The 54,672-nt window shown below is 43.8% G+C and overlaps 7 protein-coding genes across 8 annotated transcripts; 4 read left to right on the top strand and 3 right to left on the bottom strand.

Moving 5' to 3' along the window:
• Positions 1-6,770: 6,770 nt before the first annotated feature.
• Positions 6,771-8,962, bottom strand: LOC133924736 (5-amino-6-(5-phospho-D-ribitylamino)uracil phosphatase, chloroplastic-like). 2 transcript variants are annotated; one of them, XM_062370403.1, is made up of 3 exons: positions 8,852-8,962; positions 7,206-8,172; positions 6,771-7,076 (listed from the first exon to the last, which is right to left on the bottom strand). In XM_062370403.1, exons 2-3 carry the CDS (start codon positions 8,057-8,059, stop codon positions 7,031-7,033), a joined length of 900 nt encoding a protein of 299 aa, XP_062226387.1. In that variant the 5' UTR covers positions 8,060-8,172; positions 8,852-8,962; the 3' UTR covers positions 6,771-7,030. The 2 variants fall into 2 exon arrangements, with proteins under 2 accessions (XP_062226387.1, XP_062226386.1); XM_062370402.1 differs by having other exon boundaries at positions 6,771-8,172.
• A 2,254-nt stretch (positions 8,963-11,216) lies between these two features.
• LOC133924735 (uncharacterized) lies at positions 11,217-13,932 on the top strand. The gene is made up of 3 exons (XM_062370401.1): positions 11,217-11,548; positions 12,129-12,183; positions 12,918-13,932. Exons 1-3 carry the CDS (start codon positions 11,330-11,332, stop codon positions 13,352-13,354), a joined length of 711 nt encoding a protein of 236 aa, XP_062226385.1. The 5' UTR covers positions 11,217-11,329; the 3' UTR covers positions 13,355-13,932.
• Positions 13,933-14,615: 683 nt separating this feature from the next.
• LOC133924733 (uncharacterized) lies at positions 14,616-19,380 on the top strand. The gene is made up of 10 exons (XM_062370400.1): positions 14,616-14,904; positions 15,232-15,304; positions 15,829-16,076; positions 16,526-16,640; positions 16,713-16,787; positions 16,890-17,016; positions 17,103-17,863; positions 18,019-18,146; positions 18,350-18,439; positions 18,786-19,380. The coding sequence occupies exons 2-10, from the start codon at positions 15,278-15,280 to the stop codon at positions 18,889-18,891; spliced, it is 1,677 nt and encodes a 558-aa protein (XP_062226384.1). The 5' UTR covers positions 14,616-14,904; positions 15,232-15,277; the 3' UTR covers positions 18,892-19,380.
• A 432-nt stretch (positions 19,381-19,812) lies between these two features.
• LOC133923617 (uncharacterized) lies at positions 19,813-22,413 on the top strand. Its single transcript, XM_062368899.1, has 2 exons — positions 19,813-19,973; positions 21,166-22,413. The coding sequence occupies exon 2, from the start codon at positions 21,433-21,435 to the stop codon at positions 21,895-21,897; it is 465 nt and encodes a 154-aa protein (XP_062224883.1). The 5' UTR covers positions 19,813-19,973; positions 21,166-21,432; the 3' UTR covers positions 21,898-22,413.
• Positions 22,414-25,829: 3,416 nt separating this feature from the next.
• Positions 25,830-27,577, top strand: LOC133924732 (putative cis-zeatin O-glucosyltransferase). Its single transcript, XM_062370399.1, has one exon. The coding sequence runs from the start codon at positions 25,879-25,881 to the stop codon at positions 27,259-27,261; it is 1,383 nt and encodes a 460-aa protein (XP_062226383.1). The 5' UTR covers positions 25,830-25,878; the 3' UTR covers positions 27,262-27,577.
• A 9,039-nt stretch (positions 27,578-36,616) lies between these two features.
• LOC133924731 (probable phospholipid hydroperoxide glutathione peroxidase) lies at positions 36,617-39,258 on the bottom strand. The gene is made up of 6 exons (XM_062370398.1): positions 38,970-39,258; positions 38,530-38,606; positions 38,148-38,209; positions 37,856-37,974; positions 37,470-37,637; positions 36,617-36,816 (listed from the first exon to the last, which is right to left on the bottom strand). Exons 1-6 carry the CDS (start codon positions 39,015-39,017, stop codon positions 36,784-36,786), a joined length of 507 nt encoding a protein of 168 aa, XP_062226382.1. The 5' UTR covers positions 39,018-39,258; the 3' UTR covers positions 36,617-36,783.
• A 4,369-nt stretch (positions 39,259-43,627) lies between these two features.
• On the bottom strand, positions 43,628-53,849 carry LOC133924730 (copper-transporting ATPase HMA5-like). The gene is made up of 6 exons (XM_062370397.1): positions 53,289-53,849; positions 46,161-47,555; positions 45,824-46,078; positions 45,609-45,731; positions 44,399-44,875; positions 43,628-44,306 (listed from the first exon to the last, which is right to left on the bottom strand). Exons 1-6 carry the CDS (start codon positions 53,655-53,657, stop codon positions 43,917-43,919), a joined length of 3,009 nt encoding a protein of 1,002 aa, XP_062226381.1. The 5' UTR covers positions 53,658-53,849; the 3' UTR covers positions 43,628-43,916.
• Positions 53,850-54,672: the final 823 nt, after the last annotated feature.

The raw sequence follows: 54,672 nt of genomic DNA, 5'->3' as shown, positions 1-54,672 counted from the left end.
TCCGTAACTTTATCGCTACAGTACCTGTGCTACAGTGTCCGCTAACTTTAGTGCTGCAGCATCCGTAACTTTAGCCCTTCACGAGACATTGATTGAGAATGGATTGTCGACTTTATTGCTACAGTGATGCAACAATACCTGTGCTACAGTGAATTGTTTGCAATTATTTGCATGCATTACCCGCTACAGTGATTCGCTGCAAATTAATGTATGATCACACATATTTTACTGTTCAAAATAATGTAGCGCCGTGAAGCGGTACAGGAAGAGGATCTCAATCCATTGGAGAGACATACTTTTGCTCTCAGTAGGGATGTCACTCCTAGGCATCGATAGACACGCTGAGAGTGCAGACACTTTAACAGATAATTAATTGATCTCATTCCCTTGATTAATTATTTTCCCCATTTGCCCCACGTAGCTAGGGTTGCTTAACTCATAGGCTAAGAGTGTGTTCGGCATTTTCGTTGGCATTTCAAAACATTTATTTTTATTCGCTAGATTTGGATGCAGCAGTTATTTAGACCCCTTACACAGTTTTGAATTCTCTAGAAATGTTTCAGTTTCGATTTCTCTCTAAAAATGTTTTATGCTAAATTAGAATCGATTTATGCAATTTTCTGGTTAGTTCAGAAATTTCATATTCCTAAAAGATTGTATGTAAGAGGGGAGGTGATTGAGAGAAACACCATTTTGAATGATTCTCTAGCAACTGGTAAAAAAAATAGAAATATTTCTATTGGTTTCTTGTAGGATTCAGAAACTAAATTACCCGTTTGGTATAGATTCTCCTGTTTATGACCACAAATGGGACTTTTTCGTGCTGCCAAACGCATCCTTAAAGAATCTTTTTTAACTAGTAACAATTTTTTACTAGAATTAATAAATATTTCCGTAATTGACCCCAAGTAGCACAAATATCAACGAGTCACGTTAATTTCACTATTGAAAACTGAAATATCCTAACAGCCAGACATTTCCTTGGCGGTTTTGATGAAACACCTAGGAAAATAGTAATTTCCTTGTTGGTTACAATAGAACTCCTAGAAATGGTTAGATGAACAAAGCAGGCACTGAATTACCTTTTGTACAAATGTGTTGGCAGCAGCTAGTATTTGCGTAGCAATTTGTGATTTTTACTTTTCTTTTTGACCTATTGTTTTCACGAGCTCGGCGCCGTTGACGCCGAGGGAACCCGCCGAGGTGTTGCGCACGACGGCCTTAGCGAGCATGGTCTTGCTGTGCCGGGCGGACCGCACAGGAGCACGCCGAGGCCCACGAATAGATCTGGGTCCATCAGAGGAAGTTCGACGGTCTCGTGGACCTCCTCCTGCGCCTGGAACCTGGCGATGTCATCGTACGTGACGATCGGCCTCGCGGTGTCCGCGACGAGGGAAGACGCGGCGTCCGAGCCGGCGTCCACGGGCGGTACTTTTTCGAAGATCGCGCGCGGCTATGGGTGGAGCAGCACGTTCGCCTAGGGCTTGAGGAGCCCGCGGTAGACGGTGCTTAGTACAGAGTACTGGCACGCAGTACCTGGGCGAGCTCCTGGTGGAGGTCTCGATGATGGCGTTGTCTCGTCGACGACCTCGTACACGTTATCCGCCCGCCCGTCGAACACATCCACCAGCTCGCGCTGCGCGCACGGTCTTAGCGACCATGGTCGATCTTGCCGGGGCCGTGGAGGTGTGCGCGACTGCAGTCATGCACATCATCTCGATCGGGGGACGTACGCCCGGGGCCCTGCTTTGTCTTCCCGTAGTCGATGCTTCTTGGCGTCCGCGACGAGGGACACAGCCGAGCCGGCGTCCTTGGGCAGCACGCCGACGAGCTTGCGCGAGCGCCTATGCAGCAGCAAGTTCGCCGAGGGCTTGGCGATCTAGCGGTGGAGGTCAAGGAGGTGCGGTTGTTGTCGACGATGTTAGCAAGGTGGGCGGTGGCGAGGGGCAGCCCGACCCAGCGGTGGTCGGTGATTCAAATGCCGTCCGAGGTGGACATAAACGGAATACCGACCACCCTGGGGTTCTCTCCTAGCCGTTGGATAAGATATCTGCAGCCTAAGATTGTCATCAGTGGCGGAGCTTGTCCTAAATTCAGGGCATCCATGAAGCTAAATGAGCTCCAATTGAATTACAGGAGGACTGAATCAATAAAATATGAGAGATTAGACTTAAAATACACTACAAATATATAAAATTTACTAAACCAAGAAAAAAATACATTACAAAATACATAAATTTGTTGGCCACAACTATCCTCCACCCTTGATTGTTATGGATAACTGCAAAAGGAGACCCTAAACTTCTTCCTGTCATGCTCGACCGCTTGCCGCTTCCCTCGACGATACGGTGAGCTCCGGCGAGCCGCAGGAATCTCCGGTGAAAAGCAGATAGCTTTATAGGAAGCAGACCTCTAACTTAGATGCAAAATATGTACATTGATTTTCTTCAAACAAATTGGAAGCTCGATCTTGAATTTTCAGATTTTTGGCAATAAGTACAATAAATTTTGCCAAATTACCATAAATTTGCAAGAACTTGAGAGAAGAATAAGAGGAGCATACAAGAGAGCTAGCAAGATTTCTTGTGTGGAATTGGTGAATTTTGCCAATTTATATGCGAAGTTTGGTGATTATTTTAAATCGTATTTTGTATAGTTCACAGCTATAGTTTCAAAATAAACATGCAATAAAACGATACTAACCGATTTTCTGCTTGTAATTCGATTTTCAACTTCCAAAAAATGTACTAATCAAATAAAACAAAATGATATATACATAGTAGAAAATACGCCTTCAGCCCAACGCAATAGCTATACTCTAATCCTTTCCACATTGAAACTACTCCTCTCCCCTACCTCTCACCCATGCGGTCCCTGTTCTCCAAACAATAAATAGGTTAATTAGGTATTTGTTTTTCATGTTTCTTAGAGTAAATCAGTTCCAGGTTTAAAAATCAATCTTTTTATAAATCAAAAAGATGGAACCGAAACACCCGTATTGATCAAATGCCCCTCAATACCACAGGGTGAAAGCATGGTGTGCAGACTCCAGAGGACTGCATATAGCTTTTTGAAGAGCTTCCCTGATGATCCCAGGCGCAAAGGGGGTAGAACTGACAAGGTGCAAAAACTCAAAAGCATCGGTAAATGGCGACCTACCCGACCCTTCCGTTCTATCCCGGGGGTTTGCAGAATCACAATTTGACGTGATTGCCCACCGCCGTCGGCCGGAGACGGTCTTTGCCTCATCATCAGGCGTTCCTCCGTAAGAAGCAACGGAAGCTCCCGTCGCTCCCCACCCTACCCGGCGAACGCACCGTCTCGCGCATCCACAGCCCTACCGTGCGCACCCGTCCGAAACACGGGGTTGGCGCGTGCCCCGCGCGCGCCTCGCTGCATGGCAATTTACAACGTGGCACTACGCCCGACCGGCCGCCGAAACCGTCCGCCGCCTGTGCATACGGCCATATACACCTGCGGATTACTGCCGCCTTGCATTGCACCCGCGCGTAGCGCTGCCGGTCCGGTGCACTGCGGCCTTACGCCTGTAGCGCCGGATTACGCGCGCGCCCGGCCGGCTCCGCCCTCTTGCACCGTGCCAAGTGAATAATCAAAGAGACAAAAAAAATGCGTGATCTCCCGTCTCGCTGCTCGTTTCTGGCGAGATGTTCAGCCGGACGGCCATGCAAGTGTAAGTGAATAAGGTATTAAGGTACCATTTCTACTTGGCATCATATCGTGTTGACGTGTGGTCTGGGAAGTCTCGGCGCAGTACCAATACCAAGAGGGTTATCCGTCGTGCTTCCGTTCGTATGGCATTGTTGGCTGACTGCAACATAGGACGTACCTGTCTGTGTCTGGTTGTCTGCTACTATGATGTGGCCCACTGGCTCTCCTTCAGTCTCGGCCTTACTTTCTCAGGAAAACTGACCAAGGACTGGAGGCATCGTATAGACAACTTTCATCGGGCCACATGTTTAGCGTGGGTAAACCAATGCTTGAGGACTGGTACATGTATACGATGTGCATATATACATCCTATATGGTACTGCTCCTACGGCGCTGGAAGTTGTCATCAATCTTTTCCCAGATGTATAGCGCAAATGCGTTTATGCTGCACTCAGAACAACAAAAAATCATGCAATAATAAGAGACTACGATTCAGAACTGTGAATACACGCACATTGGTCCATCAGCTCTGGAAGACCATTCTGGCTTTGATCATTATATAGACGAAACACCTTTATAAGTCCAAACGTTTTACATTTAACTGTTGTGAGAATGGTAATTCCGTGGCAAGAATAATGGCAGCATCGTAGGCTTATTTTTTATCTCTTATTTGTTGCTTTCTTCATTAATTGTTTTAGCAGACACAGAAGAACAAGAATCTCTTGCACAGGAACTATTATATTCTCTTGCGATGTTGAGGAAAACCTATTGATTAAATTCAGATGTCTTAGTTTGAATAGATGTACTTTACAAAATATTAAGAACTAAAGAAAGTACGAGCTGAGAAAACAATATTTGTTTCGGGGAAAGGGTTGTCAAGAAAGTACGAATGATTCTCATGTGATGAGTCAGAAAACAAAACAACCAATTGGTTTTCAAATTGTGTAAACGCAAATCACTACTCGCATTTTGAGACGAATCGAAGGCCCAAATTTAGCATTCCCTTAGTAACATCATTGACTTCGTTACTTGGAGATCTCCTCGACTTCCCCCCTTCGTGACTGAACAATGACCACATGTACCCTGCACAAATTTAAATAGTAGGATGGCTCCATTACCTAATGACATACCAAACTGTACATAAGTTGCAGATAGTATTACATACTTGATCTCACCAGCTAGATGATCTTCAAAGAAGCTAACTTTCCAGAATTCAATATTATCTTTTCCTATTTGCTACATTCAGATGACAAGAAGAATACACCCTTTTAATTCCACCAAATTTCCTTAAGTTTTGCTGTACCTAAACACCAATGGTATTCAAGTATCCGCAGCATTTTCAAATAAAAAATAAAGATCTTGTGATAATAGTGCTAAACTCTTGGTCCAAGTACATGAATATGAAAAAAGTATCAACTATTAGACAGGATAGTCCTTCCACCTTCCAATGATGAAACAGGATCTAATACAGCAAACCTTGTAAAAATTCATCAACATATGTTTCTTTTTCTAAGCATGTACAACCACAAGACATCGCACAAAATGTTCTGACCTGACTGCCAGCACATTGGACCCAAAATATCAACAAACTTTACCTTATACATAAATTGAGTAAAGCGCACTATTCAGTACAAAAATATTCTCTCTGCAGCTTACAGCACTTTGTATGCGTAGAAGTAATCCTTCCCAGGCTCCCATCATAAATCGAGTAACAGAAATACAAATGAAACTTTACAATAAGAGAGTTTTTACAGTGTTTGCAAGGTACCAAGAGGTACCTCCTCTAAAGACGCGTGGACCGTTGTTCGTTGGTCAACAAAGGGAAATCTACGTAATAGAAAAATTGTAAACGATGTCAACTTAGTAATTTTGTATGTAATAAATCATCTTTCCCTAATATGGTTTGCCCTGGAATACCCTCACGAGCCGCTGCCGATCTCTCTCCCCCGTCCTTTTCTCCACGATTTAGGGTTGTTGGTAAGGCCGCCTTGCTGCAATCGGTGCTGCTCTGTACACCATTCTTGATTCATGTTTACATGTAATGGCCTAAGTTACGTGATCATGTTTTCATTTTTTGATTGGGGTTCTATCTTCCGACTCGATCTCCTGCGCAGCCTTTCCTTGCGACACAGGCGTCAAGTGAGTCTACGAATCCGCCAGCTATATCGCAGCCGCGGAGATGAGGGTAGGGAAGGAGGCGTGATGAACTCATGCTGCTCGGCGCTGTGGTATTGAGTTCTTCAAAAGCGATCGTGTTCCTCAGAAGACAAACCTCACACTAAAGAACAATAGAAGAACATGTAAATCTCAACATAACGCGTAAAAAAAGAGAGGCAAGAATGGCGTACAACACTAATCCGATCTGCTTTTTTAGATGAAGGAATAGACTCTTCTCCTTCATCCGGTTAAGTTAGCAAACAAAATTACTTTCTCACCTTCCACCCCATCTAAAAGTTAGTAACTAGCCCGCTACTTAAGTACTCTATCCGGTTAAAAATACTTGACATTTTGGTATGACACGGTATCCAATACGTAACTTTGACCATTATCTTCTAGTAAAATATATTTATAAAATCTAATAAATTTACGAGATTATGAATGTATTCTTCAAGACAAATATACACATATGATTTTCATATTCTAAACTAAATATTAGTTATGATGGTCAAAGTTTTAAAAGTTTAACCGAATCTTGTCCAAAACATAAAATATTTGTGAGTAGAGGGAGTACCTTTTAGTTGGTATATTTGATTATTGACCATCAGATTTTAATCAATGAATGTCTCACATGATCTGCAAGTAAAATCTCTCTTACAATAATATACAAAATTCATAATCATACAGTCATCCAAACAAGGGTGGCGAGGGAAGAAGTTGAGGAATACCTTAAGTAGGTTTGCTCATGAGGATTGATTGCCTCAACGCATATTGATGTAATGTCTGTGTAACCCTGCAAAGAATAGTTTCATAGAGAATCCTTCCCGACAATGGAATTATGTAATGAAGAGTGTGTTTACTCTTCTCCTTCAGGCCTTCGGCACTGACCAAAAATACTTTCAAAGTTCTAGTATTCATCTCTGTGAAAGCTGACGAATAAAATAGAAATGAAAAGGGAATACATATATACTGCACAGGCAAAAGATTACAGGGTAGGAGTTTCTTCACTTCCATCTTCTAATGGTTAAGCTAAAGGAGTTCCAGTGATGCATCACGAGAAAACCAAGCAGGTAATGCAAGCTCAGGACTACCCTTAGTCCTGATTTTGCACTGCTTGGTCTGTTTACAAAATGTAATGCGTTACTTGGGTTATTTCATTGTTATAAGTACAACAATATATCGGTACGTCATGTTTGCAGAAGCATCATTCCTCGATCACAATCTCCATATCCATATCAGATTCTCTGCCCCTGCGACCAATAACCTCACCATTAGCAAGTTTCTGCAAGTCAACAATAGAGAGCTGATCAAGCCATCTCACAACATGGTTTGCTGCTTGGAGCTCATAGGCAGGGTGTCGGCTCGCAACCGCTATGCACCTCATTCCAGCAGTATGTGCAGATTCCGTTGTCAAGTTTGAGTTACCAAACACAACACAAACATCTGGCTCAAGACCAAGTTGCTCTGCTGCGACCTCAAACATCTCACCATCAGGTTTACCATGGCAGAAATCCTCTAATGCAATTATGGCATCAAAATAGCCTTGCAGACCAACACTTTTGATCCCTTCTTCAAGGCTCATCCGTGAGCGAGGAGCGGCAATTGCTATTGGAATGTCAAAATCCACAAGGGTGTTCAAGAAATCAAGAACACCTGGTCGCAGCTTGTAGTATCCGCCTCGGAGTGTTTGATATATTACCTCCTTGCGCGCTGCCAACCTTTGAATTTCTTCTGGATCTTCTGACCAACATAAGACTTCTGATATAGCCTGATCAGTTCTCATTCCCTCAATTTCCTTCAGCACTGCATCCGGAGGGAAAGATTTTGCCTCTTCAAGTGATAGAACATACCAAACCCGGGGCTCCAAGTCTGTATCATCATCTTCCACAACAACTCCTTCCCACTCCAAGATCACACCAAGCTGGTTACCAGTCACCATTTCTTCCTTCTGTTTTTTCTTCTTTGAGGCCGGTCTTTTAGTAATTTCTGGTTGCATCAGCCAGCTAAGGTTTTCAGGAAGCCTATAAACCAATTTGTAAAGATCATGGGCCTGGGGGTTCCTCCTGATGTCTGTGGCATGTGGCTTCAAACGTGCCCTCTTCATACTCATAGCTTTACCCAAGGACTTTGTAACTGAATGCATGCTCAGTGCAAAATGTGGGTTGTTTGGCAAGCATTTTCTGTAAAATTTGTGAGCGTGGGAGCTTCCAAACAAGCTGATAGAAGAGATCATTTCTCCCCAAATCCTATCTGACACTTGTACTGAAATTTCAAACTCTTCGTGGAAAAGCCAGTTCAGTTCATGTGTGACTAATCAATGAGAACCAGAGATAACCCAAATTTCACCTGCGTTAAGAACCAAGAAAAGGTATAAAAACATGGACAACTGAATATAGGAACAAAAGAGTCAGCACAGCATCAATATCAAGTGATAAATTCATCAACGTTATCAACTCAATTTGAGAGAGTTTACTTCAGTAAGGAACTAAATAAATCTGTAAAAGAGGCAAGATTTTCTTTTTCCATTTTTTAGTTAACCAGTGGTATAAGCATTTGATTTGTTTATTTAGTTCTCCCACTTGCAGTATATTTGAAAAAAAGGAAGAAAACATATGCAGAGCACCACTTCTTGCAAGCATTTCCACAGATCGACCAACATATAACGATGCCTTTACTATAGAGATCTCTTCGGCATTTTAGGCAAACTTGCAAAAGGTATCAGGATAAAAGGTTCACTTTAGCATAAAAGGAGGCACGAATTGAAATATATCTGCTCGGCCTAAGCATGTAGAAACTTCTTGAAATGATAAATTCTAGGTTCTCCTAGATATCTGACTTGACATCACGCGATGATTCAGTGTAATAAACAGCTCCATCCAAGCAATCTTGCAGCACAGCCCTTTCGAAGTACTTTTCAAGAACAGCACAGAGCAAAACAACAAAAGAAAAAATGCTTCATCTGAGCCCAAACAAAAGCTCCTTTACATGAACGGTGAATCCAGTAAAAGAGGAGGACTCTACTGACCTGAATAGACTAGGAGCGAGCAGCTGAGGTGAGAGAGCATCGACAGGAGCGGACTGGGGTGTGGACTGTGGAGGCGCCAGCCACCGTGCTCTTGACCTCTTGTCCCCTGCGCTTCCCTTGGACTACTTGGATGGTGGCGATGAGCCCCGTCCGGATAGACAAGGGACACGGGCGGCCGCCTCCCATTGGTCTCTGCCGTGGCCGATTCGCGACGATGTCAGGTGGGACCGGAAGAGTTGGGGGGCCACTTCCTAGAGAGAGGAGGGCGTGCTGGAAGAGGATGGTGATGCATGGAGCGGTTCCCTATGGGCCGCGGCGTTGTCTGTTCACTTTTCTTGGGCAGCCCACCAGCCCATGTAAAGTTGTGTCAAACCTCTCCCAGTTAATGACCTGACTCTTTTTTTAAAGAAAAGTCACGACCGAGCAACGTCAACGCAACGCGTTTAGCAATTCAGTCGCCACCCTTTTTCTTAATTTAGCAAGGTGGTTGGCTACTCCATACATACTGACTTAAGTAGAAAATTAACAAGTACTCCCTCCAACCGATAATACTTGTCGTTTGGGGATTCTTCAGATAGTCCAAAAGAGCTTGACGCTTTAGAGGTTTGAAACTAATCTTGTCAGTAATGTCCCTTCATTAAGTATTGCATGCATGCACTTTTACTCCAGGCAGCATTAAGAGTAGCGTGGTAGCATTATGTGGCGAAGTATAAAAGTAACAGAAGTTCTACTTTAGTATGAATGTTCTTGTTTAAAATAATAAGTATTGCTGACCGGACGGAGTATGTAAGTTTTTCAAATAAAACCTTGAAAAAGCATTGTGGGTATCAATTAATTGAATTAAAATCAATGTTACCCATGTGTTAAAAATTGTTGTGAAAATAATTTATGGTCTAGGAAAGTTCAAAAGCATTAACCTAAGTTTAGAAGAAAAAAAATCACCGAGATAGCACAACAACCACACATCCACCGCCCACACAAGTTATTCAAGAATACTTGAAAAGCGTTGCAACTGTTTAAAACGGGAGTGCAAATGTCCTTAAACTGTTGCATCACATGATTAAATTGAATATATAAATTCACGTCCAATAGATATGTTGGGTGATTTGATTTGTGCTACTCCAATTAGTCGAATTAAAATCTATGTTTGCTATGTGACTGAACTAAGGTAAAGAGTCGGCAGCCCTGCCCATGGGTCAATTTTTGCTGTGAAAACAAATAAAGGTTTGGAAAGATTCAAAGAGCATTAATCTAGGCCTAGAAAAAATCTACGGACATAGCACAACAACTACGAATTGGTTCTACACACATAGCACAACAATCACGAATTAGCTCTCTAGCATGTTGATCTTCACGACTTAGCTAATTCAAGATTCCATAAAAACATGCTACTAGCCGTGCCCTTCAGCTCAGGCTCTATGTCTAGTTCTTAGGCATGTACTACAATGGTGCTGTTTCAGCCATCCTGTAGCATAGCTAAAATCAGCAAAATTCTGTCTCAGTGAAGAAGAGGTAGGTTGTCATATCTTATAGTACGTTTGGTTGGAGGGAATTGACAGAAAGGAATGAGAGTTTGGATGCGACAGTTTTAAAATCTATTGGTTGGTTAGTGGGCATGGGAATTTCAATGGGACAAGTAATAGAATTTTGGAGGTCCATCCATCATGTAGCATAGCAAAAATTAGCAAAAAATCGTCAAAGGGAAAACAGGTAGGTTGTCTCTTTAGAATCATATCTTATGGTGCGTTTAGTTGGAGGGAATTGATAAAACAGGAATGGAAGTTTGGATATGACAGTTTTAAAATCTATTGGTTGTAGTGGGTATGGGAATTTCAATGGGACACGTATTAGAATTCTAGAGGTCAACAACTCCCACCATTTTAAACAAGGGATAAGAATTCCTTCTTAAACTCTTTCTTAATTCTTATCACAAGATAAACAATGGATTAAGACTAAAAGTCCAACTCGCACCTCTAATTCTCATGCCTACTCCCATGTTGGTCAAACACACTATTAGATATTCATGAGGTTTGAAAGATTATAAGATAACTAAAGATCTTTACGAGGTTGTGAGGCTGCATAAAAACACGTAATATAATTATTAAGTTATGTCTACATTTAATATTTAGGGCATATTTGTTTTAGTTTTAATTGTGAGAATCTAGTCCGTTTCGTAGAATCCGTGGAAGCTTCTTCCCAATAAATTGTGAGGTTTCACAGTATAACTTGGTTCGTAGATTTTAAGAATCATCTTTTATATTATAACTGTTTATTTTTACTTTTGCTTTTTAGCCTAAAATCTATAATTAAAATAAAAAACAATCAGAGCCTTAAAGACCTATTCTACATCTTTTGGTTGTAAGTGAAGTATTTCCGCTCTCATGGTGGCTAGAATGTTCTAGTCCACTAAGCAAAGCCAGATCCCCACTGTTTTCCTCCTCAAACCAGCAACCATCCATTTCCCTCCACGCAGCCGCGATGGCCGCTCCGGCCGGCACCCCCACCCCTCCGCCTGTGCCATCGGAGTCGACGACCGCCGCCGACCCGAAGCTGCCGCCGCCGCTGCCTCCTCCTCCTTTGGGCGCTGAGTCCGACGCGCCGCCAAAGAAGCGGAAGCTGGAGGAGGTGGGGTTTCACCACTCGCCGTACCACACGATCAGAGCAACCGTCGCCAACCTCCGCCGCCGCTTCCTTCAGGTGCCCACTCAAAACCCTAAAAATTTTCGAGTGCCATTCAGCGATAGCAGCAGCAGCTAGCTAGCTACCACGATCATATCCTAATGCAACATGTAGGATTTTTTTCCTTGCGATGTTTCAGGGTAGAGCACTGGAGGTAGTATTGTGTTCGTGAATGGAATTGCGGAAGTTTTCATCGACGCTTGAATAGAAATGTTTGTGCTGAGGTTCATAGTTCATACGGGTCCTTAGGCGGGTGCTGTTTCTAGTTGAAATTTTCCGGTCTGTTGAGGATGCTTAGGCGGGTGCTGTTTCTGGTTGAAATTTTCTTGTCTGATGATGACAAGTGCATACTAAAACTAAAAGGAAATTAGAGTTCAAGGATGGAGGTGGTCTTAAATGATCAGGTTAACCCACCATCTTTGTGTGTATTTCATTGTCGATTTGTGGTATTGTGCTATATTTTTTTAAGAAATATATTAGTAGAAATTTTGCCAATCTGAATATCTGATATCTCTGGTGTATTGTTTGCTTGACATATCATTTATTCTGGTTAAAACAGTAATCAGTTCTAAAACGGTTCACCTTTGTTGTCATGAAGGTTTGCCAAGCAACTGATTCCCAAAAGAAAGATGCTGTTCTTGAGATCTTGAAAGGTAAGTGGTTGGCCGATCATGTTAGACAATTATGTGGAATTTCCCAGTTTATTACAGTTATCATGCTCTGCACTAGAGATAGTTTTATAGCAGAGGATTTTGAATTTAACCAAATTTCTAGCCTATCATCATTTATAGAAAGCCATATTGCTCTCTGTGGGTTGTGACATAAGTAAGACAGCCTCAGGTGCTGTGACATTTTTTGGTTCTTTGCAAATGTGAGTGCATAACCCTCAGTGCTGTTAACATATCTGTGATTATCAGTATGTTACAGTTCTTGATTTCTATCTATCATGTAAATTCACTGTCACATTTGATAGACTTCCACCTGATAAAACCCGACCCACCTCTCTGACATACTTTATTGTGTTCAGCACTTGGTATGCACTTATATAGAGTATTCTTTGATTACATGCTCTACTCAGAAGCAGCTGTCATTTGACACAAGTTGGTATGTATTGTAATCTGAATGCAAAAACATGAATAAAACTCTGAACTAAATTATTGTTTATCTCCAAATACAGTAATAACCAGCTTCCTTTCAAAATGCATCTGAAAAGGCCAGCAATGTTGTCCATAGTCTTGTGTGGTTTGGTGTAGAAATACTTCTTGAGCATGTGGGCCTTATATTTTTACACATATGGCTACTTGCTCATGCGTATCATGCATGCAATAAAATTCTTGAGATAATTAAATCTAACTTGTCTGCCCTCTACTCATCTTATGTCTTTCAGAGATAAAAGACGTCATGGAATTATCCAAGAAAACTCGGCTTGATCTGTCCTCTGTTGCTGAGCCTGTGAAACCATTAGTCAAACCTATAGCTAGAGCCCCCAAGGATAAGCCTGCTGGGACAATCCCATCTGCAGAGAAGAGTCAAGTTCCTCCGATAAGCCTGGCTAGCAGCTTTGTGCACAATATCAGTGGGGATGTACCATTCGAGCCTGATAACTCAGACACTGCAGCACAAAGGTTAACAGTGGAGACCAAAAAGGAGGCCAGGCCAAGTGAGATAATAGATTTTACAAAGGATCCGGGCAAGCTCCTGCAAGGGTCTTATGTTATCGGTGGATCTCCCATTGGCTGGAATTTTCTTATGTGGCCTGGAAGTAAATCAGTCTACTACGGCTTGACCAAAGCAGAGTGGTTGGCTCGTCAATCTGCAAAATGAAATTCCATACTCCTATCCCAGCAATCTAAGCACTACTTCCATCTTGGATGTTCAGAGGATAACGTAGTATTTGCTAGTAGCTGCTGTGATATAATTGAATAGTACATGACACTCCTAGCAATATGACTTCTTGAGTCTTGACACCAGAACACAGTTATTGAGGTATATCAGTATCAATAGTCTTTTGGAATGCTTTTCGTTTCACTACAGGGCAATCAGCAACAGATATCCAAAGATTTCTTTGGTATTTTAAACTGAAGAACCGAAGTGATCTTGTTGTAACGTTCAGTTCAGACTTCAGAAATGGGTACAAAGAGGAAGAAGCACTCTAAGTACATGGTAGCGCATTAGAGCTGATGTATGTTCTTGGTAGGGCCTGTTTCGTATAGCTTCTAGAGCAGTTCTCTGAGTAGAATCAAGGGAGCTATGTAAAATAGTAATTTTCAGTTTTTAGTTCTCAGGATGGAATCTGTGAAAGTGATTATCTGAAATGAATTAGATGCTGAGAGTTGAAAAAAGTAGCTTTTTTATTTACTTCTCGCACATAATTACTTAATCTATACAATTATCTTAGAGAACTACTTTTAATTACAAAATTATTTTACTTAGAGAATCACTCTCTAGAGAATTTGGATCAGATAAGTGGCTTTATCAAACAAGCCCTTAACAGCTTCCAAAGTCTCTGGCTTCCTGTGCTACGCATGCTCCCCTCATTTTTGTATCTAGTCAACCTTGCTTAACCTGTGGACCGTCCAGAGTGACTGCAGGTGAAAACTTGCACAGTTATTGTTCAAAAGCAGCAATGTTACTGCCTTACTGCCGTTACTTTGTTTTTTCTACTTTGCTCTTCTTTTTGAAGAGTAAGGTTTTCTACTTTGCTAAGCATCAAACATTGGATGGTAAAGCTGTTGAAATCTTCAGGATAAACAGAAGACCGTTCGGAATCTCTACCGTCTGAAAGCCTGACTTGCCGGTTAGAACTCAGAAAGCCAGAAGTGACTGAAAGGCGCAGTGTTGCATCACTTCCCTTCCCTTCTCGAGGAAAAGGGTTACGAAGGCCAGCTTCCATTCTCTCTCTACTCGGAGTGTGCTCGGTGTTGACGAAAGCAACGCATTTTGGGCAAAGAAACGGGCCTTCAACGCCGGAGCTCGCGATTGGGCCCTCACGGCAGATGCCGAAACAAGAAGCCCATGCGGAGGTCCCAGAGACATCCTAACGCCGCGACGTCAGGTTTCTTACCCGGCACAGGCGAAACGTGTATTTAACTGTGCGCCCGGTTCTTCCAATTTCCACCCAACGAAGCCAAAGCCTCCCCCCAACGCTGCTCCGCTCCGGCGGCGAACCCCGCTGACCCCGCCGAGGCCGGCGACCGCGCTGCGGGCTCTGATCGCCCCGCCGCCTCGCCCCGTGCCTACCTGGTATCTGCCGCAGCAGCAGCCGGCCCGGCCTCCCCGTCGGCGTCTTCTGATCCAGCCGCGTCGCGCGACATCTCGTCGGGCGAGTCCTATCCCCGCCGCTGCCCAGGAACGAGGCGTCTCCAAGCCCTGAGGTGAGCACCCCCCCCCCCCCATCCGGCGACGCGAATTCCGTTGGTTCCGATGGTTGCTTTGCGGGGGCGGCGTCCCAGATTCGCGCCACCGGCTCCGTCGAAACCCTAGATGCGACATTCTTCGCTTCGCGTATGGAGCGGGATTTGTGCGATTAGGTGGTTGGGCTATGGTTTGAACCCCTTTGCCGAAGGATTTTTGTGTCAATCGTTGCAGTTTTGATGTGTATTTGGTCCCCAATTGGATGCTTGATTGGTTCACCATGACCATTGTCCGAAAAGTTCATGGCAACCTTTGCTAACTTATGGAAGTTTCTTGCTGTGATTCAGGGAAATTCAGGGATTTTAAGACTGATACGACGGGATCCTGGTGCAAATGAGGGGATACGAGTATGAAACCAATGTAAGCTTTACCAAACACTTCATTCTGTTTATCTTCGACCATTTATGATACGTTAAAACAGTAGAAATGACAGTTTAGGTGAGATTAGTAGGGTGTTCATTGAATGGGGAAAACTTAGAGACTACAGTAACGTCATTTGTGATGTGTTCAGAGGTAGATGTAGTAGTTCTAACTTCTAATAAACAAAGAGGGGGCCGACTGGTGGCGGGATGGCAGGAGGAGGCGGATCCGGCTGGGGGAAAGCCGACTGGCAAAGAGGAAGAAGGAGAAAGCCGACGGGAGAAAAAAATTGCGGGTAGATTAGAGTTGGGATGAGTTGCTGCGTCTCTTAAGGAAAAACTAGGTTTAATACCATGTTAGGAATAACAACTTGTATTCCATGGAGGTTATAGGCCAGTATATATACATGTACATGTGAGCAATATGCAGAAAGCCCCTTATAGCATGAGGATATTACACATGCACAATATATAACAGTAAATATCTTTAACAGTAACGTTGTAACAATGACAATGTTTGTGTAGGGTTACCATCGGGCAGTGGAGGATGACTACGAAGATGAATACTATGATCAAGATGAGTATGAGGAGGAAGGTTCAGGTGCTGGGGAGGAGTATGTTGAGGAGGAAGAGCCTACAGAGGGACAGAAGGAGATCCTTGAATTGAGAGAACGATTAAAGGAGCAGATTAGGCGAAAGGCACAGGCTTCTGGTGCCAGCACAGCTGGCCGCTCATCTTCTTCACATAATAGAATACCTCCAACCAGGGACAAGTAAGCATGTTTGATATACCTATTCCACATTCCTCATCAGCTTTTTTTTTCCATAGTAAAAAATTGCTCTTTGAGCTCACGCCATTCAGAAAATTTCAGACTTGCATGGGAGGTACTTGTTCCCTCCTTAAATGTCTCCTTTTATAGAAATATGAAAAGTTTGCATAGCCAATTGGTTGTTATACTCTTTCTTGATAAATTGTTTGCCCTTAGTGATCACTTATTTAGTTTGAGTGTGGTTTTGGTGATGGTGAGCCAATTTTCATTTAAATTAAGTCAGGTGCAATCAGTATTTGATAAATATGGGGAACTTTCTCTTCTTTATTTTTTTTATAAAAATGGCTAGAATCACTTCTACACTTTATGCAGCTGTTTTTTTTTCTTTTGCATTTCCTGCCTTGACTGCTTCTACATATCTAGAGTTCTTCAATGCGTACATTTTTGTGTAGATTTGGCTCCTTCTTTGGGCCATCCAAGTCGGTGATTTCTCAACGAGTGATTGAAGAAAGAAAATCAATGAAAGAACTGCATAGCACAGTCTCAAGAGATCCAAGATCTTCTGGAGTATGTAATGCTACACGTAATCCTGATTGTCGCTGAACAAACATTAAATAATCATACTTTTTTTTTTTGTAGAGGGACATTCCATCGTCCTCTAAAGTGCAAAGTAAAGGAAATGGACTTAAGCATAAACCAAAGATTGTTAATGAGGTATAAAGAATTTATATTCACTGCATTTTTTTGCATGTTCACTATACAGCCTATACTGAACCTGAAATGATGTATTCACGACATAGCAGCTGCAATTTCCAGGCAAAGAAGAAGGCTGAGGCACTTAAGGACAATCGGGATTATTCATTTCTACTCTCAGATGATGCTGACCTTCCATCCTCTCCAAAGGAGAAGCCTGCAGCTAGATATTCGTTGATTCAGAAGTCTGGTGAGTTTGTACTTTGATTTCATGAAACAAGGTGTTCAATGTTTCTCAATAGGGAAATGCTGATCGTTGATTTCTGGATATTGAAGATCGTGAGGTGATGCATTCAGCAGTAAAGGGCAAGGCACCAACGAGTCAACCTGCACGGTTGTCAAATGGATATGGATCTAAGAACACATCGTTAACGCAAAGGCATGCTGAAGGTAAGGTAGATTCCATGAGAAAGGAGGCTTTCTTAAATAGAGAAAGGGCTGTTTCACGTGACAGTGGGAGGATGCATAGTATTGTCAGAAATGGATCCAACCAGGCCAATACAAGCAAAACTGCAAGCCAAAAGCTTCCAAGCAAGGGCCCTATTGCTAATAAGCATCCTTCCAAGGATGTGAATGATCTACCTATGAGGAAGAGCAGTGTAACCTCAAGACACCATATTTCAGAGATTGAGAGACCAAAATCCTCGCAAAGTCAGAGGATACAGTCAGCTGGTCAGAGACCACAGCATTCTTCCCATGGTCAGAGGCCACAACAGTCGGTGCAGCAGAGGCCACAACAGTCGGTGCAAAGTCGAAGGCCACAGCAGGTGTCACAGGGTCAGAGGCCACAGCAATCGTTGCAGAGTCAAAAGATGCAACAGTCGTTGCAAAGTCAGAGACTGCACCAATCCTCACATGTTCAGAAATTGCAATCCTCGCAAACCCACAGACCACAGCCGCAAAGTTACAGGTCTCAGCCGTTGCCAGGGCAAAGGCCACTTTCTTCGCAGGGTCAATATTCAGAGCAAAAAAGAATTCACACAAATGATAGAGTAAAACAAGTAGAAAGGCAGATTCGGCCTCCCTCGAAACCCATGGTAATATTTATGAAAAAAATATCATGTGTAGTTTTCTTCGTTCTTTCAATGATATGCCACACATTTTTCTTGTATATTGGTGGAACCTCATTTGGACTGAATTTCTGTTGTTTTTCTTTCTTTTTTTCCCATTTTGTCTCTCTTTGTGCCTGCAGCCATCTCGCCCAATCTCTTCCAATGGAACTCGTGATGACCATGCAAAGAGAAAGCAAGTGGCAAAAAGAAGATTTGATGAAGATGAAGAGGAGGATGACCCCCTTGCAATGATCAGAAGTATGTTCAGGTATTGTACTTGATAAACTTATTCTATCTTGTCATTGATGTCCAATTTGGGTCAGTGTTTGTGAGCTTCAAGCTCTACATGAGTTGGCATGTTGTACTGAACATGGTTGCCAGACTGAGCGTACCAAGCATTGCTCGATTGCAATGACTGTTCAATAATGTTTGCTTATAGATAATCAGATTCTAATTTGGCCTCATCTGCAGGTATGATCCTAGTAAATATGCAGGCAGAGATGAGGATGATAGTGACATGGAAGCGGATTTTGCTACTATAGAGAGGGAAGAGAAAAGAAGGTATCGATTTTTCGTTCTGATTTTATTTGGATAGTATGGTTATTTTTTGGCCAATATATCGAATACAGTATATGCTTTATACACAAGATTTTGCACTGCTCACACATTTGACTAAGATAAATTAGTATCAGAACGAGCCATTTGTTGGGTTTGTTATGTGTACGGTGCCACTCAATGCCATGCTAGGGTCAAGTTCTTGTGCCATCTTACATTCATGGTTCACAAACCAGTACAACATGGCGTATGCATTGCCAAGCATGTTAATAATTTGCATTCTTTGGGTCTTCTCTGTCTGAATGTCCTCAATTTTGTATCTTATTTACTTTTGTTTTTGCCTCCTTTTTAGTGCGAGGATTGCAAGGCAAGAGGATGAGGAACAACTCCGCCTGATTGAGGAAGAAGAGAGACGTGAGCAGGAGAGGAAGAGGCGAAAGATGGCACGTGGCCGATAGCAGCTGAGTAGCTCCAATATATTTGTGATCTTTTGGATGTTATCACTGCAGAGGCTTGAACACAAGCCATGATCGAACAGACCGGCACTTCGCCGGCAATTTGGATCAACTGGTGCGTTGCGGACAACAGCGAGCATAGTCGTGGGGATTCTCATGAGACAAATCAAGAGAAAAAAACGGCAGGCTAGCAACGCTGGCATGTCTTGCGTAACTGCAGAATGTTAGTCGTAGTGGTTCTAGTTCCTGAAGCTGATATGGACCTTAGTTCTCCCTAGGGTGTCAATGTTTTCCAACGTTGCAGCGCCTCATCACATTGCTGAGTGACTGTACATGATTTCTTCTCATTATACTGATTCGTTCTGTTAGCCACCTAAAGATGCCAAATCCAGTGGCACCTCTTTCGAATTTGTTTGGGTGAGCAGTGTTGTAATAAACAATGTATTCCAGGTTTCACATGTAGTTTTGTCCATCAGGTCCGGCGAACATTTACTCTTTTGTCAGCTTCTGGAGAGGAGGCTAAAGGTCTACAAGCTGGTTCGCATTGCATGTGCACAGGTGCGCCTCCCTCTTGGTATTTCCCGGTCTGGTCCGGAGCCAACCCCATGTTTCGAGGTGTTTCCATGTTGGAAACGGGACGAAACTTGCGGCGGACCGGAAGTCTGTATACGAGTACGGGACTAGTGCAGGTTGAATACGGATACTACTACATTTGTATCTGGATAATGCCGCAACATTGGCTGTACTACCCTGCACGTGGCATTGATCAACGAAGGAAGCTCGAATCCGATTCATGTTGGTGTTCGTGTTCGTCTCCAGTCAGGTTGGCTGACAATAAAAAGCTGCAGCGTACAAATTCATGGTTTCGCAGTCCAATAAGGTCTCCGACGTATCTCACGTGCCGTCGTCTATATGGCAGGAGACGACAAGAAAGGCAAGTACCCGGTGGGGTTCCGATTCAAGCCGACGGAGGATGAGCTTGGAGCACCACCTCCTCCCCAGGCTGCAGGGAAGGCCGGCCGTGCCCAACGACGCCATCATCGAGGCAAACGTGTACGAGTGTGATCCGGAGATACTGATTAACGGTAAGCATGACCTGACCCTGTTGTTAATGTTAGATAACAAGTAGGCTATGTTAGAACAAATTAAAATTTCTCTACCGTATTTAATTAGAAAATCATAGATCGTTACTGCTAGATGTGCAGTACAGTAGAAGAAGAGTCGTGTGTGTCCACGAAGAGAAAGTAGTTGATCACGTCGTAGTGTCCTTGTCACCAATCAACACCGCAACAACGACAACAGTGTCTCCACGGTATCCACATATACATAGATGAAACGTTATACGCCTGTGTGGTAGTATCGCGCTCGGCTAGGGTTTCGTATGGAGTTCGGGAAGAAGTAGCGGTCAGGTTATTTTGGGTCGAATTTATACGTTTACGGCCTTGCCTCTTCTTATATAGAGCACACTAATATGTCTTTAATCACATTAAAATCTATCACGACTCTAAAGCGTAATTAACCTTTAATCATATTAAATTCCACCACCAGACCTAATCTGCATATCCGATCGTCTTTTAAGACATATCACCAACAGTTAATTCCGATTTCCTTTCTACTCTAAGTATGTAGCACCTGGCTCGCTGGCTTGTTTACAAGTCTAAGTTGTGGCCAGTCTTTTACACGTGTAAAAAAAAGTTTTTTACTCTTGAAAAAAAGTCAAATTGTAAAAATCCACTTACAAGCTAGGGGATTCAAATTCCCAGATGTATCTCAATTCCTTATGGCCTAACAATTGTAAGTCATATGTGTTCTCAAATACCCCTATATGTCCGTTGGCCTCTCTTGCCTTCACCTAAATGGTTCACTTGCCAAGACAAGCTCGTCTACGAGTGTTCTAAGAGTTTGGTGCGGCGACCGTCGAGATTCGCTACCGTCATCCTTTATGATTTTTCCATTCGGATGAGCTCCATTACAATTTTTTTGTGTACGGAGCATCCCTCGATCTACCGCCTGGGCCCGGCCAAGAACGAGACGAAGACCAAGTGGCTGATGCAGGAGCTCACCGTCCCGGAGTACCAGATAAAGATCCGCGGGAGCGGCGGCAATCCCAGCAACAGCATGTTCGTCAGTTTCGAGACGTCTTATCTCTGCTCGTGAACAATTGTTCGCATCTATATACTTCTATTTCGAAGTGTTTTTGCTGCCACTATGTACCTGGTTAGTACAGTTGCTAATCGTTGTCGTCGTCCTAACTTGAGAGTAGTTGCATGCATGCAGTTGGACAAATAAGTCATGTGCAAGATTTACAAGAGCCCGTTGCGAAAATGGAGCAAAGATGAGGAGGGAAACACCAGCTCCGCGTGCGAGGAGGTGCCGAATTCGTCACCGTCCGGGCCGGCGCCGGAGAGCAGTAGGTAGACAGCAGCGCGGACGCCATCGAACAGAAAGGCGGGAAAGAGGCCCGTGGAGGAGCGGCCGGACGGGCACGCCATCACGCCGAAGCGGGCTCCCCAGCCGAACCTGACTCTGAGACCGGCAGCGCCGATGAACGGTGGAGGCGGCGGCGGCGGTATGCAAGCGCCGCCCGGAGCCGGAGCAGCAGGGTACTACGGCGTGCCAGGGCAGCCAGCACCAAGGCCACGGCCCCCGTGGATGTATAACTGCCTGCAGGGGCCAGTGCAGCGGCCAACGCTGATGTACAACGGCCGAACGGTAGTGGTGCAATACAGCGGTCCGGCGCCAGTGAAGGGGCAGCCGGGATTGAGGCTATGCCCGTCGCACCGGGCCGCCGCCCCCGCCCCCAGCTGTCCTGGTCGGACAATGCTGATGCGGCCCCCGAACCTAGCGGGCGGCCAAATGTTTCCGCCGCCGTCCGTCCCGCGACCTCCACCGCAGCAGCAGCCGAAGCAGATGGACGACAAGAACAAGCACCGAGTGATCACGCAATTGTTAGCTGCACTGAAAGAACAAGGGAGCTCCGCTTGCGCAGCGCAGCAACAGAGGCAGTAGGCCTGGGCATTCGGTTTTTTCGGTTTGTACGGTTCGGTTTTTTCGTGTATGAATATTTCGGTTTTTTAAGAATGAAAACCGAAGTTCCTGTAAAAGTTTGAAAAACCGCCAATTTCGGTTTCGGTTTTCACTGTTTGGTTTTCGGTTTTCACTGTTTCATCTGAACTGAAGGCATCTAGCAGACACATCAGGCAGCAGCAAAAACCAGTACCAGCATCCAACTTGATGGCAGTACAGAGGTCAGTAATAACAGGAATGCAACTATGCAAACGAAGATCACTTGATCAGTACAGTTCCGATCACTCCAACTGTCTAACAGACCAACATGCCAAGAAACACTCAAAATACAGAACCAAGGAGAGATCCAGACCAGCAAGGCAGCAACAAGCCAGCAGGCGAACAATCAAAACTCGGAACTTCAGAAGGCAGTAGCTGAACTCGGACTCGGACTCAGAACTCATAATCAGTGTGATATGTCAAATGTTCAAATGATGAAATGAACTTGAGAACTTCAAGCTGGACACTAAACTACTAAAGTATGCAGAACGAAGTTGAGATATTATCACATATTCACAATTTCACATATTCACATTGGTCGGTGATCACTTGACTACTTGAGATAATATCACATACTCAAATCAACATTGAACAATAGTCAATAACTCATTAGAACACTTATCACATATAATGGCTTCATCACAAACAGATCATATCACAGAAACAGATTCAGATCACACAAACAGATCAAGATTTCAGATAATGAACACTTGAACAAACCAATAGATCATGCCATACAAACACTCAAAACAGACTGATACATGGACATATTAAGATTTAAGAGTCACACAAGCAAACATATCACAATTTAAGTCTGACACATCACAATTATAGCCTTGCAAATAACAGCCAAACAATTAAAGTCTAAGTCTTGCAGATCACAGATCACACAAACAGAAATTAGAAATAGATCACAATTAAAGATTTAGGAGTTTGCCATGCCACCAAGTTCAGCTAACAGATCATTGCAGATTTGGAGAGAGATCATTTCATAAATCATCATGGGTGCTGGCCGAGGCTGTCTTGGTCTTAGACTTGGACGTGGAAGAAATTGCCATGCCACCAAGTTCTACAACAAGTGCTGAAATACAAATCAAGCAAGCAAACAAAGTTAGTTCATGAATAAAGAATCAAATGTATCATAAGGAACATGGATAAATAACTGATTGACCTTCAAGTTTGGCTAATTCTTCGGTGTTCTCTTCAACACTAAGAGTAGTGGATCCTCGAATCCAATCATTTGCACACATCAGGCGCTCAACCATCGTCAGTGTGAGTGAGCTCGTAAAGTTATCACAGAGAGTTAGTTCATAGAAGTGCTGAAGAAAATCAGCCATCTTCTTTGCATTTTCCCAATCTGATTTTGCAGAAACTCTTGGACCATGCTCACCATCTAAATCAAGCCTATAGTATGGATCTTCATCCATGTACCTTTCAAACATCTTTTCATAAGGTTGTGCAGCAATTAACATAAGGTAAGTAGAATTTCACCTAGTGCAAATATCTAGGGATAAAAAAGCTTTGCTGTCTGAACTCATTAAGCATTAAGCGTACTTTAATTTTAGTTTCAAGCTCTTTCTCTGTCTGAACTCAAAAGTTCTGGATTGAACTCAGAAGTTTCGAATTGAACTCGGAACTTCTGATGAACAGTAATTTTGGAACTTCCTATAAGCAGCAATTTCAGAACCTCTAGATGAACAGTAATTTAGAACTTTTGATTCGAGTTTTGTTGCATATCTTGCTATGTTTGAATAATCTTTGCCACATCCTAGGATTATAGCATTCATACTTTTTTAGGGTGATTCTACACTAGTTAAATCTAGTATATTTAGGATTTTTACTTGTGAAAAATCCATTAGTTTATTTTTCGCTGCAAGTTTAGACCAACAGTAAAGGGGATAATTTTTTGTAAAAACGTGTATTCACCCCCCTCTATGCGACATCATTGTCCTTTCAATTAGTATCAGAGCTAATTCTCTCTTTTAGGGCTTTATCGTCTAGAGAGTAAATATATCGACTAGTGAATTAGTGCACATAGATTCACTCTTATTAGATGACTCTAATTATTTCGAGTGGAGTACTCACATGCTGCATAATTTCATGACCATGGGTCCTCATATAGAGCGAGTTGTAGATGTAAGTATTTCTCCTCCTAGTGGCATCTTGCTATCACCCGAAGAGGAAGATAAATGCCTACATCTTAATGCTCAAGCTACTAATGTCTTATTTGATGCCATGAGTATAGATGTTGTTAAATTCATCATGCCACTTGAAGACGCTGATCTTATTTGGATTACTCTTAAAGAAAGATATGACAAGCCCAAATATGATGAAAAAGAACTTTTTTCGAAAACGTCATTTGTGGAATGCTCTACTACATCATCACATCATTAAAGGTACCAAGTGACTTCCTCCCTTGTCCAAGAGAATGTCACTTTGTCATCCACCTCACCAATTGACAAATCCGAGCAAAGTAATTGACAAACCTGAAGGCCCCCTTCACCAAGCATGCGCACGCGACTGGGCACGCTTAAGCGCCGTCGGTGAGACCAAGGCCCGTGGGATTCCACGGGTGGCAAAGCCAGGGATGCCAATTGGTCGCATTGGCGGTGGTGCAGCGAAGCCGACAATAGGGAGGGGGCGTTTCCACCGACGGGGCCGGGACGGAGACGGTGAGAAACATCGACGAGGAAGATCTGGCCGCGGATGCCTGTGAGGAGATTCCGGCCACGGGCGCCGGTGAGGGAGTCGCGGCCACGGTCACCGACAATGGGGGCGTAGCCACATATGCTGGTGGACAGGATCTGACCATGGTAGTTGGCTAGGAGGGCGCTGATGACACTGCATGGAGGAACTGTGTTGCAGTGTGCTCGCAATGTCGTCGGTCCGTGCACCTAGTAGCAGGCGAACCCATGGATCGGGCAGCATGATGCCGAGGACATCACTATTATAGGAGGTCACCGGCGATGGCGGAGTCCGAAGGAGCAGCCGAGGGGACGAGTGGCGTCATAGGTGGGGGCACAGCCTACTAGGTTGGCCGCTGAGCCGCACGGAGTGCAGCGCGGAAGATATGGGCAGAACCATACCAGTCAAGGTGTATGTCGTGCCGAAGAAGATGCGCATGGCTAGTGTGACCACGACGATGGTAATGGATGTTCCGATGATGACAAACACAGTGAACCGGCGAGATGGGACGAATGTGACAGAGGATTGCCGCTTCCAGGGCCAGCTGGGAGCGAAGAACATCTTTGTGCTTACCGCGAGATGGGATCATGCGTCATCTGTGCAGAGGCCTTCATGCCTCTAGTGTTCTTAGTGTGGTGTGGCTGATCAGACTCAGTAGAGCATGAGTGCGTGATAACATATTATAGTATAAATGGAGATAGAGTAGAGACAATAGAATGTATGTAAAAGTTCTCATCTTCTCATTGATTCATATTCCATTTTATACATGGTGTAGGGACATGATGGTGTCCGTTGGGAAGATATTCTTTCCGGAATGGACACATTTTGGCTAACTAGTATGATAAATACTTGGCAGTGGTTGATCAGGCAACTGTTAAGCAGTTGCCATTTGGTTCTGATCATTTGTGTTGTAACATAGAGATCACCGAACACGGTTTTTTTAAGCCGAGCTGTCTATGCTGCGAACCTTCCCGTGAAGGCAAAAAAGAAAACGATCGCATTCGACCGAGCACAGAATGTTCCACGCATACCGCGTTGCAGCTAGCTAGGAGCCTAGGACCAGGAACGGTCTCTTGGGTCAGTCAACACATGCCGCCACTGGAACGTGAGGTTGCCAGTTGGTCAAGTAAGTGCTGCGCGCATGTCACCTCTGGATCTGGGAATGCGAGGTGTATGTCCATATATACATGGAGCTAGCCGACCGTGCAAGGCCATGCCACCATAAACAAATTAATCTCCATGGAATCCGTTGCCATCGTGGCGGTGCCGTTCCCGGCGCAGGGCCACCTGAACGGGATGCTGCACATGTCGCTGCTGCTCGCGTCGCGGGGGCTCCCCGTGCACTACGCGGCGCCGGGGCCGCACGTCCGCCAGGCACGCGCGCGCGTGTACGGCTGGGATCCACGGGCCCTCAGCTCCATCGAGTTCCACGGCTTCGAGGTCCCCGCGTACGCCACCCCGCCGCCGGACCCGGCCGCACCATCGCCGTTCCCGTCCCACCTCATCCCCATGCACGAGGCCTTCGTCGCCGGCGCGCGCACCCCGGTCGCCAGCCTCCTTAAGAGGGTATCCCCGCACCACCGCCGCGTCGTCGTCCTTTACGATCGCCTGAGCTCCTTCGCCGCGCCAGAGGCGGCGCGGATCCCCAACGGTGAGGCGTTCTGCCTGCAGTGCGTGGCCGCTTCATACGACTCCGCGTGGACGGACGCCGGGCAGCGGCTCCTGCGTGCGCACGGCCTAGACGTCCCGCCCGTCGACGCCTGCATGGCCAAGGAATTCGTGGAGTACATAGTTAGGACGCAGGAGGACGGCCATGGTCCGGCCGTCCCCGGATTAGTCATGAACACGTGCCGTGCGATCGAGGGTGAGTTCATCGACGTGGTGGCCGGTGATCCGGAATACCGAGGGAAGAAGCTCTTCGCCGTCGGGCCGCTAAACCCACTGCTCGACGCGACCGCACGGACAGAGGGACAGACGCGGCACGATTGCCTGGACTGGCTCGACAAGCAACCGCCGGCGTCGGTGCTGTACGTGTCTTTCGGCACGACGTCGTCACTGCCGGCGGAGCAAGTCGCGGAGCTTGCTGCGGGGCTGCGCGACAGCAAGCAGCGGTTCGTCTGGGTTCTGCGCGACGCCGATCGCGGTGTTGTACACGAGGAGTCCGGTTGCGAGAGCCGGCACACGAAGCTGCTTTCCGAGTTCAGCAAGCAAACCGAAGGCACGGGGCTGGTGATCACCGGGTGGGCGCCGCAGCTGGAGATCCTGGCGCACGGCGCCACGGCGGCGTTCATGAGCCACTGCGGCTGGAACTCGACCCTGGAGAGCCTGAGCCACGGGATACCGATGCTGGCCTGGGCCATGCACTCCGACCAGCCGCTGGTCGCGGAGCTGGTGTGCAAGTACCTCAAGGCCGGGATCCTGGTGAGGCCCTGGGAGAAGCACAGCGTGGTGACACCTGCAAGTGCCATCCGCGAGGTGATCGAGAAGGCGATGGTCGGCGATGAAGGTTTGGCCGTGCGGGAGCGGGCCAAGGCGCTCCGCGAGTCCATCCGCGCCTCGGCGGCCGAGGGCGGGTCCTCGCGTAAGGACCTCGACGATTTCATTGCTTACATAGCAAGATGAATACTACTACATGCTGCGGTGCAATGTGTTGTTAATCATGTCTGGTGTGCGTGTGCGTGTGCTGACTGAATGGATCGAGTCACCGCACGGACTTGGTTCAGCTCGGTTTGGCGTGTGAGTTCAGGAAACGGGCGTGTTTCAGTTAGCGCGTGCGTGTGTTCAGGCTGACAGAAGACTGGGCGGCCGTAGCTGAGAAATCGGTCGAGTGGGCGCCAAATTCGGTCAAGCCGGTGTATGGAGATCGTGTAATCGTGTGAGTAAGCCTACGGGCCAATAAATAGAAAAACCAAAAAAAAGAGGGGAGACCCCACAAAAACACTGTTGCGTGCTGCTCTGAACTCTTAATCCTGATTCCACTGTTCATCATCTGATACATGTTCTGAACTTCGTCAGGCAGTGAGCATGAGCGCGATTTGATCCCAACACAATGCGTCTTCGTTTATCTTTGAAGTTCGATTTAAGTTTTCGTGGTGAGTTGATGGCATGAGGGAAGTGTAAAGTAGTATTGCCTAGTGACACAATGTTGCCATCAGATACAAGTACTCAAGGACCATAATTCAAAGAGTAAAACTACGATGGCGGATCCGTCGTCGTCTAGGTCATGGACTTTACCAGCTCGACATACTCCGGCGGCAACTTCTCCGATGAGGTTGTCGGCGAACTTTTCAGGCGGATCCATTTTCGACGCCGATCATGATTCAAATTTGAATTCGTATAAGGTCAAGGACCAGGCTTTGGTTTTGTGGCTTGGGCCCAAAACCAAGTTTAGGCCCACAGCAGGGCTGGTTTCCCTTTTTGCCAGGACCGGAAGGGTGAAGAGCAAAAACCCTAGAGCGCCGACATCGTCGCTGGTCCCATCTCGACGAGATAGTCGTTCTTACGCAGAGGTCGTGCGTGTGGACGTGGATGGTGGGGGTGCGAATCAAGGAGGTCAGTGGTCTGCTGCGTATGGCACTGGAAGGGGCATTGCGAGATGTGGAGGTCAGGCTGGCTTCCTTGGTCGTGGTGGTTTCCACCATGGATATGGTGCCGGCTACAACAACATCGCCTACTCCGGCAGCTACAACAACATAGCCTACTCCAGCGGCCGTAGCGGCTTCAACGCCGGCTATGGTGGACGTGGGGGTGGGCGGTATTCGCGTCACCCGCGCAGACGCTTTGGTAACCGGGGAGGAAGAAGTGGAGGATTCGATGGAGAAGCCGGTGCAAATGTGACATCCACTGGTGTCGCTGCTGGCCAGCCAATGCATCCAGCAACGATGGTTGGTGCACAGAAGGCTGGTGGCCCTCCACCGGCTGCAGCTACAGGTTCGTATACTAGGGCATTGGAACAAAACCCTTCAGCCCAGGATCGTTCTAGTGCTGAGGGTGGTGGCTAATCTAATATGGCTAAAAGGCATGAGCACTACTGACTGCAGCTATGGGACAAGGGGTGACACCACAAGCTGCTGCCATGGACATGCCAGAATCATCTGCACAAGGTGCAGCAAAGGAGGTGAATAAGCCTAAGCCTTACTGCTTTCGGTGTTTTTCAAAGGGGCATACGATAACTAAATGTGTTGATGTACTTTTCTGTGACATTTGCGGAAGTAATGAGCATGTCACACATAAGTTCCCTCTTCTAAAATTAACCAAATTAGTGGCAATTCCTTGAGGATATGCAGTAGAGGGATTGGAGTTTTAATATATCCCACACACGGCAAGCTAGAAGACTAAAATTGAGTCCAAGACTGCTTTGGTGAAAGTAATTGAAGGCTCTATGACTGCGGCTAATGTCACAATGGAGCTGGAAAGGTTAATCCCAGGTAAATGGAAATGGGTTGTGCAAGAAAATGGGAACAACACTTTTAAGACTATCTTTCTACCAAAGGCTTAGTTAATGCGGATGGTGGAATGGGGAGTTGTGTAGGCCAAATCTCAAAATGTCAAGATGGTAATTGAGGAGAGGGACACATGTAATGAAGTAAAATATATTATGCCAAAAGTGTGGGTACAATTCAGGGGATTAACTAAGAAATTAAGGGAGTACCTAACCGTCTGGGCAGTGAGCACTATTTTTGGTGCCACACAAATGGTGGATATGGTGTTCACAAGGAAGCATGACATTGCTCGCATGCAAGTGGCAGTGCTTGATCCAAGTTTAATCCCTGAATACATGGATGTAGTCATTGGTGATTATTTGTATGAACTCCAGTTCAAAGTAGAGGAGTCAGGTATGGCAGGAAATCCGAAGGCCATGGATATGAATGACAACATTGTTGACAGGGAGGACAAAGGAAATGAGGAGCAAACTGAACCAAAAAATAAACAAGGGGAGAAGTCTAGCAAAGAAGAGAGGTCACATGAGAATTCAACCATTTTTCCTAGCAACTCCAAGTCCAATTGCAGCAACTCCAGACTGGCAAACTTGTTTGTTTTAGGTGTTCATGTGCCCAACCGAGTGCAAGACTTTTGCCCAGCAGCAAAATGGTTGTTTCCCCTAATGGAAAGGCCTTGGTTGGGCTGTCCATCCCAGCAGGGGCGATGGGGAACGGACCAATGGCGCAGAAGGATGACCACATGACGCAGGAGCTTGGACTGGTGGATCGGACTGAGCTGATGGCAGCTGTTGGCGCTGATGGCGCTGATGCACAGCTCTGTCGGTGAATGGAGTGGCCATGCCATCGTGCAGAAGCAAGCGGAGAGCAGCTACTGCTAACCAGGACTCATTGGAGTGTGCTGCCCGCCTCAAGGCGAAAAGGGATTTGGAGGAGCTGTGCATAGAAGGTAATTCTGTTGTTGATTATTTCTTTTTATCTTTTTCAAATGAGTACGTTGTTAATAATTTTAATGGTATTGGAGTGTTGATGGGTTTGGATAATGATATGATAGATAGATCTATTTCGCATGTCAAACGTATTGAGAGGTCTAGTTTTTTACCCTAACAAAGAACGTAATCATGTGGAGGTAAAGAGTTTTGGTGGCAATGTAAGGCACCTATTGGGAGATCAGGAGGAATTGTTTTAGGGGTAAACCTTGAAACTTTTGATATTGGGACAATACAGTTGGGGATTACTATGTAAAGTTTCAATTAAAGAACAAGCTGGATGGATTCCAATGGGTGCTGGTAGCTGTTTATGGACTAGCACAACCAGAATTTAAAGAATATTTCCTATCGGAATTGGTCCACATGTGTAGCCATGAAACCTTACCTATTTTAATAGGTGGTGACTTTAATATAATAAGATAACCACATGAAAAGAATAAGAATAATTACAATGACAAGTGGCCTTTTTTGTTTAATTCAATTATTGATGGTTTAAACCTTAGAGAATTGGAGATGATAGGCAGACATTACACGTGGGAAAATAATTTGGAAAACCCAACATATGAGAAACTTGATAGGATTCTAATGAGCACTGAATGGGAGTTGAAATTTCCACTCTCATCTGTTCAAGCTCTAAGTAGAGAAATTTCAGATCATACACTATTACTACTAAATACATAGGAAGCAACTCAGTTTACAAACCCACCTCTGTTCAAGTTTGAACTGAGCTGGTTGTTGCGAGAGAACTTCTTTGAGATAGTAGCGGAAGTATGGAGGAAGAAAACACATGGTAGATCCTCAATAGATAAATGGCAAGCAAAAATACATAGATTGCGACAATTCCTAAGAGGTTGGGCTAAAAATATTAATGGAGCATATAAGAAAGAGAAGGAAGAGCTTTTATGTAAATTGGAAGAATTAGACAGAAAAGCAGAGATAACTTTTTTTATCAAATGAGTCCAACCTAAAGCAATGCTTAAATGCAAGGCTAACTCAATTGCTCAGGGAAGAGGAAGTTAAGTGGCTCCAAAGATCAAAGGTGACGGATTTACTTGAAGGAGATTCAAATACGAAATATTTTCATCTAGTTGCAAATGTTAAATTCCGCAAGACAAGAATTTTCCAGTTACAACAAGATGAGGGGACCATACGTGGGGAGGAAAATCTAAGAAAATATATAACCTCATATTAAGGGTCTTTTTGGCCCCCGGAGAGTAACCATTTTACAATGGATGAGACTCGAAGGGATGATATCCCATAAGTCACTGATCTGGAAAATAAAATTCTAATAGGGATTTTCTTAGAAAAGGAAGTGCGAGAAGCGATATTCCAGATGAAACATAATAAAGCACCAGGGTCAGATCGCTTCCCAGCCAAATTTTATTAGGCTTTTTGGAACATAATTAAAGATAACTTGATGGCCTTATTTCATGATTTCCATAATGGCACATTACCCCTACACAGCTTAAATTTTGGGACAATCATTTTACTACCCAAAGGGAAGGAAGCCACAAAAATCCAGCAGTATAGACCTATCTGCTTATTAAATGTGAACTTAAAAGTATTTACTAAAGTAGTCATGAACATAATTTCTGGAGTGGCTCAACAAATAATACGTCCAACACAAACAGCTTTCATGCCAAGAAGGAACATTATGGAAGGGGTAGTAATACTTCACGAAACAATTCATGAAATGCACAAGAAGAAACAAAATGGGGTAATACTGAAACTTGATTTTGAAAAGGCTTATGACAAGATCAAATGGCCTTCTATTCAACAAACCCTGAGGATGAAAGGTTTCTCACCCAAGTGGTGCAATTGGATTGACACCATCATCCAAAGGGGTAGTGTGGGAATAAAAACAAATGATCAAGTTTGTCCCAACGTTCAACGAAGAAAGGATTGAGGCAAGGAGATCCATTATCACCTATTTTATTTAACATAGTAGTGGACATGTTAGCTATACTCATAACAAGAGCGAAAGATAATGGACAGATTAAGGGGGTTGTACCGCATCTAGTGGATGGAGGTCTATCCATACTACAATACACATATGACACAATCATATTTATGGACCACGATATTGAACAGGCAAAAAACATGAAACTTGTGTTATGTGCTTTTGAGCAATTGTTTGGGTTCAAAATTAATTTTCATAAGAGTGAGTTGTTTTGCTATAGATAGGCTAAATACGACCATCAATACTCTCTTATATTTGGATGTGAAATGGTAGGTACTTAGGCATCCTCATGCATCACGGGAACTAAGTAATAACGATTGGAAAACTTTATAGTAAAGGTTTGAAAAGAGGTTAAATAGTTGGAAGGGCAAACATATATCTGTTGGTGGCAGACTGTTCCTCATCAATTCGGTGTCGACTAGCTTAGCTATGTTTACGCTATCTTTTTTTGAGGTCCTAGAGGTATCCTTAAAAAATGAGAGTATTACAGATCGAGATTTTTTTGGCAAAGCGAGGGTGACAAGAAAAAATATAGATTGGCAAAATGGAGTATTGTTTGTCAACCAAAAGACCAAGGAGGGCTAGGGATTAAGAGTTTAGATTTACAGAATAGATGTTTGCTAAGTAAATGGTTGTTTAAGCTGATTAATGAGGAGGTAGTGTGGCAGGACTTACTAAGAAACAAGTATTTAAGGAACCAAACCATTTCTCAACTTGAGTATAAATTAGGAGACTCACAATTTTGGTCTGGCCTTATGAAGGTTAAAGATCAATTCCTAAGTCTAGGTACCTTTATAGTTAATAATGGTAATCAGATTCATTTTTGGAAGATAAGTGGCTTGGTAACTCAACTTTTAGAGAGCAATACCCATTGCTTTACAACATTGTATATCGGAAAAATGCATTTGTGGCTACAATTATGAGCATTGTTCGTTTGAATTCGTAGAGCACTAGTGGGGAATAAGATTTTGGAGTGGCATCACTTGGCAGCACAAGTGGCCAATGTGCAACTCAGTGATAGTCATGATATTTTTAGAAGGAATCTACACCAGAATGGGCAATTCTCAGTTAAATCAATGAACCATATGTTAATAAACAATGGAAATGTAAATGCCAATAGGGCGTTGTGGAATTTGAAGCTGTCATTTAAGATTAAAATATTCATGTGGTATTTAAAGAAAGGGGTTATCCTAACCAAAGATAACTTAGCTAGAAGGAATTGGAATGGAAGTGTGAAATGTTGTTTTTGTAGCAGCAATGAAACTATCTAACATCTATTTTTTTATTGTCATTTTGCTAAGTTTCTTTAGAGAATGTTTCATGTTTCCTTTAATTTAGAACCGCCTAGTACAATTGATCATATGTTTGGTGATTGACTTACCGGGGTGGGGAAAAAACTAAGGGGGCAATTGATGGTGGGAGCAGCTGCTCTATGCTACCTGCGCATTATGGCTTAGCAAAAATGATATGATTTTTGATGAAACACCGCTGAAATCTTATATACATGTACTATACAGAGGGACGTACTGGCTCAGGTTTTGGGTACTACTGCAGATGTGTGAGGCAGACAAAAATGTGCTGCGCTTTGCATGCCGAACCTTGGAAGTAACAGTTATGTAGATTTTTGCCAACCATGGATGGAGATTTAGCAATAGGTTTTGCATCTAATAATTTCTTCTATTCGAACTATATTGGTCTTCTGTTAACTTTTGTTATTGACATCATGGGTAGTATGAAGTCTGCATCTTAGTGCTGAATTTTTGTAATAAGCTGTGGCTATATGTCCCTTTGGGGGTAGAGGTTAGGATTTTTTATTATCTAGATGAAATATAATTCTCTTATAAAAAAACGATGGCAGATCCTTAATTCGTATCTTCTGGTGTCGATGGACTACACATAAGCAATCCACAGTCTTAACACCATCACTCGTTCGCTTTGACAAATGCAGTTGGGCTAGGGGCAAAACCCGGTTTGATTTGGACCGAGATTACTCTGGGCCTGACACAATAAAACCATTGGGACTGAGTTTTTCGGGCCAAAAGGGACCATGTAATTTTTTTACTATACCTACTTAAAATAAATTTTTGTCTGGGCCAATTTGTTTCTCCTCTTTCCTTCTTCCCTCTCTATGACAATTCCTATACATAGGAGAGCTTCAGGGTAGTGCGCTTTGCGAATGTGATTCCATCTTATTCCTCTCCTCCTCTCTTCATCCCGAGCAACGGCGCGACGTATCTCCGGCGATGTCATCTCCGATGAGGCTCTTCTCCACCGATGTTAAGGTTCGTTGTTGGGTTAGGGTTTGGGTTCAGGATTTAGTGGGAGCTGGACTCTAGAGGGAAGGGCAGGGAGGTCGGCCAGTCAGCGGTGGTGGCGGGCGGTGGGTGGGATGGCATGGCGGCAGTCGTGGATCTGACGACGAGGAGCCACCGGAGACTGTGGAGGCCGCTACATTGGAGGTGAAGAAGAAGGGAGAGGGGAAGGCTCAATGACGGAGACAGGAGGAGGAGCAGCGACGGATGTGGCCATCGGTGGGTCACTCGATGTCAAGGACAACGATGATGAGGCAAAGCGTAGGGTGGTGGCAAAGCTCGGAGGCAACGTGGTGGGAAAGAAGAGAAGAGATGGCCATGGGCCTATTTCATTTGGACCATGGACCATGCTACCCTAAAGCTAGGTATAGCACGGCCTCCGTGTTGGGTAACGGACATGCTATGCTAGCCTAAAACAAAAAAAAACATATTCACCTAGGAAACCATACTCGTAGGAGATCATAGATCGTTATCGCTCGACGCGCAGTGTAGCAGAAGAAGAGTTGGAGTAGACCAATCCAACATCGTGCGTGTCAAACTCCTCGAGTAGTTTCTCAATCAGATCCGCGACTAGCCCCACGCAGGTGGTCACGCTCCCCGACCAACTCTGAGCAAGTGGTCGTGCTCCTCGACCAGTTCCTCGACCAGCTCTCTATCAGATCTGTCGCGTCCTCAACCAGTTTTGAGTGGTCGTGTCGTGCTGTCCGACCAGATCCGAGTGGTCGCATTGTGCTCCACAATCAGACAAGCAGGTACGTCGACCAGTTCATCACGGTTGGCGACCAGTTCCGAACACGTCGCGATTAACTCACTGAGAAGATCAGTGCCGCAATAGCAACAGCCTCTCTACGGTATCCACACGTACTGGGCAGAAACGTCGAGCGCCGACGTGCTAGTTCTGCACACGTGGCTAGGGTTTTGGGAGATCGTGTAGAAGGCTGCGACTAGAGTTTCAGAGTGGCTCAACCTCAACATACCCTACTCATGCCTCTCCTTATATAGAGCTTGCCGATGGGCTCCCACGTTAGAAGCCATTTAAGACTCTAACTTCTTATGGATCACAATCCAATCAAAACCCATATAAGAATCAAATTCGTATGTTTTGTTCCAACCTATTAAGTGTGTGACCCGTTAGGTTTATGTACAAATAGCTACAACTTGAAAACCCTTTCCAAACCGAAATCAATAGTGATCCTTAGCAGGGCATGTTGACTCCTGAGTATACACAAAAGATCATATCGGCTGAACCTTAATATACTCATGCATCGATCTCTTCGTCTCATGATATCAGTCAAGCTCAAGACGAGATACATACCATTCTTATGATAGCTCGACCATTCACTCGATCAAGTAGTGAATTCATCATGACTAACTCTTTAATCATATTAGCATGGTCATACACTTTCTCGATCCAACTAACTCGAGGGGCCCAGAGATATCTCTCCTGTTATCAAATATGGGTAAATTCCATCTTGATCGCTCACACCCCACGACATATTTCATGATAAGCTCGAAAACTACCTTTATAGCTACTCAGTTACGGAATAGCGTTTGGTAGACTCAAAGTATGTCACTACACATTCTGAGAATCAATGACGATCTCAGGTCTAAGGATCCTGCAGATACACCATTTGAGATAACAACTGATGTTACATCATAAATAACAATCCCAGCAATATCTCAAAATAGGTCTATCTAACATCATATTCTCTAATATAAATATCACATTATTGACTTGTTATCTCTATACCTATGATCCATAAAACGTGATTATCAATCAATACATGTGCTAATCTTATATATTATCACAATGATATATGATCAGAGATTGACTAAAAATAACAACATAATATAAACAAAGAGTTTTATAGACAAATTACATACTTACCAATCAATATAAAAGATAGTCATTTTTAAAATAATATATTATTCAAAAGTACATTAATATAGACGTGTGATATAATCATCTTTATGATTATCTCTCAGGCATATCACCTTTACTCCGTATCGGAGGTCCCCTTTCTAATGCAAAAAACAGAACTTGAATATTTGGAACCTTTTCAGGTATGTCTATGATTCAAAACTGTAGGAATGTGCACGAAAGGGGCATCGCACCATCATGTGCTCACCATCAACCCCTCAGAATCAGGCATTAACTCCTGTTAGTGATGCGGTAGATCAACTGCAGACATGCACTACGATAACACGCCAATGTGTCTGTTACGCAAAATTTCAATCACCGAAGGCACCTCATTACGGTATCCAACAGAAGGCATATATAGTGAACTGATAAAGTATGGGAATTCATTCAAAGGCGTGTACAGAGTACATGCAAGCCACATGTAGCCAAGTACTGCAACATCTGAAATACGGAGCACTATTTATTAACACAACTTTATTATAGTTTTTAGCGCTGATATTTCTACAGGTTCCAGCCAGATGGTTTAAGAGCTCCCAAGCAGCTTCTTGATATCCTTCTGCAGAGATAAAAGAGAAGTGTTACAATGACATCATGGCAGCCTACTAGAGTTAAGCTCGTAGATTCAATAATTTAATAATTAAGGATTTACTAGAAATACGATATATCCTAAGAATGGAGCATCATCGTACATGTATTCGTTAGCTTGTATGGTAGATTTAATAACCGTTATGAGGTAAATAAGACATCTACAAATATTACAAATATTTCATCGTGTTCCATATGGACACTATCCCTGAATTAGGAAAGCATCATACAGATAACACAATCCGAGAAGGTTACGCTTGATACTCCGAGTATGGTATATCTTCCTGACCTGTCTATATAAGGAGAGGAGAACGTACATCAAGAGGGATTCAAGTCATGATCAAATTCATTCAACAAGAGCTTCAAGATTTAGAACATGAGAGAACTCGCCGAGATTTATAGGAGTGAATCTAGACATATTCCCATTGTAATTGTCTTCTCTAAGATTAATACACCACGTGACAGAGAGCTAATATCCTAAGGAAGATCCAAACCTATATAAAATCTTGTGTCCCTTTCGATACGCACAACCGATAAATAGATATTTCTACTTTAAATAAGTATTTGTATAATCGAGTCGACAGCCAGTACGAAACGAATGCGAAATATGACGCTGAAAATTACCTCAATGCTCAGAGGGGAAGTGGTTGGAGCGTAACGATCCATGACATGACCCTCCTTGTCAACCAAGAACTTGGAGAAGTTCCACTTGATGCTGTCTCCGAATAGGCCTCCTTTGTTGGATTTCAGGTACTTGTAGAGGGGCGCAGCATTGTTACCATTGACATCAACCTGACATGAAATAAGATATCGGGCTCAGTACTACTCAACAAAAACAATTCTACTTGGGTCAAACACCCTTAAAAGTTAAAACAAAGAAGATTCAAGTGTCATCGCGAATACTGTAATAACATGTGCATATCGTCCTGCTAAGTCAGATAATTCTATGGTTTACGTTGAGACAGCTCTGTCAATTACTCTGGTTGAAGAAAAAGAGCACAAAATTTTACCTTGTCAAAGATGGGGTACTCGGCCTTGAAGCGTGTGCAAGCAAACTGGACAATCTCCTCATTGGTGCCAGGCTCCTCCCCACCAAACTGGTTGCATGGGAAAGCCAGGATCTCAAAGCCTATAAACCACAAATTAGCAATTGTACTTAGAGATCAGCAGCCCAACAACCGAAATCGTTTAAATCGAAGAACTATCGATAGTTGGATAAAATAAACGAATAATCCATATGGCCATGAACAGACACACATTCCAAGACTAAGAATATACAAATGAAATGTATTAAGGACACACCTTGATCCTTGTACTTCTCATATAGCTGGGCCAGCTCGGTGTAGTTGGAGTTAGTTAAGCCACTGAAATAATCAGTCACATACAATAATTAGCAGTGTACAGAATAGTGTTTTCTATATAGTAAACCAAACATAGATGTATACATCAAACAATGAAATAAGTAGGCAGTAGGCACAGACGAAGTCATTGTTCTAAATAATCAAGTAGGTACAAAATGATTCCGATATAAGACACCAACAAGCTTATTGATTTCGACCATTTTTTGCAGTGGGCCAAAAAATGACAATAGTACAATCCAAACTCAAGTCACGATGCGCTTACAAAATTGATCATAGCAGAGCAAGAGGGGAAGGAGGCGCGAGGTTATGCAGATGATTCGTACCACTGGGAAGCGACGTTGACGATGAGAAGAACCTTGCCCCTGTAGGTGCTGAGGTCTACGTCTTTCCCGCTTGCATCCTGCGCACACACAACACGCAAAATGCATTCGTTAGACCCCCTCTGCAAAATCGGACGTCGCTGCAACTACTCTTCTAAAAAAATTTGGCAAGACATTCAGCTACTGGCTAACAGATTTAGTCATTCAGCAAGCCAATCAAGCGGATCGGCAGCAAAATTCACACTAAGCTGCACGCGTCCACGCGAATCACCAAACCCAAACTAAGCACAACTCATAGCGCTCAGGCTTGGGATCTGGGCACACCAAGCAAGTGATCTATGTGAAAAATTACAGGGTCCTATCACAGTATCACGGTATCACCTCTGGTACCTACGCGCTGAAACGTTTTGGGGGGAGGGGGAGTCGAGCGGAACTGGACTGACTTTGACGGTGAAATCGTGGACGGAGGTGGCAGACGACGCGGCGGCCATGCTGGAGCGAACGGACGGAGCGGCGGCGGCGGCGGCGGCGGCGAACTAGCGGAGTCGGGGCGGAGCAGATGGCTGCGAAGCGGTAGCCTGTAGACAAGGCCCACGGGCGGTGGGGTGGGGTTGGTTGGATGCCTGCGGAAGGAGGGGCTGTGACAGAAGTGTGAACGCAGCGCGGGGCCCACGCGGTGGGAGGGTCGGAGAGAGCTCGTCGTCGTTGGCGCCGTGTCTGCCGCTCATGCGCCGGGGCCCTTCCACGTGTAGACGGAATCGAGGCGCTGGCCAGCTCCGCCGCTGCGCTGCACCGTCCGATGGTACGGCTAGATCGAACGGTACAGGGTTGTCGATCGACCGGCTCTCACTCCCTGGGCCGTGGGCCGGGAAGCCTGAGCGCAGGGTTGGGCCGAGTCTGAAAAGTCGCGGTTGCCGCGGAACCTTCTGGAAGCATCCGGGCAATTGGGCCTGGATAGAGCTGTACGTGGACGGTTTTCGGGAATTTTTTATTTATATATTTTTATTCTTTAATATTTAAAAAATATATGGTTATTTAAAAAAAATACAATAATAGGTATCATCGCTCGTTCATTGGACGAAATCAAAATCTCATCCCACGAACGAGCGATACCTTATAGGCCTTGCTCGGGAGTAATAAAAAATCCAGTGGTTGCAACATGTCAATAGTTCAGTGTGCGAGATCATGCTCTTACCGCTGAATTGACGAGACCTTGCTCAGACGAACTCACCCAAAAGGTATCGTTCACTGTTCGTACGACACCTTTTGGGCCGAAACCGTCCAGAGGGAGCACGCTAGATACATTTTTGGGTCCATTAGATGTAAGATGGCTTCATCACAACAGTAGTGAGTGCGTGATTAGACTCCCAACAACTAGATAGAAATAACCCTAAAGAAAAGGACCGATCAATAAACTAACCATCTCTCTTGGCCTGGTCCAAGTCTTGCATCCATGAATCAAATCAACCCACTAAAAAACTCAATTAGCACATGAGGCTATGCTATAGTTAAGAGCTGGGCACGAGCTTTGGATTAAAAAAGTGAATTTTTTGGGACCAAATCTAGGATGAGATTAACAAATTACCGGAAGCAACTACTAAACGAAAGGAGTATGCCAGCGCAACCGATTAAATACACAAAAGGTGTCACCGAACAGTGGGCGACACCTTTTTAGGTGGACCTGCCTAAGTAAGATCTCACCCGTTTAGCGGGCGAGAGCATGGTCTCGCCCGCTGAACGGGCGATATGTGATAGCCACCAGGTTTTTTTATTACTTACAGGAGGGACCATCAGGTGTCACCTATTTATGGGGCGAGGCATTGATCTCGCCCGATGAACAGGCGATAGTATTTTTTAAATTACCATGTAAATTTAAATATATATATATATATATATATATATAGACACACACACTAGTTGGTTGCAACGTGACAACAATCATACATGCAACACACATATTATTGTCAAATTTGTAGAGATCTTTTACAGCATCACAAATGTGCGATGTGCATACTCATGACAATCAAAGTATCTAAATGAGTATTTTACATTTATGATCAATCAAGTTATTGTACCAATAATAATAATAATGAATAACACTTCCACACTATACTTAACTGAACTGGAGCAGAAATAAGCATTTGCAAACATTATTTAGTTTTTTATACAAAGATAATACAAAACTTTGAATTAACAGAATCTAGGACATTCATGTCTTCAACAATTATTTTCTTAGTTAAAATGGTCCTTGTTCAATTATCGCATCAATTAAGCCTATTGCTAATTATAAGTTAGGCTCGTCTAATACCGGTTTGTTACATATGATCATAAAACGATCCAATATGTTATCTCTTTGAGAACAAATACACATTAGTGAGTGAAAAAAGTGTCACGTCTTCCTTATATTCCATAATAGTAGAAAATAGGAATTGCACATACTTGACCTTTTATTGAGTTACTTGCTACAATAGTAGCTGGTGTCAGAAAACCATGTTAATTCAATCCAATAGGGTAAGAGGTGCACTGCAAAATGACTCACCACTTGTTCAATAGGTTGCATAAAAGATTGATAAAATAATAAAGTCTTCACAACAAACATTACTAAAAACTCCACTGGCGTTTTGCACTGAGCACATTCATATGATATATGTAATTGTTCCATAGACCAGAAATATTGTAAATTTCCTGCTACCCTAAGATTCGCAACCACAGCAAAGATTGTTCAGATAACAGCTACTCCATGGCCAACTATATCATCTACGCTTGTAAGCAGAAGAAATACAAAATTACACATAATAACCCATCTAAGCATTTGATCAAACAACCTATGTGCATTTGCAAATCACACCTAGCATAAACCACCAAAGAATAACAAGACCTACAGGCTGCAGCCGAGCACAAAGAATCAACTAAAAAGTGCAATGATAGATGAGGAATAATTAAAGATATTCGAGTTAACATACCACATCAGTACAACAACAGTAAACAATCAGTGTAGTGCCCCAATAGGTAAATTTTACTATATTGCGGCATGAATCATAGACAAAGATAACAGTATTACAAATCCAAAGCGATTCCACAAAACCTAATTCTAAATCTATCGAATGAAGGGATTAGGGGCATCGGGATTACCCTACTCATATGGAGGGAGGACGAGGTGAGGCCCACGAAGGAGATAGGAGGGCTGTAAGTAGCAGGTGGCGGAAGTTCAGGAGGAGGCCATGACCTTCGATCCCCGCCCATTAGCCCTCACTGTTCTTCCACGTCGTCCCTCTCCTACCCCCATCTCTCTCTCCCTCATCAAGGCGGTTGGATCGAGTAGCATGAGTTTGGCAGTAGTGGATCAAAAGATGGCTGAGAGGAGTTGTGTCATCCTCAGAACTCCGGATGATCGGGGAATTGCCATGCCAAGGCCGGAGGAGTTGTCGGCGCATGGAAAGGCGAGTGCGGGATCGACAAGCTGTAGAGATTGACATGGAGCGCCATGGTGGATGTGAGGGGCAAGGGAGGCAGATGCGGGTGAAAGCAGCAGGGGGTCTAACAAATTCCGATGGGGCGGGCGAAGCTACCCTTTGCTATCGGGCGCGACCTCGATGAAATTGCGCAAATCTTATAGAAAACTACCACAAGTGTTGCTGACCCCATCAGTTTAAGGTTGATGACCCCGGTGGTCTTCGCGGCTGGCTTCGCCCATGTAGGGCACCGCCGCGAATCTTGCCAGGCAGCGAGGGGTCGTCGAGGGGGACGACAAGCCGGTGATAGACGGCAGAGCACCGCCACGAATATAGACAAGTGGGCAACGTGCCGACGGCATATCCCACGAGGATCCTGCCCAGGTGGCGGGGTGAGACCCTTGTAAAAATCCTGCTCTAGAATGCCTGCCCCGACAGCACCCTTGCTCAAAGTGGGAGGTAGATGTGTGGAGATGAACAGAATCAGGAGGCGGCTGCTAAAAGGATTGGGGATTGAACGGGATAAGGAGTCGTATGCAAGGAGAGTGCGGCGTCGGTTGTAACGAGGGTAGGGGGTGATTGGGAGATCATGTGGTAAGGAGCAGAGGTGGGTGAGGGGAGTGATGATACAGGATGAAAGGAGGAGCACAGAAAGAAGGGTGGCAAAAAGCAGAACAGAAATTGATGGCATGGGCTAAAGTGAGGGCAGAACGTGAGGAGGACAGAATACATGATGATACGGAAAGGTTTCAGAAACCATTCCATATTTTTAAGTAGTAGAGAAATAGAGATATAAATTCCGGTTTTCAGCAGAGCATTCCCCTCCTGGTTTCCAGGCCTGGCCGTCGCCGCGTCGTCTACACCCATGCTGCCATGCAGGCGGTGGTCATCAAGGCACGTGACGCCGATCCGCACCGTGACGCACCCGCTTGCGCTGCCTCGGTTGCTTCTTCTTCGACATGGATGCCTCGGTTGCTGCGGCGGAGAAAAAGAAGACACGCTCCTCCGTATACGAGCGATCGAGCGTGTTTCCTTTCCAGAATGTATCGTTCCGTTGGACCTCGCGCGCATGCGCCTGCATCATCACCAGGCATGACGACGCGCGCACCCGGTAAGAGTCGAGCCCGGTATGCGGTTTCTGCCAAATGCCTACCGATAGGCAGCACGATGACAGCATGAGTAGTTTGCGTGGTCGTTCAGGTTGCCGCTGGAAGGTTGCTCGTGGGGGGCCATGAGAGGGACGGGTTGGTCGTCGGTCACGATCGGATCGGCAGAAACGGGGAAACAAAAGGTAGCTCAACTTTCAACTTTTATGGGTTCGTTGGGTCTGGGGCTCAGGTGTAGTACGTATCGTCACCTTATCAGGATTTCTTCCTGTTGCAAATGCGCCTACGTTCGAAAAAAAAGAAAGATTAATATAGTGCGAGTTAACAGTCTAGTTAGGTACTCTAGCATCACCAAGCACCAGCTTTTCTGCCTTTGATATCGAATTTGATCCCATTGGCACCCCGATCTGGCCCCCTCCTCCTTCCAAGTTGTTCAATAATTTTTGTTCCGTGGACATTTCTTCAGATTCGTGCGTCTCAACTTGGTGGCTGGAGACCGGATCATATCTCCATCATGTTCGTTCTAATCATGAGATCGATAACAAAAAAAATATTCACGCTTCCTTTTCCTCAGTTCCTAGTTATTACACAACCAGCATAGAACATGCAACGATGCAATTGTAGGTATACCATAGCTTTTGCCTTACAACGTGACACGACAATACTCTCTAGCATACAGGAAAAACCGTATGTAACATTCATACATTTGTAACGCATATGTACAGCTTGTTTCAGGCAATTGTTAGGGCCCTTGTCATTCCAGCAGGAGTTATTAATAACTACAGAACCCCTTTTTTATTTTGCAAATGTTATGCCTCTCGTCCCTGTGTCATCAACTGACAGGCATCTTTGGACTCTTGTAGTACCTCAACAGAAGGGACCAACAGACGACACTGACGGACGAAGACGCCATTGCAGCGCCGGCAACCCATGGCGGCAAGCGGAACCTGGTGGATGGGAAGAGCACCCCTGCCGCAATTGGTATGCCGATGATGTTGTAGCCAAGCGCCCAGACATAGTTCATCCGTATGCGGAAGAAAGTCTTCCTGGAGAGATCGATAGCAGTGATTACATCCTCCAAGTTGCTCTTCATCAGGACAATGTCGGCCGCTTCAATCGCGACATCCGTTCCAGCACCAATCGCCAGACCTACGTCAGCTGACACAAGTGCTGGGGAGTCGTTGATTCCATCGCCAACCATTGCCACGGTTCTTCCGGACAACTGCGAGAATAAGATTCGAGGATGGTAAATCACAAATACCTGTAAGATAAGTGCATGAAAGTGATGAAACAAAGCACAAAAGACTAGCTCACCTGAAGTTCCTTCACTTTCTCAGCTTTCTGCTCTGGTTTCGCTTCGGCGATAATCTTTTCAATGCCAACCTCTTTGCCGATGGCATTAGCGGTCCCCCAGTTGTCCCCGGTCACCATTATACTCTCAACATTCATGGACTTGAGGTATGATATCACTTCATGTGCATTTGGTTTTATCGGGTCAGAAACAGAGATTATGCCAACAACTTCTTGATCCATAGCCACAATAATCCCTGTCCTCGCCTTCTCCTCTTCTTCCATGAGGATTTCTGATGCTTCGATGGGGATATCAACGCCTGATGACAACATAAAGCTCTTGTTGCCCGCAAGGACACTCTTGTCACTAACTTTCGCCTTGACACCATGCCCAGTTACTGAAATGAAATCCATTGCTTCGGGCCAGATGTAGTTTTCTTCTGAGTGAAACTTCTTGGCATGCTCCACTATCGCCTTTGCCAGTGGGTGCTCACTGTTGACCTGAACGAAAAAAGAATCCATGAATCTGAAAAAGATATATTTTCGAGAATGAAAAAAAATTGAGCTATTTTACGGTGGTCTATACTACCTATAGGTAGGAGGTAATATGAATTTAATCTGACCGTCCACGTGATTAGATATTTCTGTAATTATGATAATAATATTAATATTTACCTACCATACCATTGAAGGGTATTGCTGTCTTTTTTTTACCTAATCCCCCCAACTAATCGGTTCATTCAACACGCGAGAGCTGCGGCGCTCGCGAGAGAAGGCAGCGGCGCGCTTGAGCACGTCGTCGGCAAGGGTGGCTACAACATCTGCGGTGGCGCGCACGAGTTTGGCAAAGAACCAGGCTCCTGGCGCCGCGCCTTCCCCCCCCCCCCCCCCGAATCGAGATGCCATCACCACGACTCGAGTCGCCGTAACCCTAGTCACCGTCAAATGGATGGGTCGGACTGGTTCTCACCATTCAGACCAATCTAAACATTGAACTTATGAATTTGCACGATATAATTACCATGCTATTTCTTTTTTTTTTCCAAAAATACTCTTATACTACACATATTCATCTCATATGTACTCATACTACCTCTAAATAATATGTAGTATTTTAATCAATCTAGACCATCCGATCCAAAAATAGATGACTCAAGTTACTTCGAGACCACCATAAAAAATTTCAAAAAATTAACAAAAAGACGGCAATAAACATGCAAGTTACAGAACATACCTCTGCTGCAGCGGTACAGTCATAGAACTCACGCAAGACCATGTTTTTTAGAAGCCTTGTGTCGACGACAACAGGCTTCCCAATAGTTAGTGTCCCAGTCTTGTCAAAAACGATGCAGTCAACCTATGAAATGTCATAGAATTAATAATTTTGAACAATTCAAAGCACTTCCATAAGCATGTGCATCCACACGACAAATGACGTATTTTTCAGACCTTCTGTGCACTCTCCAGAGCTTGACCGCCCTTGATCAGAACGCCTTGCGATGCACCAACTCCGGTTGCAACCATCACGGCAGTTGGAGTTGCCAGCCCTAGGGCGCAAGGACAGGCAATCACCATAACAGATATCCCGAACTGAAGAGCTAGCTGAAAGCTATCCATGGACGACGGTATCCATGAGTTAGGGTAGCTATGTAACCTCCCAGCTATGAACCACGCGAGCCAAGTAAGCAAAGAAAGGAGGATGACCTGCAAGCATAGAGAAGACTGTTCAACATTGTTCGATAAGAGTAGGCCTTTGATTGGAATACAACAATGTAACTAAACTTACCAGGGGGACAAAGACTCCAGATATCTGATCAGCAAACTTCTGGACAGGAGCTTTTGCCATTTGCGCTGACTCAACTAGCTTTACAATCTGTGCTAGCGCGCTCTCGGATCCGATAAATGTTGCCCGGACATGAAGCACGCCATTCTCGTTCACTGTCCCTCCAATTACAGTGTCGCCCTTTTTCTTTGCAACTGGCCGTGATTCTCCAGTGATCATGCTTTCGTTCACATGGCTCTGGCCCCACGCAACAAAGCCATCAGAGGCAACTTTTTCCCCCGGCACTACTTTGATCACATCGTTTTTCTGAATCAACCTGCTGTCAATCTCCTTCTCTCCGACAACATTCCCTTCGTGGTCATGTATCAACAGTGTTGCAGTTTCAGGTGCAAGATCCATCAGTTTGGCGATAGCCTCAGAGGTCTTTCCTTTGGCCAAGATTTCAAGGTACTTTCCAAGAAGGATAAATGATATGAGCATGGAACTAGTCTCAAAAAAATCAGTTGCCATGTAATTCTCAGAGGTGGCTGCTCGAAGAACTGAGTAAACTGAGTAGAGGTAAGCAGTGTTCGTCCCTAGAGCAATGAGCACGTCCATGTTTGGTGAGCCACGGCACATTGCCTTGTAAGCACCAGCATAAAATTTGCGACCAATTACAAATTGGACAGGTGTTGACAAAATCCACCGTAATAGTTCACCCACGCTCATCATTTTGACAACTTTTTTTTCCAGCCCATCCTTCAGATCAGGGATGTACATGAACACCATGGAGGTGAGAAACACTGGAATGGTGAATATTAAGCTCCACAAGAAAGATTGTTTGTATCTCTTGATTTCCCCATACCTATGATGTTCCTTTTCATCTGCTTCTGGATATATTGATGCAGAAACATGTTGACCAGATGTGGCTGACTCGATGACTTCAATGAGGTCCCGGGGACCTGTCTGGTCAGGATTGTATGAGATGGTGATCTTGAGGAGCTCAACGTTAACTTTTATTTTTTCCACACCAGGAAGAGCTTGGACAGAGCTTTTCACTATCATTATTGTGTCCTCATTGATAACGCCGTCTATTTTGAGGTCTATCCTGCTCCGATCTTCTCCCGTGGTGACTAATATCGCTTCAAATCCAGTTTCTTCCACGGCATGGACTAGCTGGCTAGCAGAAACAATCCTGCGATCATAACGGATTTCTGCCTCTTCAGTAGCCAACGCAACTGAAGCTCTTTGAACCCCAGGAGAAGCTTGCAAGGCAAATTCGACTGTGCTTGTGCAATTCTTGCAGGCCATTCCTTTTATATGTAGCCTGCATAGTAGAATGTTCTTTTCCTTGACCTCCTCATCAATCAGATTGGCTTCAAAACCAACATCCTCAATAGTTTCCCTAATTTTGTCCTCCTGGCAAAAAGAGTTATACGATCACAATCTCCAAATATGTAGGCAACAAGGATTAAAACAACATGGGCACATTCTCTGTAAAGACATGACAGAAAAAAAAAACCCTCGAAACAATCTAAACTTCAAATGGGTTTCAGATGCACAGCAAATAATGTATTAACTGTTGGTCAGTATACACAACAACAAAGTGAAAAGTGAATTCTAGTGTAAGTACTGTGACAAGATTGTTCTGATCAATGGAAAATGGTGTGATCTTGGATGTTGAATAATGCAAACAAAGAGCACAAATATGACGTTTCTTGCGCATATAAAGGGAAATATGCCCCAAAAAAAGTATTCATGAGTAGACCTGTCACTTGTTCATGGCGAACCCAGCCTTTCTCAACAGAATAATAAAAAAATCGGTATACTTATGCATTTATTACATAGAAAAATATTAAATATCATTTTTCCAGGCTCCTCTGTAGGTTCCAGCTTGTCCTCGTTGGTGTAACAGCCCGTATTTATAAATAAATAAAAATTGATCTCTCTCTCTCCACTCCCCTCCCCTCTCCCCTCTCTCTCATGTCGCACAGCGCCGCCATCCGCCTCTACAGTCGCCACCGCCCTTCTCTACAGTCACCGCCGCTCATTCCGTCACAGGCGCCACGGAACACGTAGGCATTGTAGCCACGCCGCCAGCCTCCTATAGTCATGCCGAGCCGCAGCACTCCCTCGTTGATGCTGCCACCCTTGTCGCCTATAAAAGCAGATCATCGGGATCTCCCTTACTGCATCCCTGCCATCTCCCTCACCCTAGCTCCACCACCTCCTATCCTCTCCTCTTCTTTGCTCTACGAAAACCAGCCGCTGACGTTTCTCCTTCATTTCAACTCTAATTTTAGCAATTCTTCCACCGATATTCATCTAAATTCAAGATGTACCTATCCATCCAATTTCATAATTTTAGGAGCTCTTTTGGTTTTTCATTCAGTTTTATTTGTATTTGAGTGTTCATGCCCTAGGATTATAAATAGCCTTTTTAGCTAATTCAGGAATAGTTTTAAATGCCGATAAATGGGAGTAACCATATTTTAGGATATAAAGGTAATTTTAGTACAAATAAATAATAGATTAATATGTGTATATAATAAATAAATGCAATTTTTGTAGGAATAAATGGTAGCATAACTAGTGTAACCCATAAATAAATGTCAGGTAATTAGGTATAATAGCTAGATAATCTTAAAATTAGGACTTTAAACTAGGGAAATTAATTATGACTCCTGGTGTACATAGGAAACCACATATATGTATACATGCTCATATATATATATATATATATATATATATATATATATATATATATATATATATATATATATATATATATATATATATATATATATATATATATATATATCTAGACGTAAGTACCACACATGCACATACCTGTACACATGCACACACATACACCTAAGAAACCCTAGTAGTCGTTTCACGACCAATTAACCAGTAGACTCACATTAAGGTAATAATAGTGATTTGATAGGCTTTATCTTAAAATCATATAGTATTATAAAATAATCGATCTAGTTTTCACCAGATAACAACATCCAGTCACCATAATTCAGATTCAAATAGAAGGGTATAACCAAAATATCCGTCATATAAGGAACCCTAGAGCCTTATCCACATTTGGTTAACCAACAAAATCACATCAAGATAGGTATAATGATTGATCAGGCTTTCTCTCTCAGATTCACAAAACAGTATAGAATACCAACTTAGTCATCATACTTCAGGTTCACATAATAGTGTAGAATAATAACTAAATCTTAGATTCACATAGCAATAGATAACATGAGAGTTTGTCCCTCTAGATCAGCTAGAATCTTTTTCTTTGGATATCTTCCTTCCTTTGGATTTCCTTTGGTCATGCTCTTGTGTTCGTTTAGGTTATTTTTGCTTGAGCGCTTTTCAACGTTAATCTATGTAGGCTAGAAGAACGAGAGTGTGAGCAAGAATACGTGGAAGGAACTAAAGGGCAAGACATATTCGCGAGGAACCCGAAAGGTCCAGATTATGAGGAAAGATCGAGAGATGTCTCCAATAAAGGAAAGTCCTAACTTCGTGTCCATATTGAACCTATGTTTCGCATAACTAAAACATCGAACGTAAAATTTGATTATTATACTTGGTTATGTTCATAAATGTTAAATAGTTATGACCTATTTGCTTAAGCCTCCCCATGTCCACGAGATACCTTATGCCATGATTAAACCTAGGATACTCCATCATTTGCTATAATGATGATGGAAGATGCCTTGATACTAGTATGTTTAGAAATGTCACATCATCTCTTCAAACGAGTGATAATCAATCATGATACATACTTTTACAAAACATGTGTGTAGAGTGTGGTGATTGGTGGTGAGCGTGTGTGAGTAAAATGGGTGGGATAGTGTTAATGGAACATGGGTGGGAGAAAACTTGATTTGGCAGGGGGAGAGTGAGGTAGCCATCAGGGGAGAGTGCCTCATGGAGCAAGTCCTATATATAGGATGATTACTAGTATATAGATGCTCGTCTCGGCCATATAAGGATTGGTTCATTTTGACATTGTACCTAACGACCATCGTACAATCACACTCTCTATATGAGCAGAACTTGGCTTCACACCCCCATTAGCTTAGCTCGGTACCCACCCGGAGGCAGGAGTGCAGCGGGGACCAAGAGAAGACTTCGGTTGTGCACAGTCCTGAGTTCCGACTAGTGCTACTGTAAGGGTCATGTTTGAGCCATGTTTAAATGAGATATGTTGCTTTAGGCCCCTGGTTAGTAGTCCCATGGGTAGATATCATAGCAATGATGGTGTGTATGGGACCTCATTATGTTCACTCCACCATTGCGCATGGCTGGATGCAAATCATTATTATGTGAGTAAAGTGTACAAGCTCTGCAGAGTGTAACTCTATTCGAATAGTCATATTAACGGTCATAGACGAGACTATAGTTTGGTCTCAATGATTAGCATTTTGGTGAGTACTCCTTGATCTGTGTAATGGGCTAAGTGCCCTGTCTTTGATATACATCGGCGTGGAGCCGTTGAGCTGGTCCCTTGTTGACTAGATTAAAACTTGTGAACTGGTGGGATAGATCGTATCTCCCTAGGGCTAAACAACTATAACTTATAATAAAACCTGATTCTTATGCACTAATTTTAAAATATGGGTTACACCAATTTTTATTGTATTTAAAAATTGGCTTTCCGCTTAAAACTAAGCCCTATAGCCTTGTCCTTGATTTTACTCCTTTATGCATCGTGAGTAGTGTTAGATCTTGCTGAGTACCTTTCTTAGTCAAACTTGCTTGTTGAATTCGAGCATCGGTGTCCTTCATGTGGTTGGTCACTCGTGGATTCATAATCCAAAGACCGATGTATGGTTCTAATCAGGTAATATATTTTATTTGAAGTATGACTATGATATTATTCTAGTATAATTTGTACGTATCAGCTACTGATCCAAAGATTGATACAGGAGACACAGGGGAACTCAGAAATGGGGTCCGACAATTGGATGTACTTTTTTAGGCCTGTTCTGATCTAGTTGTTTCGAACAGGTTTATTCAGGGGAGGAAAATTTGAGAATTTGTCCATATTTGTAAATGGATTGCCTTTTATATATTTTTTGAAACCGACCTTCATCTGTAGTCATCAATCATCAAAATTATCCATAGTTTTCTCGAAATTTTACAGTTTTACAGAAAAATGATATTCGTTTTTCAATTCTCAGTTTTAAAAAGTGCTATCGGAAATTAAATCAGGAACTACAGACGGAAGCAAGCGCGCTAGTACTAGATCATGCATAAATTGTAGTCCAAGCAATAAAGAGACAACCTTATGCTCATAATGGGTTCCTGACAAGGATACTAAATATAGCTTGGTGTTATACCTGAAGTCAAAACCAAATTAGGATTTAAAAAAACCTCCATTTTTGAATAAAAGAATTTATTCTTACATAATACTCCCTCCCTTATTCTTTTGTTTTTGACATCCTAGGATCCGTAGCCATCGATATATTTGAAACTGTATAGATTGGCCAGATAAAAACTAAGTACATCGATATATTTGAAACTGTATAGATTGGCCAGATAAAAACTAGTACTTCTATAGTTAAAAATACTTCCATATTTAAAAGAATCAAAGAGGAAGAAACAGTAGGGAGTACCTAGTACCTTATTCACTTAGTTTATCTGTAAATGGCACTATTGTCCATGACACCATCTAAGTGTGCCAGTATCAGTTTTGCCACTATTGATTGACGTTACATGACGCAACCAATAAATTCAAACATGCAGCTAGAACAGTGCACTTATACTACTTCCAATAATTAGGGGTGGGCCCTTCTGTTCTAAAGAATTTCAAGTTAGTGGTAAAAAGGAATGTGTCGTGCCTTCCAAGTTAACAATTCCTTTTGGAAAAAAAAAATTATCCAGAGATAATAATGGGGAGACAAGATTGCAATTTTTTATACCCAAATGTCCCACTGATGAAAAGAAATAATTATGAGACGAGAAAAGATAGAATTGTTATTGAGTAACAACTTATTCCAACTGAACGATCTAACCATCAATTGGGTATATGATCGCATCTAGTGGAATACCAAGTGAACAGATCAACAACTTGAGACTTTGGAACAGAATGCAGGGTGGAAGAGTAAGAGACATAAATTCAAAAAAGAAAAGAACAATGATATATATCAGCATTCCATTTAATTGCAGATAACAGAAAAAAAAATAGACACAAGCTATATGCAACCCTATTTTAGATAGGCAGCTTAGTTAATTTGGAGTTATCTTCTACAAAGTACAAGCATCAAGCACATTAGCAATGACTGCATGAAGCATATTAGGTCTGTCTAGGACCAAAGGCTCGCCACACTTGTCGCTGAAAACCTGCCAACAATATGCAGCAACCACTTTTTTTTCTTTCTAAAAAGATAGTTATAGTTAGAAGTTCTACATCAGAAGCAAAGCTAGCTGCCTACAAGTAACGTTCTAAACGTGAATAAATGCGAAGATCTTTTTCATGGGCCATTTTATTTCAGATATTTCTCAACTCATGAAGCATCAATTAAGGCCACACAAATTCTTTCTTCGGTAATTCTGCAATATTTTTTTTCTTAAGACCATCCTCTCATGGTGAGCCGATTGCAAATGTCTGAAGCATGGACAACGAAGCCCACATCAGTGGGTTTTAATGCGGAAAACACTACCTACATGACCAGAGCACCAGCTACGCTTTTGCCTCTCTTCATGTTTATGTAACGAACAATGTTTCTACAAAATACAGGTTTGAACATCCTAAAATTGAAGCCCTGTTTAGACGTGCATCTACTTACATCTTAGTCATACAAGACCAAGAATAAACTCTTATACGATTATATCACCTTGTTATAAGGATAAAAGTTAATAAAACTTATTTTATCCAAATAAAAAACTTGCATGCTTCTCACGCAAATGACCCATTACAAACCAACATTTACTGCATGAAGCAATCCAGAGCTCTGTAAAATCACATAACAAATTTTTTTTGTCCAAAAAATAGCACGAGTAAAAAAAAATCTTAAGGCACGTAACCGAACCGATCAATTGGAACATCTGGAAACAGCAAAAAAGAATGGCCGCCGAAAGCTAACACGTGCAACAAATGCGAACACCGCAAAATTAACTAGAGTACCCGGTGCTCACCGAGACGAAGGCCGGGTAGAAGACGACCTGTGCGCGGCCCCCGAGGACGTCGACGGCGGCGTCGTGGATGCCTGGGAGCCGCTTCACGGCCTTCTCCACTGACCCCGCGCACGCGGCGCACGTCATCCCGGACACCGCGAACACCGCCACTTTCTCCTCCTCCTCCCCGGCCGCCGCCGCGGCCTCCAGGTCGTTGTCGTTGTCGCCTCCGCCTCCCCCTCCTCCGCCAGCGACCGCCGCCCCCTTCGGGCGTCGCGGCATGGACATGTACCGCGGGCGCAGCACGAGGCGGCGGCTCACCTCGGAGCCTCCTCCGCCACCGCCGCCGTGGAAACAGGAAAGGAAGAGGGCTCGAGTGGTCGCCGCCATTGCCGCGCGATCACTCCACCTATCGAGCGTGTTGGGTGTTTGGTTGGGGTGATTTGGTTTGAACCGTGACGGATTTATAGGGGCGGGCAAGCGCGGTGAGGAGCCCAGCGAAAGCTGGCGGAGTGTGTCTCTGTGTGCGCGCGCGCGCGTATGGGAGAGAGAGCTCGGCAAAGCAGTGAAGTGCTCGGCGTAAAACTGCTACGCGTACGCAACATCGAGTTGGGAAACATAGATATTTCTTCTGTACCTAACTGGTGAACATAGCCGCATAATGATTCCAATTCTGGTAATGCAACTGAAAGTGCAGGTGACATGGAATCCACCATTGCGGTGCTAGTAGTGCTGTCTTGCAGATAATTTAATGAATTAGTGTGAGAAATTAAGTGGATAATTGATTTAGTTTATATGGGATAAGTTATTGATAACTGTTGATGTGTCTTGAATTTGATTAGTATGTGTTTGTAGATATTTATTTTTGCTTATGTCTAATTTGAGTTGGCGGTGTTTGGATTTGGTGAATTCCTCTTTGTATATAGAAAAATTACACACATTCAAAGTTTCGGTGTGAACATTGAATGTTTCGATGTTCACTGGAAGTTTCGGTGTGGGCAGTGTGTACTTACCAGACTATTTCTTACAGAGAGCAATTTTTCGAACTAAATTGGATATCAATGCACTGGAAGATACGGTGAGTGTGGTTGCTACACCGGAGGGTATCACTGGAGTATTTTCAGTGCTGAAGCATAAATGAAAGCTAACATCGGATGGTCTGGTGATGGACTTTGAGAGCGTCGTAGTATTTTATGTAGAGAAGAGATTTTTGGCGCCAAGTTTGATTATGTACGCCGGATAGCCCGATGCTGTAATTGTGAACACCGGAGAATGCACCAAAACTTTTATTGAAGAGAGGTTGTAAAAGGGTGGTTTGGTGGATTAGTACACACCAGATTATCCGGTGATGGATATGAGATCACCGGACCTTTTCTTACAGAGAGAAAAAGTTTTGGAACAGATA

This window comes from Phragmites australis, chromosome 7 (genome assembly GCF_958298935.1).
Source record: "Phragmites australis chromosome 7, lpPhrAust1.1, whole genome shotgun sequence".
Taxonomy (NCBI): Eukaryota; Viridiplantae; Streptophyta; class Magnoliopsida; order Poales; family Poaceae; genus Phragmites; species Phragmites australis.
Note: the sequence above shows the minus strand (reverse complement) of the source record. Positions and strands in the feature narration are given on the sequence as shown.

Bases quoted from the DNA above. Each gene is read 5' to 3' on its own strand.
- LOC133924732 (XM_062370399.1), top strand. From the start codon at position 25,879: ATGGAATCCGTTGCCATCGTGGCGGTGCCGTTCCCGGCGCAGGGCCAC.
- LOC133923617 (XM_062368899.1), top strand. From the start codon at position 21,433: ATGAACGGTGGAGGCGGCGGCGGCGGTATGCAAGCGCCGCCCGGAGCC.
- LOC133924731 (XM_062370398.1), bottom strand. From the start codon at position 39,017: ATGGCCGCCGCGTCGTCTGCCACCTCCGTCCACGATTTCACCGTCAAA. The intron at 38,607-38,969 runs GTCAGTCCAGTT...GTGTGTGCGCAG, and splicing joins TCCACGATTTCACCGTCAAA to GATGCAAGCGGGAAAGACGT. The intron at 37,638-37,855 runs GTAAAATTTTGT...ATTTCATGTCAG, and splicing joins AGTACCCCATCTTTGACAAG to GTTGATGTCAATGGTAACAA.
- LOC133924733 (XM_062370400.1), top strand. From the start codon at position 15,278: ATGAGGGGATACGAGTATGAAACCAAT. The intron at 15,305-15,828 runs GTAAGCTTTACC...ATGTTTGTGTAG, and splicing joins GATACGAGTATGAAACCAAT to GGTTACCATCGGGCAGTGGA. The intron at 16,641-16,712 runs GTATGTAATGCT...TTTTTTTTGTAG, and splicing joins GAGATCCAAGATCTTCTGGA to AGGGACATTCCATCGTCCTC.
- LOC133924736 (XM_062370402.1), bottom strand. From the start codon at position 8,059: ATGATCTCTTCTATCAGCTTGTTTGGAAGCTCCCACGCTCACAAATTT.
- LOC133924735 (XM_062370401.1), top strand. From the start codon at position 11,330: ATGGCCGCTCCGGCCGGCACCCCCACCCCTCCGCCTGTGCCATCGGAG. The intron at 11,549-12,128 runs GTGCCCACTCAA...GTTGTCATGAAG, and splicing joins TCCGCCGCCGCTTCCTTCAG to GTTTGCCAAGCAACTGATTC. The intron at 12,184-12,917 runs GTAAGTGGTTGG...TATGTCTTTCAG, and splicing joins TGTTCTTGAGATCTTGAAAG to AGATAAAAGACGTCATGGAA.
- LOC133924730 (XM_062370397.1), bottom strand. From the start codon at position 53,657: ATGGCGGCGACCACTCGAGCCCTCTTCCTTTCCTGTTTCCACGGCGGC. The intron at 47,556-53,288 runs GTGAGCACCGGG...TCTTTTTGCCAG, and splicing joins TCTACCCGGCCTTCGTCTCG to GAGGACAAAATTAGGGAAAC. The intron at 45,732-45,823 runs GTCTGAAAAATA...GACATTTCATAG, and splicing joins CTCTGGAGAGTGCACAGAAG to GTTGACTGCATCGTTTTTGA.